The sequence below is a fragment of the Marmota marmota genome, unplaced genomic scaffold (assembly GCF_001458135.2).
Source record: "Marmota marmota marmota unplaced genomic scaffold, marMar, whole genome shotgun sequence".
NCBI lineage: Eukaryota > Metazoa > Chordata > Mammalia > Rodentia > Sciuridae > Marmota > Marmota marmota.
Genome location: NW_026000169.1, coordinates 3,396,159 through 3,463,296, shown reverse-complemented (window position 1 = coordinate 3,463,296; position 67,138 = coordinate 3,396,159). Strand labels below are relative to the sequence as shown.

Sequence of the window (67,138 nt, the reverse complement as noted above, 5' to 3'; positions counted from 1 at the left end):
TAACACAAGGGGGAGAAATGAATGACAGTAGAGGGGGTAGAGAGAGAAGAGGAGAGGGGAGGGGAGGGGAGGGGAGGGGGGATAGTAGAGGATAGGAAAGGCAGCAGAACACAACAGACACTAGTATGGCAATATGTAAATCAATGGATGTGTAACTGATGTGATTCTGCAATCTGTATATGGGGTAAAAATGGGAGTTCATAACCCACTTGAATCAAAGTGTGAAATATGATATATCAAGAACTATGTAATGTTTTGAACAACCAACAATAAAAAATTTAAAAAAAAGAAATATTGAATAATAATAACAAAAAGGACAAACCAGAAACTTTATGAATTAATCCCACAATTAATTATTCCTAATGCTCTTCTCTCTTTCCCTAGACAATAAGCTAAAAACAGGAGTGAATATGCTCTAATTCCTTATAGTCTTGATTAGAAAATGATTCATTGGACTTATGGGAAATCTTAAAAACATGGAGTAATGGAATTCTGCTAACCCAGTTTTCAAAAATACGAGCAAAGTACTCGTAGATGTGTCTTTAATTGACATTTCTTATGAAATTTTATGATGTTCCGGTAGAGAATGTATTTGCAGAAATTTCAGCTAAACTTTGAAAGGCCACATTTGCCAATGTGTAGATCAGTGTAGTATTTCACCAATTTTATCAAGTGAGAGCTCAGGAAAATAGGAAAAATATGCAGGAGGGTGCTTTTGGCTAAGACAGGTATAGTAGGGCAAAGTCTTTAAATTAACCATTTATTCAATCACTGAACAAATACCTATTGAGTGTTCAGTATCTGCTGGACTCCATGCCAGATATTAGGTACACAGCCAAAACTGATACAACAACGAGGTCACTGTTTTCACAGTTTATGTTGTTATTGCTGGGAAGATGGACACAATGGCTAACCTGAAGAGTGAGTTAAAGGGTTAGGAGTGAGAACAGGGAGATTATGTGGAGGTATTGTGATAATTCACTCCTGAGATAATGAAATGTAGAGCAGTGGACAGATGTACCTACGTTATTACTCCTCCTGACTTTATTGTTCACACCTGACTTTATTGCTCACATACACATACAACACCTACCGTTACAGCTGTCCAGTTAGATGTCTCCCTTATGTGGAACTTCATAACAAATTGTACCCCTGTGCTAGACTGTCAGCATGGTGAAATCAAGAAATTCATAATGGCAACAATAAAAAAGAATAGCAATTATAATGTGATCATTGGGCATTTACAACTATCCAGGAAAGACACTCTTATTTTATATTTAAAAAAAAATACTTGCACTAAATAGATGCAAGTTTCTTGATTTTACAGTCAGAAAATGCACTTGGAGAGCTTCAACTTATGCATCTCTGTAGTTTCACTTGTTTATTTTTGTTTTTGTTGCCTGTGCTTTTGATATCATGTCCAGAAAGCCATTCATTGCCAGGCCACTGCCAAAGAGCTTTCCCCCTGTTTTCTTCTAGGAGTTTTATCAGTTCAGACCTTACTGAAGTCTTCAACTCACTTTGTTGGTTTTTGTATGTGGTATAAGATAATGTTCCAATTCCATTCATTATTTTGCATGTGCATAGCCAGTTTTCATAACACCATTTATGGAAGAGTATTCTTTCCACATGGCAAATTCTTGCCTCCTTTGTTGAAGATTAGTTGACCAAAGATGTGTAGTCATGAATCTCAAGGTGGTTATTTCACCCTTCTGCCCTCTCTATTCTGTTTCATTGTTCTTGTGTCTGTTTGTATACTAGTGCCATAGTGTTTTGATTATTGTAGATTTATATTTTTAACCCAGTGAATGTTCTGCCTTCAGCTTTGTTCTTTTTTCTCCAAGACTACTATAGATATTCAAGGTCCTCTGTGATTTCATGCAAATTTTAGAATGATATTTTTCCACTTCTGCAAAAAATAACTTTGGAATTCTGATAGGGATTTTGTTGAATCTGGAGATCACTTTGGGTATGGATATTTTAACAATATCTTAGTTAATAAAACTTAGTTTTATTAGTTGCTCTCATAGCAGCACAATGTCATCTACAAACAGACAGTTTTATCTCCTTTCTTTCCAATTTGAATGCCTTTTATTTTATTGATTTTATTTTTTTCTTGCTTAATTGCTCTAGCTAGAACTTACAGTAGCATTTTGGAAAGAAGTGATTATAGTGTCCATCACTTGTCTTGTTCCTGAACTTAGAGGAAAAAGTTTTTAACTATTCACCATTAAGTGTGATGTTAACTATTGGCTTTTCATATACAGCCTTTATTATGTTGGCAAACATTCTTCTACAGCAAATTCATTGAGAATTCTTATCAGGAGGAGATGTTCAATTATTTCAAATGCTTCTTCTATATGAATTGACATAAGCAGGTGATTTTTATATACTCTGTTAATAGTGTATTACCTCTATTGGTTTATACCAATCTTGCAATCATATAATTTATTCATTCATTTAACAAATATCTATCAAGTGCTTCCATATTTTATAGTTATGGTTTTTACCCATAATATGCCTCAGAAATATTACCTGAAAGGTTTATTGAATTAATGTGATAAAAGTGTACTATTTGCTTCTTTTGCCTATTCTTTTACCTCCCATGTCTGAATATCACACTTTCCATTATAATATCATTCAGGGCAAGGAAATGATCTCAATTTAGAGTATCAGAAAATAAAAAATACATAATTTTTTTCTTTTGGAAAATTACTGCTTATTTTGAAAGTGATGTATAAGAGTGTATCTGGAAACCCCCCATTAACAAATAAAAAATTATTTAAAATAATCTAAGAACTCATTAAATCAGCTGAGAGTGCAGCTAACCTATAAATTTTTATAACTTCAATATATGCAAATAGCAATCTATTACAAAATATACTGTTACATTTAATAGAAATTTACTAACTATATCAAAGAAGACATTTGGCATTTGTATTTTAGGGATTGTCTAGCTTCACTTAGCAAAATCTGCTCTAGTGCCATCCATTTCCCTGCAAATGCCATGATTTTGTCATTTTTTAGTGCTGAGTAATACTCCATTGTGTATAAATGCCACATTTTTTTTATCCATTCATCTATTGAAGGGCATCTAGGTTGGTTCCACAGTCTAGCTATTGTGAATTGTGCTGCTATGAGAGCAACTAAGAACAGAGCAGGGAGGAAAAGCATGAGAAAAAGATTAGCATTAAACAGGGACGAGAGGTGGGAGGGAAAGGGAGAGAGAAGGGAAATTGCATGGAAATGGAAGGAGACCCTCATTGTTATACAAAATTACATATAAGAGGATGTGAGGGGAACAGAAAAAAAAACAAGGGAGAGAAATGAATTATAGTAGATGGGGTAGAGAGAGAAGATGGGAGGGGAAGGGAGGGGGATAGTAGAGGATAGGAAAGGTAGCAGAATACAACAGTCACTAGGATGGCACTATGTAAAAATGTGGATGTGTAACCGATGTGATTCTGCAATCTGTATACGGGGTAAAAATGGGAGTTCATAACCCACTTGAATCAAATGTATGAAATATGATACGTCAAGAGCTTTGTAATGTTTTGAACAACCAATAATAAAACAAGAAATTTACTAACTAGAAATATATAAATTCTGTATGATCATAACTTCAAAACACTACACGGTTCATTGGGTGGAAGTGAGACTTACTTTGTAGTACGTTCAATTTCATAGCCTCTTAATGTTTATCCTGTGTATAGAAGACCTTTCCATAGCCAATCAGTAGTACAACAGACTTAATTGGCTAATAAATGGGGACAAATTCAGAATTAGCTCTGAGGATTTAAAAGTTTTCTGATTGAAATGGTTAGCTTTCTAAGTGTTGAAGTACTCCTTCGTTACAGCAGGTGGCAGTACTGTACACAATTTTATTTTACCCTGGGTCTTGAAGAGATGTGAAAAAAACAATTAAACACTCATTCTGGAAGGAACTGGAAATTGAGGCTCTGTGTTTTAGGACTTCTGTCCATAAAGAGAACAGTGTGGTTGTATTTGAAATATATTTAGACTTATTACTTGTGTTTTATAAGTTTATGCTGAAAGGAACATTGGAGATCATTTAGTCCAAGATCTATTTTTATTCTCAAAATATTTCAGCCCAAAGAAGGGAAATTAATTATCTGATTATTTACTAAGTACTTTGTAGCAGAGCCAGGCAGAACCCTGATCTCCTGATGGTTTTTGCCAAAAAAAAATGTGTACTGATGTTAACAATCAGCTTATGAATCTTGCTTTTAAATTTCTGTTTTCATCTAATCCAGCTATGCCCTCATAAGGTAAATGGTAGGGCAACAACTTATTTAGATCTGCAGGAAACACTTTGTTAGTTTATACACATACCCAGGTTTTATGTTCCATTTAAGCCTTTTAGCCTTTAATAAAACATAAAACCTTTTCTGTTTCTCCATTTAAGACAATTTCATGTCATATTTTCTTAGCTCTCATCGTGTTGGTTTTTCTTTTGTTTGGTCAAGTGCAATTGCCATTTTCTCTGGTATTAAATACTGTTTTTACTGATTATTCCTCTGGGCATGTGTATGTGGTGTGTGTGTGTGTGTGTGTGTGTGTGTGTGTGTGTGTGTGTGTTCCATTCACTCCTTTAGTTGTTAAGAAAATATCTCTCCCTTCTCTCGTCAGTTGATGGGAGTCTTCCTTCCCTCACAATAGAAGTCAACACACAGTGACCGTTATTTGAACCACTGTGTATATTTGCCTAGGGTGGAGTACTGAGAGGAACATTTCCTCCTTGCATAATTTTTTCTGTCTGACTTTAGCGCTGCTGGGTTCTAGAATGGGCAGAAGTGCCTAAATCATAAGCACCTTCATTCTCAACTTTTACCCAACTACAGCAACAAACAAGAAAGGTTTGGAGGATAAGGCAGGCCCCTGGCTCTGCCTGCCCAGACCAAAGCTCTCTCCCTCCCTGGTCTCTCCTACTCCAGTCAAAGAAAGCAGTTTAGAACAGGGCTTTGGAGGGAGGGTATCTGAGTGAGACAGCAGCAGGTAATTGGCAATAGTGGTGCACATTTGGCCCCATAGTTCTTGAAACTATCAATTCAATACTTATAGTCTAAACTCTCTGACAGTCTCTGCAAGAGGCATTTAACTGAGTTACCATGGAGTCGTGAGGTATTTCCATGTTATCAGTCAACAAAACAGTCTACGAGTTGGAATGCATGAAATGTTAGCCACTTTTCTCACATATTTTATTGGGAAGCAAATTGATTGACTAATAGAGGCAGCAACATAAGAATTATCTAATTTCTAATGTGCAAAATTGTAGGCTAGGACTTCCTTGTGTTTTCAAAATATAAGAATCACCTGGGACCCTTATTAATAATAGTTGATTTTAAGATCCCTCCCTTGGAGATTTTTATACGGAAAATCTTGAGTTGGACCCAAATTTTGTATGCTTTTCACAAGCAATCCTCAATGATTTGTATTATCAGGAAGGTGTCTGAAGATTTTTTAAAATTCTCCAAACTCTAAAATTTTGTGATGAATTAACTTCTGATATACTTACAAAATTGAAATGAACTCATACTGTTGGTATCAAAGCATCCACATCAGACAAAAGCATGGATATGTTCCTTTGGGTGCATGCTGTTTTGTCAACATTATTGTTTCACATTTAGAAAAACATTTTCAAAGTAATCAAAATGCAGATCAGACTCTCATCCAGCCACAGAAGAACCTAGACCTTCTAGACTAAGAGACAGCCTGGGTTGAACAAGTGGTGACTGAAGTCATTGGCTAAGAAACGCGGCTGACTTGAAGGGGTAGGGTCAGCTTTTGTAGGAGGGACAGAAAATAGGTGCCTGGGTGGAGGCAGGAGTTCCTGCTGAAGGAGGAAGCACACTTGCCACTATGCCTCTGCGCATGTCATTGTTCCACTTTTTAATTTATATCTTCCTTTTTATTTTGTACTTCTAATTTTCTGCTCAATAAGTCCTTTGGTCAATTGTGTAAAATAAATAATATAAAATCAATAGCAAAAGTAATTCTCTGGACTACTGAGTCCCTCTAATTCTCTTGCTTAGATCCTGAGGCCTTAAAAAATCACAGAATTTATTGTTACCGTGAACCTCAGTTTATCAAATTCAAGCAAACTGGAGAGTCCAAGGGTGGAGTCTTTGCCCAAAATTACAGTGCAACTTACTGGTAGATTCAGGACTAGAATCTCTCTATCTTCTCTTTCACCCTTCTTTTTTCAGTTAATTTACTCTTTTTTTTTAAACCACAGATTATGAAACTGAAATGAAGAAATCCATACTGTTAGTACCAAGGCATCCAAGTCAGACAGAGGCAGTATTCAAATTGCACAAGTGCCTTGAAAGTATTGGGAAAAGATAACTATGTGCACATTCCATTTGACACAACCTTAGAGGTGAAGCAAATCTTCATTTTATTTGGAGGGTTCAACTATCTGTACTTTGCGTCTATAGCATATAAAGCTTTTAAACGAATGGTTTAAAAGTGATTTATTATAAATGTACAGAAATCCAGCCGATGCATATACAAATAAGCTGTGACTCTCACCTTAAGCCATTGGACAGAATAATTCCACCAAAGGGAGGCTACAAATAGGAACTTTCCCGAAACAGAGCACTAAAAAGTAGACTCATGTTGTCAGAGTTGTGAGTTTAAGTGTCCAGTCTTCAACTATCGTAGAATTATACAATTCACAGCTACATGGGACCTCAGGATAGCCTAATTCAATAAAATATAGACCAAGAAAGTGAAATTGACAAAGCAGAACTATGACTTGAATCTTAATCTTGTGCTCTTTCACAAGCACCATGTACCTATTTCCACATGACTGTGCCTTCTTTGTTTAATTGGTTCTCAGAACAGGTCATCAAGTATTTGTATGCAGTATTTAGTACAATTTCACCATAAGATTCAAGGTAAATGTCTCCTTTCTTAAATAAGAAGGGGCGAAGAATGACATGCTATCTTAAAATTCTACTACTAATTACAATGAATGCCAAGCAAATTAGATTTGAGAAACTTACACATAAAACAAAATGTACAGAAGTATTGATGACTTCTAATCAGTTGATAGAAAGGGTGGTAAGTTTAAAATGACCCAACAAAAGTAGGTTTTCAATCACACTCCTAGCTGAGCTATGGGCTGCAAGAGAGATTCTGACACCAAGAGAACTCTTGGTAACTGATGGAAAATGACCACAGAAGCCCAAGAAACTCCTTCTAAATACTGAATTTTAAGCCTCTGTCAGAACAATAGAGCAAAAGCAGTCAATTTTACAGCAGATATTGTTGAGCGTTGGCAGAACCTCTGGTGCTTTAGATAATCCCGAACTGGGCAAGCTCATGCAGTTCTAGGTGGCTGAACGCCTCCCAAGGACAAATCACCGTGATATCTGCGAGAGATGAAAGAAGAATATGTAAGCCAACCTCATCCACTGTGTGTGTGTGTGTGTGTGTGTGTGTGTGTGTGTAAGAGAGCCTCTTCCTCGCAAGGAAGGAGAGCCTCTTCCATGCAAAGGATACCCTTCAGGCAGAGACACCTCTCTCCTCCCTCCGCCCCCTGGCAACTGGGAAGCTATCCAGACTGGCCCTATAGCCCAGGAAGAATCCCATCAATTGCACAATTATTGTCCCCACCTCTGCTGCCCACACTGCCCTGGTATCTCTGTTGGTTTCATTCTGTATCCTCTTTGGGAAGGTGACAATGGCTTGACTGGAGTACACTGTGGGGTATGGCTCACTGAGTTTCCCTAAACTTCAACTACCATGGAGAAAGCAGAAGTGGAATTCTAGTCAGGTCAAAGATTAAAAAGGGAATTGGGAGCACTGTAAATCCCCGGGGTCTGAGAATCAGTGGTCTTACTCCTACCCAAATGGGTTCCTTGTGTTTCTCTGACTCACTCTTCAGTTCCTCTACATTTTGAAACGTCTATATCAAATCACATACTGACAGGCAATCTCAAGGCATCATCTAATTCAGCTGCTTGTTTCAGATATTACTATCCCGCATTACAAAGAAGCTGGCTTATACCCAGAGTAAACAATTAGCAATCAATCAATCAATAAATAAAACCAGTTATATATATGGGACTAGAACCAGGTCAAAGACCTCAGATCTTCCTTCAGAATAAATCTGTTTACATTGTTCCAAATGTGTCAGGAGTTTAAGCCTGTCTTCTAGAGCTCAAAGCAAATATGCTGATCTGGCCAAAATACAGAAGCAACTGACCTAGAACAACAAATGACCATTATAAAGTGACTAGAAAATCTATTTGTGATCCCAGGAGTGCCACTGAATATAGAATGCAAACACACTGAGTATCTCCTGGTAAGAACACTGATTTCTATGAGTGTCACCAGTTATCAACCATGTTGAATGAGTTCAAAACATATATTCACACAAAAACCTGCACACAAATATAAATATATGTGTGTGTGTGTGCGCGCGCGCGTGCGCGCGCACGCGCACACGCGCACATAGACAATGGCTTGACTTGTGTACACTTGGAAAAAATCAAGTCCGTCAATAGGCTAAATAAACTGTGGTATGTTCATACAATGGAATATTATTCAACAATAAAAAGAAATGAGCTGTCAAGCCACATAAAGCCATGGATGAACCTTAAGCGAATATTGATAAGTGAAAGAAGCCAGTGTGTAAAAACTTTATACTGTAAGATTCTAACTATATGACATCCTGGAAAAGGCAAAAGTAAGATAAAAATATTTGTGGTTGTCAGGAGTTTGGGAGGAAGGAGAGAGAGATGAGCAGTTGGAACACAGGGGTTGTTTAGGGCAGTGAAACTATGGTACAATAATGGTGGGTACACAACTATTATGTATTAATTAAAACACTTAAAATCATACAAGGAATTAGCCCAAAGCTATGTAAGCCCCAGACTCTGATTAATATGATAATAATGTATCAGTATTGGCTCATCAACTATAACACTCGTGTCACACTGCAAGATGCTAACAATAGGGGAACTGTGCATGAGGGGAAAGAGGAAAGTGGAATAGAAGAAGTCTCTGGACTTTCTACTTGATTTTTCTCTAAATCTAAAATTTCTGTAAGAAATAAAATCTATTAATTTTTTAAAATAGGATGGCATACACTTCCTGGGGTACATTAGTTACGATCATTATCCAGAGAGTGAAAATATTCTAGCCAATTTAAAAAGTTGTATTGGATGCCTCCTGCATGCAGGGTCCTGTTCTTGGTGCTAGAGGATGTGCAAGAAGAGGAAGTTGCTAAGGAGTGGTTTGCCTGGTTGAGTGGAAAGTTTGTCTTATTTCCAGTACCTCACTCTGTGGCCCCACATTGTCACTCAATTCCTCTGTCTCAGATTTCTCTCCTGAAAAGTAAAGTTGGGCTAGACAAACTCTGAGAATCTTTCTAGCATGAAAATCTACAATTGCCCATTATATACCTTCAAAGGTTCTTTAATAAAACAAGGGGATTCATTAAACTTTGGGTCTCCTTGATTTCTTTTAGGGTTTTTGTGTCTGGTCACATATGTATTTACTTAGGAGGGTAAATGAAATTCCCACATTTCTATGTCCTCGAAGGTTCTGCTGCCTTAGGTATTCCTTGTAACTCTCAACTGCCCCTTGAGGCCTGAAGTGTGTAAAGAGGAGAAACTCTAAGTGCAAGGTTCTCACTTAGACATGTGAGTGGCTCACCTGTTCCTAGTCCCTCCATGCCTGGAATGTCATCTCCAAACCTAAGTGGAAAGAATAAAAGAAACATTTAGCTGAGTTCAATTAAAAGGATCCTGGAGTCATGCACATGGACAATTTCTTGACTCAAGGGAGAAGAAGAAGCAGCTTAAGGGTTGTATTTGAGAAATTTCTTTCATTCGCATTGAACTGGAGCAAAGTGAATGTCACTCCAGTAGGACTTAGTGCATCTCTGGAGGGAGATTTTTTATCTTCTCTAGAAACTTTAGTCTAAGACATTTGAAAACCAGAAAGAATGACTAAGAGGACAACTTACTTAAGCTTCACTTTGTAAAATAGAAACTGAAATTAGAGAGCACTACTTACAAAAGACCCTTAGATTCAATTCATCTGCCTGTTCACATTCACAAGCATTAACTTAGCATCTGCTATGTGCCCAACATCATGTTAGTCACAGAAAGTTAAGGAAAACAATAAACAAATTTCCTCTGAGGGATTTTAGCCTTGGGGAACAGATGTAAATTAATAAATGCTATACCAAAAAAAAATAAGAAAGAAAGAAAGAAAGAAAGAAAAGTCAAATTATGATAGCTAAATACTAATCATAGAGCAAACATGAAAGTAAGGATAAAGTTTCAGAGTTCAAAAGCAATATGAATAGAGTATTGAATTGAGCTGTGTGTTGACAGGATTTTTTCAAGGAGAGGGAGAGAAAAGAAAGAACTGAAGACATCAAAGTGTAAAACATAAAAATAAATTGTGTTTTTTGGAAACGACCAGTGGTTCAGTATTCCAGTATTAAAGCACAAGGAATGTCAACAAAGGGTGGTCAAGAAAATCCTGGAAGGTCGAATCCAAGGTTATTTTGAGAGGCTCCATTTCACATGATAAGTTTGGCCATGGACCTGCGAACTGGGAGGGGAAGAGTTACAAAACTAAAGACATGACTCAGCAAAGCCTGAGTTAGACAGGAAAACAGAGGGTGGGGTGGAAATTTGTGTAAGTCTGTTCAATATTAGGAGCATTAGTTTCTCAAAACCAGAGTAGTCTTGTGGGAGCAGTAGGCTTTCTTTTTCCTTTTGGTCTTACCCTTTCACACCCTTTTTAGGAGGTTTGCTCTTGAATTGGCGAGTCTGTCTCTGCTTGAACTTGGGAGGCCCTTTGCGTGGGGTGGCAGGAGCTTGGCTTGCCGCTGGAGGAGCCAAAGTAGTATTGTCACTCATTTTGACTGCCCCTGGTCGACTGATGTTTCCCCTGTGGGGCTCTCTGGACAATGAGAGAGAAAAAAAGAAGACTGTTTAAGTAACAAGAATGGTTGTTATTAGATATTCAGTCTAAACCAGGAAAGACAAGCACTTTGAAAAAGAAGTTCAGTATTCTAAATTAACACAAAGGGGGAGAAATGATTATAGTTTAAAGAGATTTTAAAGAAAATATGGTACAACTCAGTGGAGGCATTCAATGTGTAAACTGACAACCAAGAGACTTACAATCTCGAAAATGTAGGTATATGCTGTTCCGAGAGATGAACTGCTCAAGTTCTATGTGAATTCATCGTAATGGTGAACTTGCCCTCCACTACCACCAGTCCCTTCATTTGTCGAGGGAGGGAAATGGACTATGTACCATATTGCAGCCTATTACAGCTTTCACGGGCTCCAAACTTTATGAATTCTTCCTGCCAGCTATAAAATAACCTGATTCTAAATGTCTATATTTAATGAGCTCTCTTCCTTTAAATAATTTTTAAAATTTTTTTAGTTATAGTTGGACACAATACCTTTATTTTATTTAATTTTATATGGTGCTGCGGATCTAACTCAGTGCCTCGCACCTGCTAGGTGAGTGCTCTACTACTGAGCCACAACCCCAGCCCCTGTTCCTGTATATCTTTATTTTATCTAATCCTCATGTGACCCAGAAACTTTTCTCTTAGTTCTGGGAGGTGACAGTGTAGCCATCTGGATAGGAGAAACTAATAGACATGGGCATAAATAGTGAACTTAATGCAGGCGATTAAGTAATAAGCTTGCATTTTAACTCCATACCCAGACATTAGGTACTTCAGCCATGATTCTCAGATATCTTCAACATTTTCTCCTATCCATATCATAGACCTGTCCAGTATGGTGTTCCCAGGTTAATTTGGTTACAGACATGGACACTGTCCTTTAAATATAAATCACAGAAAAGTATCCATAAAGACAAATTTTTTAAAAAAAGGTGCTAAGCTTTAGAATGACATTTTTTTTTCTTTCTCTATTTCTTTCACAATAATCAACAAAACTTATCCTGAGAAGAAAGATTCTGGAAAGCTCTAAAGAACTTCCAAATAGCCTTAACTTCTTACCCTGAGCCAACCCCTTCCCTAATCTAGTGCTTGGGGACTTTGTTTGCATGGGATCCCTTACTGTGCCTGCCACAGATTTATGCTAACGTTCTTAGCTCAGCTCTCCCTTACAGTCTTCGGCTCCAGCCAATCATCGCTATTTACCCTACTTACGACTTTGAAAATCAGGTTTAAATTATTATCCTTGCCTCCAAGACATTTTGTCCTTGTTTTCTTTTTTCAATTTCTGTTGTCATTTTCTCAATTTGTTGTCACCCTCAATTTGTTCAATAGAAATGCATTGACTAATCTGTGAGCTGGTGCCAGGATGGTGAATTCGGTCAAGGACCTAAATCACTTGCTCATGCTATGAATCTCGTCTTTATCTCCTGCTGAAGGAGGCCTCATAAGGCTGCTTTTCAATTTGAGAACATTTTTGTCATCTCAGAACCTATGACAGAGCCAGATGCACTGCAGTGTGCCATATACATTGTATTGGTCAAGTGAGTGAATAAATTAATAAAGAAGTAGACCTTGGGTGTTCGCATCCTGACCTGAGACTTTTCCATTGGACCACAGGGAAGGCACTAGATGGACTTCACCTCACAAAGCCCTCAGTGGCTTTAGGACATGCACTGCCAGCTCCTCTGATCACCAAGTCTCACTCTTGTGCTGTGGGTCCTCTCTAGCCCTGTCAACAGGCAAGGTTTGTGCCTCTCCCAAGTGTGGTTGGGACCATGGGATTCGGTGGTGGGTGGCCAAGGACAGCATTATGTTCAGAGTACCACCAGCAATTGACACATCCTGACTCTGCCAAAGCCACAGGGAAAAGTAGAAAACTTCTCCTGACTCAAGATTTTTAGACTCTTCAGTTCTTTCAAAGTAGTAAGAAACCATATGTTTTCCTTCTTTCATCTGGAGAACCTATTAGGATTAGGATGCCCAGGTTTTACAGATAAAAATATAAGGCACCCAAGTTAAATCTGAATTTCAGGCAAATAACAAATTAGTTTTTAATGAAAGTGTATCCCATGTATTTCAATGTTCATAATTATACTAAGAAAATAATTTGTTATTTATCTGGAATTCAAATTTAACTGGGAATTACATTGTTTTCTGGTGACCCTAATTAGAATCCTCTTACTTGAGAGCCAGAGTTTGATAATAGGAAGACTTAAGGTGACCTTGATCTGTCAAATTACCCTTTGGGATAATACAGTGTGAAGACTGTGCCCTTTAAAATCAAACAGATTCAGTTTTAATTCCTTCTTTTTTTAAAAAAAAAAACTGGTTATGTGACCTTGACAAGTTGCATATCCCTCTCTGGACCTCATTCCATTTATAAAATGAATCAAATAACACCTTCCCTTTCAGGTCATGGGGAACATTAAGGGAGATAATGTAAGTAGGTATTAAATACTGATATTAGATTTGGGATTACTAATACTTAGATCTTCCCTTGAAATGTCTAAGGGAATCCTGGAGCTGAATAATCTAAAAACTAGCAACAGTCTCGACTCTTGCTAAACGAGGAGGTTTCATGTTTTTGACCTCCAAAAGTGTCAAGCACATCATTCCTTTGTGAGGCAGAATACTTCCCTGTTTTTACTTCAATATTAGCTCTTCTCCTTTTGAACATTATAAACACGTTCTACAGAAAGAAGTGGATACAAGAGCTCGCTTAGAAGAGAGCTGGGGTTGGGGTCCTTTAGACCCAACACAGCAAAGCTCAGCTGTTTAAAGGTATAGATGATGATCCTCCACAAATTCCAGTGAAAGAAAAGCAATTTCAGAAGGTTCTTGAGACAGACCCTCTGATGCTGCTTTATCATCCCAATTCCCAGTTCCCTTTTCTCAGCAGAGATGTAGGCAGAGAGACAACTCCATTGTTAATAGACTACAGAAGAGTGTAGAGGGAGGCACAAGGGACAGTACTATTTACTCCACTGCAGGGTTTGGGCTTTTGATATCACCCAGGATCCTGCTGAGGCAGGAAAAAAAGCAAATAATTTGGAGGACCAAATAAGACCCAAACAAAAGATATTTAAAAAAAAATCTAGTAAGTACTTTGCTTCAGAATGGAGCAAACAAGCACTTTAGCCTTAAAGGAAGAAGGCTAAGCCACTGCTGCAACCACGGTCAACCTTGGTGCCCACTCTGCTCACTATTTCCTTATCCTCACACTCTCACAGGGGCCTCTTGGTGCCTGGGCCGAGTTGGCCAGCACACCCTGGGAGTAAAGCACTGTTTGCTCTGTGGTCTTTTAATGGCCTAGATCCCTCCTTTCCCAGAAAACTGTTTGTTGTGAAGCCTCAAAAAGAGGAGGGTCCATTTTGGTTTCCTTCCAAATGAATTCAGTAATCAAGGTTTGCAGTGACCTGTAAGTTTCACCCATTAGCTTGTCACATAGCAGTACAAGGAGGTTTCAGTGTATTTCCTTCATGTTCTCTCCCATTTTCAGCCCCAGCCCCGGTAGAGATTCACAGGTCCAGAATGTTCTCTTCTTCCATTTTTTGTTTGTTTGTTTTAGATTCAGATCAACCCTCCATTGCCCTTCAGTTAAATCCTCCTCAAACTCCCCAGAAGTTGAGAAATACTCACAGAGCTGCACGTTGCTCCTATAAGCCGTCCAGTTGTCTTCCTCACGATAGACAAAAGAATCTTTGCATCCTGATTTCTCTCTCTGTAATACCCTCGTGCTACCTAATCCCACCGTCATAAGCTCAGAACACCAACCCAAGGGCAAAGAAGTTGCAAGACGATGGGGTGAGACTGGGACAGGCTTAGGAGTTTTCAGATAATGAGATGGTCTTTAAACAACTGACAGTGCTCTCCCTCCTATTGGTAGGTAGATATTGAATGCACAAACATACACAAAGTATTGATAACCAGGGTAGATATTAAGTTTTTAATTCTATTATCTTTTGTTCTTTTCCATACCCACATTTAGTCCTACCCTATTACTCCTCTCTCTACCCCTCCCCCCCTCCCTCACTTTCTCCCTCCCTCCCTCTCTCTCTCTCTTTCTCTCTCTCTCACACACACACAAACACACACAGACAGACACACACACAGACACACACGCCTAATTCTTATGGAACGCTAGATAACTGCAGAGAAGAGAGTGAACCTCAGTACTTCCTGCAGCAAAAGGGTTTTGATCATGTAAATAGTGCCACTGAAAAACATGTGATATCTGTTCCTTAGTGGAATTACATGTACTTCCCCTGGGAGGTGGAAACTTCAAGTTGGGAGTGATATCAAATTCAGTGACATTTAACAGAGAAGAGGCTCAAGTAATAGCTAGGAGTTGTGAGCCAATGAAATTTGTTTGAAAATTGATTGCTCGGTTGTCCATAACCAGAGATTTCAGGGTGCAGGGACCAGGCTATGATCTATTTCACTGGGACACTTGGCTTCATCCTCCAATTGCATTTAGTCACTAGTATTAATTTATATGTTACTTCACATGATTTTAAACAGAACTTAGCTTATATGCTAGTAATCTTACTTGATAAATTCATCATAGAAACACCAGATGATTTATTCAAGACTGCTTATAAAGTTAACAGTGGATCTAAGAGCAAGGACCAAGCTTGGGAACACCTTGCATTCTTCTACTCTACCAACAACAAAACAGACACAACCAAGATGTACATGGGCTGGTCACTTGTAGGCTTTGCTTGTGAATTTTAGTGTGCCTTTCCTAAATTGCTACACATTAGAGAATTGAACTTCATAAGATTTTAAAGAACATCAATTTATCCTTCCTAGGCAGGGAAATATTAATTGGTAGCCTCAAACAGATGACATGAGTAGATAAATAGCTTACGAATTTCTTATATGTGGTCTTTACCAAAATTAGAGCAGTTGTGAAAGCAGCAAACAGCCTGCCAAGCTGCAAAGTGTTTGTAGTCTGTGTGGGTCCCTCCCTCTCTCCTCTGCGTCTCCATTACCAGTCACATCTTCCTCTGCTCCTACGTACCAGGCACATAGATATTTTGATGCTTGTTTAACAAACTGTCAAATTGTGTTCTCCATTTCCTTCATGAAGAACAGCAATTAATTCTTAAGGGCATTGGGAAGAGCTGTAGGCTGAGTTGTCCAGAATGTTGTCACTTAAAGTGGAACAACATCAGTATCTCCTGCCAGGATTTCTAAAATCCTAGAAAATGCAGGATTTTAGGCCCTACTCCAGATTTATTGAATCTGCATTTCTTGATGCATTTTTACATTCATGAAAGTGCCAGGCTAGATCTACATTCAGGTTTGGATTTACCATTTCTCTGCTATGTGAGAAGATTGCCACTTCTTTGAATCTCAGTTTCCTTATCTGTAAAATGAATGATTTAGAGTGCCAGGATCTTCGTTGTCTCCTATGCCAATACTCTTGAAAGAGATAACCCACAATCATCAGTAATAGCATTTTTAATCCTATTATTATTAATGGAGCAGGTTTGGGGTAGTGGGGGAGTGTCACAATCCTTCTCCCAGAGACCTGTCAAACTAAAAGACCAAACATTTATGTCATAAGCAGAAGGAAACATAGTTCAAGACAATGTGGAGTTCTAAGGAACTGGTCTCTATTTTCTGTCTCCATGGAACATAGCCATTCATTGTTCCCTGTTCTAAGTGGCTGCTTTCTGGTTCTGTCTCTACTACTCCTGGCTGGTACGGAGCTGCAAGGGATTTGAGTAGACTTGCCTATCACTGCCTCTGTTGGGCAGAGGTCTTCTACCAGGTAACTTCACTGGTCACTGACTAGTTTAGTAATGGTTAACTCTTAATCATTTTATCTCTGATCTTAGCAGCCTGATAATGGGACCACATGACTTTAAGCAAGGTAACCAATCACTATGGGATTCCTCTAAAAGTACTTTGGTGGACTAGACATGAAATAAATAAAGCTAATAGAAACTTCACTGAGCAAGGAAAAAGAAGAAGGAGGAGGAGGAGGAGGAGGAGAAGAAAGTGGGGGAGGAAGAAGAAGAAAAAGAAAAGGGAACTAGGTACAATGGAAGATGAATCATAAAAACATTTCACTAAGTAAAAAATATCCACCACCAAAAGGATCTATATTATTTGATTTTATTTATGACACTCTGGAAAGGCAAACTGTAGAGCACTAGAGAACAGATTGGGGTTGCCAAAGGTTGTAGTTGAAGGAGTAATTGACTTCAAAGGCAGAACACAGGAATTTTTTGAGGGATGATGGACTACTGGGTATCTTGATCACAGTGGTAGATGAACAAATCCATGCATTTGTTGGAGCTCATGAGTACACACCACAGAGTAAGTTTTATTACGTGAAAATTTCAAAACTAAATGTAATAAAATATTTTTTAAAAAGCCTAAGCTCGATATCTTTATAATCATTGGTTCTTGATCCCTCTGACAGATGGGAAACTACTACTCATTATATATAGGAAAGTAATTACCGGCAGGTACTAAGTAATTAAAAAGTTAGCTGTCCTGTAAGCTGCTTACACAAGTGCTAATCTCTAAGCTTTCTTAGTGCTTCTTAAAATACCAGTGAGTAGGAAAACACATATTAAAGTCACATTTCCTCCACATTTGGAATCTCCTAGCCTGAGCTACCCATTCCAACTTATGCACAGTGAAGACCAGAGAGGAATATTCTAAATGTGGAAGAGGAATGTGCAAGTTAGGTCCTTCTTTCCTTTAATATCCTATATCTTGATCCTCCAGAACAGCATTATTACTCTTGAAAAAATAATATATTTGATTAAAAATATAATACTCTCTTCCAGAAAATAGAGCAAAAGTTACACTTTCCAACTCATTTTATAAGGCCCATTTTACCTCGATACTAAACCCAAAGTATGAGAGAGAGAGAGAGAGAATGCAATGTATCTCTGAACTTAGATGTAAAAATTCTGAACAAAATATTAACAAATCAAATATATCAATGTGTAAAAAGAATGATCCACCACAACCATGTGAGATTTATTCCAGCTTTACAAGGCTTACTAGCTATTCAAAAATCAAGCAACATAACTGACCAGGCTAAAGAAGAAAAATCTGTCAATTAATGAAGAAAAACCATTTGGCAAAACCCCAAACCTATTCATGATAAAAACTCTTAGCAAACTAGGAATGGGAGACCTTATAAGGAGCAAATATAAAAATCTACAGAAGCACAGTAGAGAACTCAGATATAGATTCACACAAATAGATAGGCCCAGTTAATCTTTGACAAAAGCAATTCAATGCAGGAAGACAGCCTGTTCAACAAATGAGCATGGACATTATGGCCATAGATATCCACAGACCAGAACTAATAAGAAGAAGAACCTTAACCTAAGCTTCACACTTTCTGCACCCAAAACTTCACACCCACACCTCCTACTTTGTACAAAATTTAGTTCCAAATGGGCTACAGGTTTAAATGTAAAACTACAAAACTTTTATAAACATTTAGGAACTTGGATTTGGTGAAGAGGATTTAGACTTGTCAGTGAAAGCATAATCAGCAACAGGGAAAAAAAATAATCAATTTTGACCTCATAAAAATTAAAAATGTTTGCTGTGTAAAAATCCTGATAGGAGGACTAAAGGACAATTATACTGAGAGACAGTATATGCAATTCATATACCCAACAAGGGACATGTATCTAGAAAATAGAAAGTACTCCTAAAACTCCATATGAAAGAGGGGAACAATCCAATTAGAAAATGAACAAAAACATGAATAGACAAAACACAGAAGAGGATGTGTGGATATAGATGACAAATAAGCACATAAAATGTTTACCATAATTATTCACTGGGAAAATGCAAAAATGTGATGGATATTATTATCCCAAGTACATGTATGAAAACATGAATTGGTGTCAATATACTTTGTATACAACAAGAGATATGAAAATTGTGCTCTATATGTGTAATAAGAATTGTAATGCATTCTGCTGTCATATATAAATTTTAAAAAATTTTAAAAAACACAATGAGATGTGACCATGTACTTGTAAAAATTAATATAAAAAGAGTCTACTTATTACACTAAATGATGGCAAAGATACAGGGAACTGGGTCATTTATGCATTACAGGTGGAAATATAAAATGGTACAGCCACTGTGGAAAACAGTTTGGCAGGTTTTTCTAAAGCTAAACATGCATTTGCTATACAACCTAGTAAGGCACTCTTAGGTATTTATCCAGGGAAGTGAAAAATTAGTTTCACTCAGAAACTGGTACATAAATGCTCGTAACAGCTTTATTCATTCTCCCAAACTAGAGAGTTTCCAAATCTCCTACAATATGTGAATAAACAAACCATGGTACTTTTGTACTATGGAATACTGCCCAGCCATAAAAAGAAACCAAGTACCAATACACACAACAATTTGGATGCAACTCAGGGGAATTATGCTAAATGAAAAAAAAAAGCCAATTTCAAAAGTATGTATGATTCCATTTATATAAGAAAAAATTATAGAGATGGAGAACTGGTTAGGGCCGGGTGTGGTGGGCGGTGTACATGACTACAAAAAGTAAAAGAAGAGAGTCTTGTGGTTATGGTAGAATTATGTATCTTGATCATGGACACACACACACACACACACACACACACACACACACAAACACACACACATACGAAATCTGAATAAACCCTGAGAATTGGGCCGATGTCAGTTTTCGAAGTTAATACTGTACACCATTAAGCAAGACTTAATAAAAGAGAAGTCTCCCTGTATATCTCTTGACAACTTCCTGTGAACCTATCATTATTTCATAATATAGGGTTTAAAAAGTTTATTATTCTAGTGCTTAGCTTTTTTTGAGTTCTTTATATACCCCAGAGATTAGTGCTCTATCTGATGTGTGAGGGGTAAAAATTTGCTCCCAGGCTATAGGCTCTCTGTTCACCTCACAGGTTGTTTTCTTTGCTGAGAAGAAACTTTTTAGTTTGATTCCATCCCATTTATTGATTCTTGGTTATAATTCTTGTGCTATAGGAGTCTTATTAAGGAAGTTGGGGCCTAATCCAACATGATGAAGATTAGAGCCTACTTTTTCTTCTATTAGACAAGAGTCTCTGGTTTAATTCCTACATCCTTGATCCACTTTGAGTTGAGTTTTGTGCATGGTGAGAGATAGGGGTTTAATTTTATTTTGTTGCATATGGATTTCCAGTTTTCCAAGCACCATTTGAAGAGGCTATCTTTTCTCAAAAAAACAAATAACCCAATCAATAAATGGGCCAAGGACCTGAACAGATACTTCTCAGAAGAGGATATACAATCAATCAACAAAAAATGTTCATCATCTCTAGTAATTAGAGAAGTGCAAATCAAAACTACTCTAAGATATCATCCAGTCAGAATGGCAGCTATTATGAAGACAAATAACAATAAGTGTTGGAAAGGATGTAGGGGAAAAGGTACACTCATACATTGCTGGTGGGACTGAAAATTGGTGCCACCAATATGGAAAGCAGTATGGAGATTCCTTGGAAATCTGGGAATGGAACCACCATTTGACCCAGCTATCCCTTTCCTCCGTCTATACCCAAAGGACTTAAAATCAGCATACTTCAGGGACACAGCCACATCAGTGTTTATAGCAGCACAATTCACAATATCTAAACTATGGAACCAACCTAGATGCCTTCAGTAGATGAATGGATTAAAAAATGTGGCATACATACACAATGGAATTTTACTCAGCAATAAAAGAGAATAAAATCATGACATTTGCAGGTAAATGGATGACATTGGAGAAAATAATGCTAAGTGAAATTAGCCAATCCCCAAAAAAACAAATGCTGAATGTTTTCTCTGATATAAGGAGGTTGATTCATAGTGGGGTAGGGAAGGGGAGCATGGGAGGAATAGACAAACTCTAGATAGGACAGAGGGATGGGAGGGAAAGGAAGGGGGCAGGGGGTTAGCAAGGATAGTGGAATGTGATAGACATCATTATCCAAAGTACATGTATGAAGATACAAATTGGTGTCAACATACTTTATATACAACCAGAGATATGAAAAATTGTGCTGTATGTGTGTAATAGGAATTGTAATGCATTCCACTGTCATTTATTTTTTAAAAAATTAATTTTAAAAAAGTTTTTTTTCTTAAATCCATAAGAAGAAGCCTGTTACAGTTTAGACATGAGGTGTCTCCCAAAAGCTCATGTGTGAGAAAATGCAAGAGATTTCAGAGGTGCACTGATTGTGCTATGAGAACCTTAAGTTAATCAGTGCATTAACTCACTTGAATGGATTAACTGGGTGGAACTGGTAAAGAGTGGCTGGAGGAGATGGGTTCCTGGGGGCAAGACTTTGAGGTATATATTTTGTCTTTGCTGAGCAGAGCTTCCTCTCTCCCCCCACCCCGCTTCCTGGTGCCATGTCCTGAGCTTATTTCTTCCCCGACATTCTACTACAATCATGTTCTGCCTCACCTTGAGCCTAGAGCATATATAATTGGCTATCTATGGGAAGGAGACCTCTGAAATCATGTGCCACAAATAAATTTTTCCTCCTTTATATTGTTCTTTTGGGCCTTTTAGTCACAGCAACACATGGCTAACTAAAATAGAAGCACAGCAACTTAAACATAGTAGCAATCAAGTCAATATCTGTGGGAAGCTCTCATTCTCCATCTACTTCCCTAAAGCCATTCTTCCACCTCAAGCCACTCCTCTGCTTCCTCTGTGGGCATCTCTCGCTTTTTTCCTAAATGCTGAGGTTTCCTAGCACATTTTCCTTTTCCGTTCATTTTTACAGAGACTTGTTGACAGTCTACTATGTAAGAAGCCAATGTTCCAGTCCCTGGGACAACAGGAAACATAACAAGGTCTCTGCCCTCACAGAGATCACATTCCTGTGGAGAAATGGATAATAAACAGAAAAAAAATACATAAAATATATAGAAATGTTATATACTGTAAATAAAAATAAGTCTGATGATCAGATCAAGGCACTATTTTAGGTAGAATGGCTAGAGAAGATCTCTCAGAGGGACTGGCACTTGATCCCTATGATTATCTGTGGTGAAAGAATTCCTGTAGAGAGTAACTCCTAAAATAGGAGCCTGTTTCTCATGAAAGGATTGGCAAGGGAGCAGGATACTAGAATGAAGAGGACAATGGCTAAGTATAGGAAATGAGTTTACAGTTTTGCCACGGGCCAGATCATAAGTATATCAGTTATCAGATGCTGCACAGAGTACCCCAAAATTTATCAGTTTCTAACACACTTGTTATTTCACATGTTTTTGTTATCATTTTTTTCCTGATACTTGAGATTGAACCCAGGGGTGCTGTACCACTGTGCTACATCCCCAGTCCAGTATTTTTATTTTGGGACAGGGTCTTGCTAAGTTGCTGAGCTTGGCCTGGAACTTACCATCCTCCTGCTTCAATCTCTTGAGTCACTGGAATTAGATGTGCATCACGATATCTAAGGCTCAATCCAGGAGCAGCTTAGTTGTCTGGTTCCTGCTCAGGATCTCTCATGAAATTGCTGCCAAGCTATCAGCTGGGGCTGTCATCACATGGAGCTAGAAGATTCACTTCTGGGATGGCTCACTCTTGTGGCTTTGGCAGAAAACCTAGGTTCCTCACCATGCAGACCACTCCATACAGGGTTTGAGTGTCACTGTGAGATGGTTCCCAGCTTCCCACAGTACAAGTGAGCTAAAGGAGCTCAAGAGAGGAGACACAATGCCTTTTTGTAACAGCCTCAGAAGCCACACACAATCTCTTCTTCCATATTCTATTGGTCACACAGACCCACCCTGATACCATGTGATCAGGGCTGAATAACAGGATCAGTGGGGCTGTCTTGGGGGGCAGTTACCACAGTGTGGCAACCATGGGACTTCCAATTATTACAAATGGATGGAAGGTCCCTAGATGTTTGAAAGCCATGTGATGGTGAGTGTGCTTCTTACTCTGACTGCTATGAGAACAGTGTGTTAGAGAGGGCTGTTGTGGAAATGGAAATAAGGAGGTTGTTGTAAAGATCCAGCAGAGGCACGATGAAGGGAGGACCAGGGTACTAGCAAAGGAGGAAATGAGTCATCAGCAGGTAACACATTGAAAGTAGAGCTAACAGGATTTCCTCAAGCTGTCTAACTGCTCCTTCCAGACTCTCTGAGTGAACAAGCCCATTTATATGGCTTAAACTAGTGTTTCAGCTTACCTGCAGAGCTTTCCAAAGCATAGATTCTTGGCCCAACTCCAGAGGTTCTGATACAGTACGTTGGAGTTGGACCTGGGACTTTGCATTTCTGACAAGTTCCTTAGGGATGCTGATCTGCTAGTACATAGACCATACTGGTTTATATGTCGTATGAGGTCTAAATCATTAGCCTAGTGTTGAAATCCTGCCTTACATATCTTACTGTGTGTCAGAAATCACTTCCTAGACATGTCATCTTTCAAACTGAACATGTCCAAGCTCAAGACATTATTTTCCTCATTGTATCTGTTCCTTCTTTTGTAAGTTCTATCTCAGTAGGTGGTACCACCAAGGACCCTAACAAGAGAGCCAGAAGTCATCTGCAACTCCTGATTCTTTCTCACCTTCATCTGTCATACCACATCACTCACCAAATCTTGGCAACTTCACTTACATATTTCTCAAATCTGACCACCTCTGTAAATCTCTATTCTGATTGTAATAGTTCAAGCTTAAAAGTCTCCTAAAGGGTTTTATACACATCAACTTCTTCTATAGTATTTTACCAGAGTGAATTACATAAAACATAAAACTAATCATGTCCTTCCTTTATTTTCAGTGGTTCTCCATCACTGATGGAAATCAAGGCAAAGTTCCTTATTAATACAGCATAAGAAGCCTGCTGTGCTCTGAACCCTGACCCTGCCCCACTCCAGGAACATTTCTCATCCTTTCGTTACATGCACTTTGTACTCCAGCAATCTTTGCTCCTCCCTTATAATTTCCTGCAGGTGTCACACTTGTTAGTCAACTTTGCATTTCTGTGACCAATAAACCATACAAGAACAGCTTAGAGAAGGAAAGGTTTATTTGGGCTCATGGTTTCAGGGGTCAGTCCCTAGATGGCTGACTCCATTGCTCTGGGTCTGAGAGAAGGGAGAACATCATGGCAGATGAATGTGGCAAAGGAAAGGTACTCAGCTCATGACAGCCAGGAAGCAAAGAGAGCTTGAGTGCAAGGAGCCAAGGGTAATATAACACCCAAGAGCATGTTACCAGTGACATGTTACCTACTTCCTCCAGCCACACCCCACCTGCCTATGGTTATGGCTCATTAATTAAATTATTAATCCACCAAATGGATTGTTCTGCTGATTAGGGTGTACTCTCACAATCTAACTGTTTTGCCTCTGAATGGCCCTGCATTGTCTCATTTACAAGCTTTTGGGGCACACCTCATCCCCACCATAACACACCATACTAGGATGTGATACCATTGCCTCTGCTGCTTCTTTATGTCAGATAACTTCTCTCCCACTTGCAAACTTCCCCACATCAAATGCCCAACACCTACTATCCTTCAGGACTGAGCACCGTGGCCACTTCCTTACTTATGCCCTCACAATACTCATGTACGTTTTCTTTCCCTGTGCTCACAACAAATTTGTCTCTGTCTTCCCTTATTAAGTTATTAGTAACTGGAGGTCTAGGATTATGTTTTGTTTATCTTTTTTGTCTTTACCTTTAGGCAGGTTCTGACATCTAATTGGGAATTATTGTTTGTTAAATTTGAAATGAGTCCTTATAGCTGGGCCGGGTGTCTCATGCCTGTAATCCCAGCACTCTGGGGCTGAAGCAGGAGGATGGCAACTTCTAGACCAGCATCGCAGCTCAGTAAAACCGTGTCTCAAAAAATATAAAGGGCTGAGGATGTAGATCAGTGGTATAGTGCTGCTGTGTTCAAGCCCCAGTACCAAAAAAAAAAAAAGAAGAAGAAGAGTCTTTATGCCAAAATTATGAAATACAGCCATTGTAGTTCAGGTATGTCATATGTAATCATGTGCCTCATAACAACGTTTTTGTCAATGATGAACCACATAGATGGTCCCATAATATTATAGTGGAACTAAAATATTCAATCACTTAGTGACACTGTAGCCATAGTAATATAGCAGCACAACAGTTACATATCTGTGGTGATGCTGGAATAAACAACATACTGCACTGCAGTTTGTGTAAAAGCATAACATACTGTTTTTTATGTGTGGTACCTAATACTTGATAATATAGTTGAGTTATGTATTGACTATAGTATACTTTTAATTACATTATTTTGTTATTCATAATTATTAAAAAAAAAAAAGATAATGATAAAACAGCTCTGGGAAGATCCTTCAGGAAAGTTCCAGAAGAAGCTGTTACCTTAGGAAATGATGGCTCCAGGCATGTTTCTACCCCTGGAGACCTGCCAGTGACATAAGACATGGAAGAAAGTGACAGTGATCATCCTGACCCTGCATAGACCTAGGCCTATGTGTGTGTTTGTGTCTTAGTTTTTAACAAAGAAGTTTAAAAAGTTAAAAAAATAGAAATAGAAAAAAGCTTATTCAATAAGGATATAAAGAAAAATATTATGTACATTTGCATAATGCATTTTCATTTGAAGCTATTACAAAAGAGTTAGTTTAAATTTTTTTTAAGTTTATAAGGTAAAAATTTATAGTAAGCTAAGGTTAATTATTATTGAATAAAAGTACTTTTATAAATGCAGTGTAGCCTCGGTGTGCAGTGTTTGTAAAGTCTACGGTTGTGGACAGCAGTGTCCTAGGCCTTCACGTTCACTCCCCAGTCACTCACTGACTCATCCAGAATAATTCCTCGTCTTCTACACTCAATTCATGGTAGGTACCCTACACACAATTTTTTAATTTTTAAAAAATCTGTTATACCATATTTTTACTCCACCTTTTCTATGTTTTGATATGTTTAGATATATAGATACCATTGCCATTGTTTTGCAATTGCCTACAGTTTTAGTGCAGTAACCTGCTGCACAGGTTTATTTATACCCTAAGGGTAATGGGCTATCCCATGTAGCCTATGTGCATAGTAAGACTAGGCCATCTAGGTTTGTGTAAAGTGCACTCTGTGATATTTGTGCAACAAAATTACTTCATGACATTTCTCAGAATACATCTGTCATTAAGTGACACTTGACAGCATACACAGAAAAGAAGAAAGTAAAAGTCTCAGTTACCCTCTTGGCACATGACCATATTCACATTCATCCCTCCCCAAGGCCATAGTCTCCTGGAAGAACAAGGGGTGGAGTAGGGGAAGAATGCAGGCATAGCTGTTCTACTTAGACACATATTTCTACTGAATAATTTTACACAAATTATTACACAATTCAGTTAAGTATTATTCTGGGCATTCCAAGGAATACGAGGTATGTAAGATGTAATCCTTTCTTCAACCATTTTATTTATTTGTTTGTTTGTTTGTTTGTTTATTATATATGACAGCAGAATGTATTACAATTCTTATTACATAATAGAGCACAATTTTTCATATCTCTGGTTGTATACACAGTATATTCACATCAATTTGCATCTTCATACATGCACTTTGGATAATAATCATCATCACATTCCACCATCATTAATTACCCCATGCCCCCTCCCTTCCCCTCCAATCCCTCTCCCCTATCTAGAGTTCATCTATTCCTCCCATGCTCCCTTTCCCTACCCCACTATGAGTCAGCCTCCTTATATCAAAGAAAACATTCGGCATTTGGTTTTTTGGGATTGGCTAACTTCACTTAGCATTATCTTCTCTAACTCCATCCATTTACCTGCAAATGCCATGATTTTATTCTCTTTTATTGCTGAGTAATATTCCATTGTGTATATATGCCACATTTTTTAATCCATTCATCTATTGAAATTTTTACCCCTCACACATCAGATAGAGCACTAATCACTATGGTATATAAAGAACTCAAAAGCTAATCACCAAAAAAATCAAATAACCCAATCAATAAATGGCAAGGACCTGAAGAGACACTCCTTCAAGCATTTTATATTTAGCTGGAAATATAAGTTCAATAGTCACAAAATAATTGCTTAACAATACAAAACAGTGCTTACTAGAGTTCTAAAGTATACTGCATAATTACACACTTTAGAATTTCAGAAAAACACACAACGTACAGTGTAGTTTAATATGCCATATATATTACATATTATAAAATTGTACATTCTAGAAATTTTGGGAAAAAAATAATTCATTTGCTCTGAATCGTGGATGCAAAGCTTCAAAGAAGGAAGAGGTAATATTTGAGATTTACGTGGAGTGGTCATGAGCAGTTAGATTCAGTTATTCTAATATTTGCTAAACAGCCAAAAGGATAAAAATGATAATGATGGAAATGATGCTTTTTTAGCCCAGGTCTTTTATTAAGCATGTACTGTGAAGTAAAAACTGCTAGATATCACACATCATTTCCAACCCTTCCAGCAATTTTGAAGATCAGTATCATCCCTTTTTGATAGATGAAAAAATTAAGGCTCAGAGAAATAAAACCATTTAGTCCAAGGCCATGTTGACAGGAGGAGTTGGCACTGGGATGCCTGCCTGAAACTCAGCTCTTCCCTCAGCAGGGCTCCTGTGGATGCCACATGGACTCTTTTCAGAATGAACAGCCTTAGGGCAGAACGCCTTCTGAGTGTTTTGTAGCCTCTAAGAAATATCTGTGCCCAAAAAAGGTCAGGTTCATGGCAAAGGCCTTGCCCCATGGAAGAGTTGCCAAGAATTTACCTCTCAGCTGTATCCTTGCAATGGCTGGAAAATACTTTAAAAGTTTTAATGATTTCTCTAAAAACTCTAAAGCAGGTTTCCAAGATCTGTTGATTTCATTAGGCATTGCAGTGTTTACGGGCTGTTACCATGACAGGCCCCTTCTTGTACCAGTATATTAGACGTGGAAGAGGGAGTCTCGGTATATAACCCACCTTCATCAGCATGGACTGGAAGTGGAGTGTCTGCCATTTTAACTCTCTTAAAGGAACCTCTTCAGTTTTCCCATCTGATAACACATGTGAACAATGACCTGCAACAGAACACAAGAAGAGGTCATTTGAGGTAGACCACTGCCCTGATCATGATGCTAAAATATATTTTAGGAGACCCTAATAGTTTCCCTTGAACTTACTGAAAGTTCATAGTTTAAAATTATTATTTAAAATTTAAAATGATGTCTAAATTAATAATTTCTAATTTTTTTAAAGAGAGAGAAGAGAGAGAGAATTTTTTAATATTTATTTTTCAGTTTTTGGTGGACACAACATCTTTATTTTATTTTTATGTGGTGCTGAGGATCGAACCCAGCACCCCGCGCATGCCAGGTGAGCGCGTTACTGCTTGAGCCACATCCCCAGCCCCAATAATTTCTAATTTTCTTGAGGTCAGGGCCTACTTTGAAAATTTGATGAAATTATGAATGCTCTCCCCCTCCCCCAACAGTAGCACATAGGTTACACATACACACACTGCTTCTATAATATTTGGGAGCTTGAATACCTCCAACATCTTTGCTTATAGCCCTGCATTAAGAAAAATTGTGAGGGCATGCCAGGTTCAGCTCAGCAGGAACAAAATGTCATGCCAGGCTAATAATATCTTCCCTGAGATTGTGAGAAATGGGAAGCAGCAGGTAGACCAGGAATTTATAATTTTAAAATCATTGTTTCAGTTAATGTATTCTGCATATGTTATTTTTTAATTGTTCCTTTATTAGAACATAAACTCCATAGCACCGCAGAGAGTTTGTCTGTCTACTGTGTATACCAGTGCCTGGAACAGTACCTGGAAGAAAAGAAGTCATCACAGATATATCAAATGAATAAATGTGCCCCCTCCAGAGGGCCAGAAGCTAGGAAAATCTACTACCTTCTATGTATATTAGTATATGTTTCTGTTTATAATAAAATTATGTACTTCATTTCAAGGGCCATATTCTATCTATATATTGTTGAAATTAATGATCATTTCTTAAACAGATTTGCTTGAATAGTTAGTTCTAAACATGTTGATATAAATACAAATACTGAAATATTAGTACAAATAAGCATTTATTATTGACAATATCATAGAATGAGTATGACTTAGGCGCTTAAAAACTTTTTTCCTCACGTGATTTAAATATGGTCTTGGCAACTTGTTCCCATTTAATTGTCTCATAAATCATTTCCTCAGATATGGTATAAAACCAAATTTAGCACTTGTGAAATTGTCCCAGATTCTGAGTTAGAACACTATGAATTAATGAAGTCACATTTTATTTTGTAATCTGCATCCCTAGTTTTGATCAAAGGGAGTGCTTCAGCTTTTGTTTAATTTGAAGGAAAAATTAGGGAAAAAAACCCTAAAATAAACAACACTTTATTGTTTGTGGTGCAATATGAAGCTACATCTTGAAATTATAACCTATAAAACTCCAAAAATTTGTTTGAGGACAAATTTTTAAATTTAGCACCAAGTATATGCACTTAACATTCATAATTTCCACTCTGCGTTCACTGCCAGCACACTTTCAACATGGCTGGCTGATGAAGAAGCTGGCAGGCACCTAGGAGGAACAGAAGTTGGTGAAACAAAGTAAAGCTATTTGAATTCATTACTGCTGGCTTTAGACTGCTTGCCTCACTAAGCTTAAGCACTGGAGTGACTTGATTTTTAGACATATCTGCACAATTATTCATAATTCTCGTTGCTATAGGCTCCATCCCCTTGCATGTACATTCATGCATATCAGGTCACATGGGCTCCCACATGTGCCATTAATTGGCAAGAATGCTGCTCAGAGTTGGCTGATCAAGAGATAGGCAGTGCAAAGGAACAGGATTTGAGACAGCCCAGGGTTTCCTCTTCAAGTAGGTTTAAAACACTTTTTTTTTTTTCTCACTAACTTCCTTCCTGTTTTAACTGCCAGTACTCAGAAGTCAGAGTTGAGAGACAGAGGCACCCCGGACAGAGACGTGAAGCACTGAATGTGAGTTGAAATGCCTCGGGGTGGGGAGGCTACAGGTGGGTGCAGAGCAATATAGGAAGTCACTGAGTTAAGCCACTGCCCTCCACAGTTAGATTTTGGGAGGGCTTGGGGGTGGCATTCTTTTTTAACACAAACTTTATGATAAGAAAGCGCTAAAGAAGCTGCTGGAACAGTTCTGCAGAGAAGAGGAAGTCAGAGCAGGAGTGGTAAGGATGACTCAGGGGAGACAGTTGTGGAGGGAGGGGAGATGCAATCCTGAATGTTCTGGAGAAGGGCCATGAAGATACCTGCAGGGGAGTGCCTGCAGGAGTCTCCTGCAAGGCAGGAGCAGGCATTTGGCCAAGCTCAGAAACCGAAAGCCTGTAGATACAAACTGATATGGACTATTGGTGGAAGGTGGGTTGTGCTGGGGTGGAGATGTGTGGTTTCCTGTTTTTAAGCAGACAGTGTAAAGAAACTGGTTGAAAAGAGAAAGAAAAAAAAATGATTCAGAGCTGTCAAACACTAAACTGTTTTCCATTAAAAATCTGACTGGTGGTATGAGAGAAATGCACAATGAAGTTCTCCCTTAGAGTACAAGGGGAAGTGCCGTAGAACACACTTACTTACTCATCTGTCACACAGTGATAGAATTTCTACCAGTAACAAAAACTGTGGGTTAAATTCCTGTAGAGGGATGGGCAGAAAGATGTTTACTGTTATTGCCAAAAATAAAATAGCCCCTTACTTTGGAGAGAACTCAAAGCAAACATGGAAGATGCCAAGCAATTTATTAAAGAAACAGGTTCTAAAAGAATTCAAGTGGGCCTGGCTACGACAGTGAACCTTGGGTCTTCAAACTGTGAAGGTCTCAAGTTTGGCTGCCATTAGAACTGCTAGACATGACCTCAAGTACTTTCTTCCCAACTTTTCAGGTGGCATATTCTATAAATACAGTCCATGATGGAACTCTAGACTCAGGGTAATTTGTTGCAGGTATCAGATAAACCCTGAGCAGTTCTTCATTCAGGGTGAGGGAGGTAGACCCTTACTTGGTGGTCTTCACATGGACACCAAGAGCCATTGCAAGGAGGTCTTTCATCCTGAGTCTTCATTGCAGGGATGATCAAGCAAGGGAAATCAAGGGTTTTATGGTGACCTGTTGGGTGGAGGTCCAGTCACCAAAGATGTCATTAACCTTGCCTTTTCTTTTTGTTCAATTTATAAGAAAATGTCCTTCCTAATACCAAATATAGCACAGATTTAGTAACAAGATCAATTTATTATTTTGTGAGATGTGTGTACTTCAGAGAACAGAACAATTCATTGTCCTTCTATGCTGGGCAGATCAAACCCATGAGGAATAACCATGTATTAGCCAACCAATCTCTGGCCGACATCTTTCAGGAACTGGAATTTAGTCCTTCCTTGTTTTGGAGAACATGAGTGTTTGTCCCTAGGGAAATTTGCACTGAGCAACATTAAGATTCTGTCTTCCCTGGGAGCTCAGAACAGCAAAGTTATTCTGAGAGAAGTTTATGGGAACACAATATATTAGAAACTTTAACAGGAAGAGAGAAGCCCTGGGAATAAAAATGAAGCAGATAGAAAAGAGAACCAATGCTTGTTCAGTACCTTTTATGTGCCAGGCCTAGTATTAGGTATATTCAAATTATTATCCTGAGAGGACAGGGGAAGAATATTAAGGCTCAGACATGTTCAGACATGGCTTCACTAAAGTCACAAAATGGTACCAAAAAGAAAAGAAAACAAAAATCAATAGCTACAATACCTCAGAACAGCATTTAGAAATATCCAGTGGAATAGTTTTCTCTAATTCCATGTTCTGAGATAATGTTCCTAGATAATGTTACCGTTGCCTAGGATGTTGGAGACTTACAGAGGCAGGCCCTGGGTTTTATTGCTTCTGAAACATCTTCAACATCCATCTTTCCATAAGCACTTACTAAGTCTGGTTCCCACAGCCAGACCTGGTAAAATTCATTTGGGTTTCCTCCAAGGGTCTGGTACTCTCAGTACACAAGGTCATAAAAAATTGTTTTTGAATAGTAACATTTCATGCTTAATTTAAAACTTCCATGAATATATTGAGTCATTGAAGTAGACAAACTTTTGCCTAGTAGTGGCTTCCTTAATGCATCATTTTTTAAAGGATTATTTAAAATAAAACTCATGAAGGAGTGACTTCACATGGTGGGAATTCAGAAATGCTTAATGGTTCTATTCTCACTCCTTCTGCAAAAAAAGAAAAGAAAGGCCAGGTTAAAAGAAGAGCATATTATGAACACTCAGAAAGAAATAATCTACTGTTTCTCTCACGAAGAAGAATGTTAATTCTACTTCTATAAACTTGTAGCCTCATCTGGATTAATTATAAAGTTTATTGCATCTAACAAGGTGTGCTCCTCTCAGGCACTGCTGTGCTTCTTCTTATCCGGTTTTGAAGGTTTGGCTGTTCATGGGGCTGAGCTAATGAGAGCACAGAGAACAGAGGGAGTCCCCCATATTGCTGGAAACCCTGAGAGGCCAGGGCGGACTCCAGAACCCAGCACCTTCTGGTGTCCTTAGTAATAACAGATTTGAAACTCCCAAATGCACCAAATTGCCAGGCAGGCAGCAGAGCAGTCAAATCCTGGACCAGCTCTGAAATGGTGACACTCTTTCCGAGATGGTCCAGCTCTCTGTGACCTGCTTGCTCTAGACCTATAGTCCCAGATTTGGGGGAAGACATAACCTAGCCAACACAGAGTGGAGACACCATGTTAACGAGCATGCTGAGACTTGTATAGAAACTTCTCTGATGGAAATCCCCTACTTCTGGTACTTCCACATCTCTCTCCTCTCTGGCCACTCCCCTTCTCTCTCTCTCTTTCCCTCTCCTTCCTACCCTTCCTCTCCCTTCCTCATCTCTCTCTCACTCTGCCTCTTCCCTCTCTATGTCTCTTATCTTTTCCTTTTCCACCTCATATTTTAAAACTCTGGTCTAGCTGGGCAGGGTGGCACATGCCTGTAATTCCAGCAGCTCAGGAGGCTGAGGCAGGAGGATTCCATGTCCAAACCCAGCCTCAGCAACAACTAGGTGCTAAGCAAATCAGTGAGACCCTGTCTCTAAATAAAATACAAAATAGGGCTGAGGATGTGACTCAGTGGCAAAGTGCCCGAGTTCAATCCCTTGTACCAAAAAAAAAAAAAAAAAAAACCCACCACCTCTGATCTATGTGTCTAGATGCATAATCTAGCATAGCACACTCCAACAGACCCAGCTTTGGGAGGACTTGAGCTAAGTGTTGCTCCAGTGCCATAAGGAATTGTTTCCATTGGCTTGTGCTGAAGTCCACTGACGTTTCTCATCATTCAGAGTGACTTCTGGCTTCAATTAGGCAAGGGAACAATAAATTAAATCTAAAATTAAATTATGTGGAAGTTATCAAAAGAAAAAAGAGTAGTTATAGTCCAATTTTAAGTTTGCTTCTGTTTATAAACAGTCCTTGCAATGCCCATAACTTTTTGCCTCTTCCCCACTGCTCAAAGAAGCAGAATCTGGTTTTGAGGAGGAAGGTATGGACCTGGTCAGCTTCTGTCTGGGGTAAAAGCCTTTGGTACCCAGGCCATCAGTTCCCAGCATCACTGAAGCTATGCCACAAAACAGCATCGGGGCAGGGGAAGAGAGAAGAAAGGGGAACTAATGTTTGTTGAGCATCTACCATTGACCAGTACAGTCCTAAAATTTTCTTGTTTTCTCCAACCCTTCAAATGACAAGGAAGGATTATTATTCCTACTTTGCTGGTGAGGGTAAAACTGAGGCTTACTGTGGTTAATAACTTGCTTAAGTCCTATAATAAGTCAGAGCCAGGATTTGGATCCATGGCCACCTGACTCTAAGTCTGTGTTCCATCACATATGAAGGTCATGCTTCTCTAAGTTACCCAGGTGATTTGTTTCATGTGAACCCAGGAGTTTACCTCAACTCACCTGGAGCTGTGTTAATAGACCAGACAAGCATGCTTCATCCTAAGATCAGGTATATGCTCAAGTGTGCTTCGCTTCCACTGTCTTCACATTTTCACTGTATCTGCAAGCAAAAACATCAGTTTTTATTATGTTATATGCATGCCATGAGCATCCTGATTCAATTTAGCATTTTAATGGAGCCTAAAAAGATTAAATCCCCAACTCAGCACATCTAAAACTTGATATTGCTTTGCTGAATGGTAGGCATGAGGGGGGAGGGGAGAGGATGCCACTGTGAAAATCCACCTGTGTCAGCCTGTGTGGAATAGAGATGTCTGGTGACAGAGAGCCATGTGTGCTTTGGGGCCTGACAGAGTCCACATCAGCCTCATTAAACATATATTTGACTAATTCTCCATTTCACTTTTTGTGGGTAAAGAACCAAAGTACAAAAACAAACACACTAAAACCAACCCCACTTTGTGGAGTAGTGGGTGAGGAAAGTAAGAAAAGCCCAACCAGAATCAGAATATTCTACACTGATGGGCTGGGTTCTCCACAACCTCTTCACTTCCGCTTTTCTTTTCTAATTTCACATTGTTCTTTAAACTAGGGAGCTTGAGGGCCATTGAATTAAGAAGGGGTCTCCGGATCTTCTAGTGCAACAATTTAATTTTGCAGAGCACAAAACTGGGGACCCAGGGAGGTTAAGAAACTTGCAGTAGGCAATGCAGGAATATAGTTGCACTGAAACCATCTCAATATTGACACTTCCCTGCTTTGTTAAAGCTGTCCCTGCAAAGTTTGCAAAGAAATATTTACCACTGCTTGTGCACCCCCAGGTAGATTCCCAAGAAGACTAACAAGCTCTAATTTTACCATGACTTCTTAGTCAAGACAATTGAAGCAGCAAACCATAGTGCCTACAAGTCAGACAACCTGGTCTCAGACATTAATTCTGTCCCTTATATGACCTATCTTCTTGGGCAGTAATTTAACCTGAATTTTAGTTTCCTGATCTGTAAGAGAACAAAGGTGCACACAGAATTGTCATGAGAACTAAATGAGATAATACTTAAGAAAGCACTTATTAATATCAATAATAAAATTGGTTGTTCTTTAGATGATAGGATTGGAAATCAACCTGTTGAATTTGCATAAAACTCATAATCTTACTTCAGCAAATACCTGTAAAATGAGAGGCTAAAAAGGGAAAATCTTTGTTTGTCATTAAATATATAGACATATTGTTTGGGAAATCATTGTTAAACCAAATACTTTGGGAGAATTAAGGTTACCCAGAGATAATGATATTGTACTATGCTTTTCTACTCTATTCATAATGTTTGCTAAAAGAATACATTTTAGGTTCTCCTATGATCAAAGGCGGTGGCAGGGGATAGCCATGTGACGTGGATATTAATTTGCCTGACTCTTAATTTTTTCCCTATCTGTGTTTATTTCAAAACATTATGCTATAAAGCCCCTTAAATATACAAAATAAAATTTTAAATTAGTTTTTAGAAAGTATTTATGTATTCCAGATATTAATCTCTTGTTAAATATATTTATTAGAAATATTTCATCCTGACAGCTTAAACCATTACTCTTTTTACTACTTATTACTACTTATGAATAGAAATTTAAAATTTTTATGTAGTTGAAATATTCAATATTTTTTTCTGTCCCAGATTCTAATTTTGTACAGTCTACCTTGCAACACGGTGATGCTACAATGAAATAATGCATGTAAAGCACTCACCACTAAATTGTTAAGTTAGGAGCTCATCATAAGAGTTGAGTTAACTATCTACTGTTATTATATTGTATCCTTTATTATGCAAAGGGATGTTGGATGAAATAAAAGAAGGTTTACATCTGTGAAAAAATTAAATTAAATTTTTGAATGTAGCCTCTTTGTGGAAATTGCATAAATGTTAAAAAATAAAACAGAATAGATATTCTCTTATTTTCATGAGTAAGACAATATAATTAAGTTTCTGGTAACTTAGCTGACACATGACTGCAGGTCAAGAAAAATCAGCATAAACAGGTTTAGAAAAGAAAGCATAGATATGTGATATAATTCCCTGAGTCCCGAGCTGAGAATAAAATCCATAATGGTTGGATATTTGCTCAAGGATTTACTACTAGAGATCCAGAACCAAACTTGTGCAATAATAAGGCCAATTTAATGAGGAGAAAAATCATCCAAAATAAATAGGTTGACCACAGTATTCTTCTAACGGGCTCTCCCTGGGCACCTGTGCTTTTTGCCTGGTGTGATGGCTACACTCCCTGAGACCCAGTTGTCACCATATCTTCTACACATTCAACATTTTGGATGGATGGACATGATCATGAGTTTGAGGCTGTATGTGCCAATGATCTGGCTGGCTGGACCTCCTGGGGAAGGAAACTTCCCTGCAAACACTCAACTGTCTGTTTCATTTTTCCAGGGGGCTACAATTTCAAGGTCATGCTCCTAATCTAGAGAACTTGGACTCCTGTAAAGTCTATGAAGGATTTTGGAGTTCATGACCCCTGGATCATTTGCACAATTTCATGAGTTTGTTCTTTTTTTTCCCTTGAGATAAGGACCACAATGTTTATCAGATTTTTAGAGATCTATAATACCCAAAAAGATTAAGAACCATCAATCAAACCAAGAGGGCCTTTTAAGTATGGTTGGATAGCTCAGCTTTCAGCTCCTCCATTCCAGCAAGTATCATAAACATCAGTATGTGCTAAAGTGCAATGTCTTGGAAACAAGAGGTGCTTACCAACTAGTTGTGATCTCAATTTTGTTTCAAAAGGCTTTCTCCAAGAACTGCTTTTCCAGTTTTTTTATTTGTTGTATTAATACGTTTTCATGTTTTTCTAATCAGCTTTCCACAGTAAGCTAGTTTTGGATCACATGGCCTCATATTTCTTTTTCTTATGCTATAATTAGACCAAATTATTTTAAAATGTGGTCCCAAATTTCCTCCTCTTGACAGTACCAAGTTCATACAGTAACCCCTCATTACCCTTCATTCTTCAATGTCTTTGAAAAAAATTATTTTTCATCTTTATGAAACAATTATGTTTGCAATGAATCAGGAAAGTGCAGAACTGACAAAATATTAGATTTAATAAGATAATAGATACATTGACTTGCCAGTGGTCACACAGTTAGCAAATATTCCACTAGACCAAATCTATCACACTAGACCAAATCTATTTCTATCTCTGTCTCTCCCTACTACCCCTCATTCATACTGCCTTCAAAACTGAGATCTGAGGCTGCAGAATTTCAATTCCCTGCAGGTTAGTGAAGTCACCTTGAGCTACTGACTGAGTGTAATGTCACCATCTGATACCCAGGCTTCAAGCAGTGACTTGTTAGAAGTAAGCAATATATTCCAGAAAGGCCTGTCCATGGCAGCTGAGGTGCCCTCTTTACTGTAAATAGCCTTCCTGATGCCCTGTCAGCAGACTTATCCTGTGGCCTCCACTGGGTTAGCTGTTAGTCTCCTAGGCCCCCAGAAGTGAATCTGTCTCATCTGAATAGTCTTATCCAGTTTGTTCTTCATCTGCCCCTTAATGATCGATTATCCTTAAACTACCCACAACTACAACATCCACGCACTGCATTCTTCTCTTCCTCTTCCTCCTCCTCCTCCTCCTCCTTTTTCCAACCCTGAGTGTAGCTTGGAATATGAGTTGGATTAGTCACTATGTTTTTCTGTTGGTCTCTGGAGGCTCAGGTTTGAGTGATGCTTGCTCTTCAGTTGAGACTGGAGTTGCCATGGGAACAGGCCTACACGTTTCCTTCCTACAGGAAGTGGACCTGGCATTGTAATGCTCCTTTCAAAACTGATCTAGGCTCCCAGTATTTGGCTTCTCTTTCTTCCTTCCTTCCTTCTTCCCTTCCTTCCTTCCTTCCTTCATTCCTTCATTCCTTCCTCTTTCTTTTTGTTCTGTTGAAATTGATTTTGTTGGCCTCACTTCCAAATTATCTTTCTTCCCATTGCCAATGACAGTGACATTGAAATTCAAAACCACAACTGAGTTTGGACGAAAATATTTTCACTTTCAATAACTTTACAAAGAGATTTGCAGTGTCTCTCAGGTAAGATGTGATGGATACAATCTTAAAGTGTGTTCCTTAAGAGGAATGAAGGCTTTACCCACAGGCTGGAAGTGAGTTTCCCTCCAGATAACTGAAGGAAGCCAGATTTCCTTGCCCAGCTATCTCCCTGACACCAGGTATCTTGCCACCACTCAGAGGCCCTTAAGTTCTTCCAGTAGGAATTTTTCCTCTTATTGAGGACATGGCAGCTCACATCCAGCTACGTGAACTCAGGCAATTCTCTTAACTTCTGGATCTCAATTTTTTTTTAAATGATAGGATAGAATAGATCACCTCTAAGATTCATGTCAGCTCTGAAAATCTGTGACTACATATGCTCTCAGGCATTAACACCCACACATAGATTTAGTAGGTATTCTTTAAGTGTTTTAACACAAAACAAGTCAATGTAAGAAATGATAAAGGAAGAAACATTCCAGGGTCTACCCAGATGGGGTCTTAGAGAAAATCACTGGAAACTTGGGGAGGCTAGGGAGGGACTTAAGGGTAAGTAGGTTGGGAAAGGGGAGGCAAATGGATAGGTACTAAAAACAAACTTACACTTAAAATTTTGTCCAGGGGAATTCAAGACTCCTTTGCTATTTTGTGGCAAGTAAAAAGAACAGAAGGGCTTTAGATCTAAAACCTGATGAGTCAATCAGTGAAAATGTATATAATGCCTGAACTGTCCAAACGTTGGAGATTTAAGAAAAACATAGAACCTGGTGCCCATTCTCAAGACTTATTAACAATGCTGGGGGGCGGAGACTATCCACACACTTCAAGCAGGTATTATAAAGGTCCACAGTTCCTCATGAGTCACCTTTGAGTGTTGCAGGCTTTAGGAAAGAGTTAGTTAATGGGAAGAAGCCAACCATTTCTTTGGTGGGTACTCTGCCTATCTCTTTGAATCACTGTAACTGCAGGTGTGCATACAGGGAGCTTTGACACTAGAAAGTCCATCTGGATTGGAAAGACTGGTCATTCCTGTAACTATTTGAATCAGGCTATTTATTATTATTAGGGGAACATTTGTGCTATGTTTTCTTCAGTTGTATTAGATTGTTCACAGATCATTTATTTCTTTCTTGACAGTTGTATTCAATGAATAGGAGAAACTCTTTGCAGTAAAGAAAAATCAGGAGGGTCAGAGAAATGACTAGAATACAATCTCTTCTTATTTATGAAACATAATGAGATTGAGTTAGGAACAAATCTGGAAAATCGCTGCTAATTGCAGAGGTCCACTAGGACAAGGAAGGTGCTAGCAGCAGTTTCTCAAACATCTTCCATATCCAGTGGCTTTGGCTAAAGGACTTTCATCTTCTCTCTTCTAGATCAAGATGACTGAAAAGGACCCAGAACCACAGCTGGATGATGGTGACGATGAGCTAGACAGCAAGCTCAATTATAAGCCTCCACCTCAGAAATCCCTGAAGGAGCTTCAGGAGATGGATAAAGATGATGAAAGTCTAACTAAGTACAAGAAAACGCTGCTGGGAGACGGTCCTGTGATAGCAGGTGTGTGTGCACAGGGAGGGGGCAGGTGGATGGCCCCAGGTGGGACATGCATTGCAGCCACTCAAGAGCAGAGGCAAAGGAAAGAGGACCAACTTCCTGCAGGGTTGGGTGGGTGAGGCACAATTTATACATGCTCAATAAAGCTATGGGCTGTAGAATTAAGTCTTCATAGGAGATAGGATGTAAATCAGCAATGAGATCAGTAAAAATCACATATACAGAGGATTTAGAAAGAATTCCAGACTCCCACTTAGAATTGCATTCCCCCTCTCTCCATTATCTCTCACATTTTCTCTCTTTCCCTTGCTCAGTGCTTTCCTGACCATTCATCTCCTCCACATACACAATGGCAGGATTTGACAGGGCCCAAAGACATGAACGTGCAATGCCCAATAGGCAGAACAGCTGACCTACAGCCACTCGTGAAATACACAATGTTGTTCTTTAAGATGAGCCTGCAATGCCTGCTGGAGCAGAACTAGCATCACTGCAATTTATAAGGCCATCGAGACCAAGCATGGTGAATCTGTCACTTCTACTTGTCCAGATAGAGAACCATTTTTTTCTTTATATTTGGTCTCTTCTGTTTGAAATGCACACACACTATACACATATCTCTTCTCTGTGCTTATCATGTTTTTTTTATCTTGCAGACCCAACAGTCCCCAATGTCACTGTTACCCGACTTACCCTGGTTTGTGATAGTGCACCAGGACCAATCACTATGGATCTTACCGGTACGTGGACACATATATCTGTACTGTTCAGAAGGACCTAAAATATCACAAGGAAAATCTAGTCTTTGTTCCCTGTCCTCATTACAGAAGATCCTAGTGAGGTGACTCCCAGAGATATATATGCTAGGGACCAGTTCATAGATCAATACTGGTAGAATACCCAATATTTACCATGTTTGATGAAAAAAAAAAAACCCAAACTTTAACTCAGTTTAACTGAAGGAGTTGGAGGTTGACAGAGACTCTTGATGTAATTCCTTGTATGATATTTACTTCAGATGTTTATTTCCACATGATAACAGGAAAATTACTATTCATTTAAGAAAGACTACAGATGAAAATATTAAGAAGCAAGCTGTATGCTTCTGTAGTTGTAATGTTTATACACTCTAAACACCAAAGAAAGTATTAATGTTACATCAGCAATAAAACTTACCGGAAGGTGAGGACCTCACCAAGGCCTCCTGAACAGAGCTAGAAATCCCACTATTAAAGTATTAAATACTTAATACTCAAGCTTAGGGCTTTCGTTCTTGTTATATCAGCAGCTTTCCTGCAAAATATGTACAAATAAAGAGGTGACTTTCTTTCACCAGTTGTGACTAAGGGTCCAGTCCTTTTCTGAGTCTGAGGTCTTGAGGAGATGGGGAGAGATTGGCAAGCTGGGTGTTAAGAGGGAAAAGGGCACCTGGGGGGCGATGAGCAAAGGTCCCAGAACCAGACACTGGAGGCATTAAAGGCAGATCTTGGATGAAAAAGAAATTACTGCCATATTCAAAATTTGGACTCTGGTGAGGCAAAGCAAAGCAAGACTCTGGAACAGTGGGCTTGGCAGCGAGGAACTTCCCTCTGACAGGACAGATCGACTCTTTACCTTATATGGACTGTTTTGTCAGAAGGAGGAAATCAGAGGCTGAGAAGACACTTCCTGTTCAACTGAAACCATTAGAGCAGACACACAGGCACACATTCAATGACCTCCAGGCTACAGCATCTCTCCCCGAGAAACTTGCTGTCTCTCACCAGGACTCAGACCTCTTCCTGTACAAAATTATGCAATGTTACCAGGTATAACGGTCACTTTGCAAGATAAAGTCTGAGCTAGCACTAAGGGAAGCTGATCAAGAGGGCCTGATGATATTGCAGAGAAAGTTTGGTCTCTGTCCCCTTTTCCTGCAGAGAAGACCCAAATTTGGTTTCCTATCATGAGGAAGATACTGATCTGCATGGCAGAGGCATTATACTTTTCATAATGAAGTACACACACAGAGCTATACAACACACACACACACACACACACACACACACCCTGAATGTCAAATTATACCTCAGGAAAAGAACACAGCACAATTACCTCCTTAACCAGAGTACAGGTATTAGGGACAGATTCCAGTTATTTGAAGCTTGAAACATTTACAACTGAAGTGCTCTTCCTTAAAGAAAAATGAGATTATAAAAGCAAATACAAAAGCAATATCCAAAGTGAATATCTATTTAGAATGATAAAAAAGAATCAAAAGAAGCAGTTTTTAAAAGCTAGAAAATGCCACACACATTATCAAATCTATAAAAACACATAACTTACATGAACATATTTTTCTTATAGCTTTATTTGAGGGGTAGGAGCAAATCTTTTAATCATCTCTAGGTCAGGTTACATATATGTTTATCAACTTTCAATAGAGTAAAAGATGACTCAGATTTTCCTCTGTGATGGTTTAAACATTTTATTGTTGACAATTAGAAAGGATTTACCTTCATCAGTTGAAGTCAAAATATTTGGGAAAAATTATCTTTATAACTCATTACTGATAACATTATATATACTTAGCATCGTCATTAAACTCAGAGGGAAAGTCTTCACCAAGATTCTTTTGTAACTGAACTGTAAGATTTTACACAGGAACAGATCTCAAATGGTTTTTGAAACTCAGGTCCCTGTGGATCATGTTGCTCCAATAGGCCCCACAAATGGCTCTGATGCTTAGATTCATTCATCTCTTTCTGCAGCTGCTTTTGAGGAGACTAAATTCTTTCTAAATCTTTTTTTCACAGGGGATCTTGAAGCCCTCAAAAAAGAAACCTTTGTGCTAAAGGAAGGTATTGAATACAGAGTCAAAATCAACTTCAAAGTAAGTATCTTTGCCTGTGTATTTCTACAGGGTTTTAATCATCCCTATAATCAATTACTAAATTTCTTGCATTATCACATTGGCACACTTTTTGTTTGTCTCCCACTCTATCTCCTGACCTGGGTCTGGAAAGTTCTCTTCTCAGCTCTGAACCCTACCTGTCTAGACCCACCCTAGCTTCATGACTTTTTGTAGCCAGGATGCTTCGAAGCCAAAGGGTCCCTCACTCTGTGAACTCCTAACATACCCATGAGCTGCATGCTGCTACACACTGTACTATTTATGACATTTCTTCCTTGTGCAACCTAAGCTCCTCGAGGCAGGGTGAAACTGTATATCCTTTTTTTCCAATATTTCACACAAAGCTCTCTAAATGGTATCTATAATGAGAAAAAAGACAAATAAGTGGATCAACAAATAGGAAAATGGAATAGATAAAGCCTTAGCTCTAATAGCTCAATAATGAGACAAATCTAGGGAGTGTTTTCTTTGCTAAATATCTGAAAATTGCCATTGCAGTTGCAGAGCACGTGACCAAGTATGAGCAAAACTAAATAAGGGATGAACTGACACCTAATGAATAGGGCATAAATTCCAACGAGGAACCACAAACACCAGAAAAATAGCCTTGATTCTGAAAACAAATAAGTCAGAAATGCACTGTTTGGCTTCATAGTCTGTGTTTGCCTTGGCTGCCCCTTATTCACCGCTCAGTCATATTCTCCAGGGACTGGGCTCCACCAAGACTTCATCTGCTCTCTCTACTTGCATTCTGAGCCTTTCTTTCCCCTAGGTACAGGATACTATTCAGGGTGGATGAAGATTACTCTCCACCAATACAAATATGCCTGAGAATTATTTCATTTGGGAAATATTTTTCTTGACCTGTACTCTGTAATTGGCACTGAACTGTGGATTTCTGTTTCCTGTCATATTATTTATTACTAGAGCACCTGGAGGTTTGATAAAGCATTGTATTCAAAACACCTAAAATGAGTTACACATCAGTGCAATTTTTAATCATTTATGCTATTGCATTGTCAATTTAGTAAGCCAGTTTTCAGCAAATGAAAATATGGCAGGTAAAGATTGCCCTTGTCCCTAATAGGAGAAAAACTACTCTCTGGTCAGATTCTACCATTAAAAATTTTTTTTAATTAAAAAAAAAAAAGGCTCTTTGTGACCCACACAAAACCTGCCTGTGGTCTGTCCCAGCATGAAGCTACAGTTACAGGAAATACCAGATCAAATTTGAAAACAATTGAAAAGCAATTTAGATCTTTACTGAAGTCTCTTGAAAGATTTCCAAGGAAATCTGCGTGTATAATACCACCAACACATCCTAAAATCCTCTTTCATTCTGTCAGTTGCTCTCAAGGTTCTTCTATTTTTTATTTATTTATTTATTTTTTGCCTGAACTTTATAACACTCTAAAAACGTGGCCTACTGTGGTTCTAGTGGTGAAACTATAGTAGCCAACACGTAGAGGGAGCCATAATTATTGCTGGGGAAAAATTATTTGACGAGATCTTAATTCTTCAAGTCACTTGTTACCCAAGCCCTCCGGCTAATGACTCAATGTCCACTTTGATTTGTTTGTATAGACATGACCACTGTATGAAATTAACAGACAACCCAGTTCAGTCCCAGGTAAAATGAGTCATGGAAAAACAAAGTGCTGGGCTGTCTCTATTTTCATTCTGCTTTAGGGAATTTTCTTTGAAAGTCTTGGGGAAAGCGGCAGTATCTCAGACAACACCTGACAAGGACGGACACCCCAAATGCTTGCCTGATGCAAGTGGACTTCCCCCATTACTTACAGGAAAGGATGAGTCCATGTAGCCCATCATCTCACTCCCACTCCAGACTCAGTTAAATGGTGATCATGACCATCTCCCAGACCTGGTTTTCCATTACCACTTTTCTCCTTGTCATTTGTTTTTCATATGCTAAGTGGGTCACTCTGAGGTGATGGTTTTAAGATATTTACAAAATATTTCCCATTGGTATTTTCATAACCTTTCCTGAGACAAGGACGGTCTTTTGGCTGCAGTATTGAGGAAGGGGAGCTCAAGACTATTAGACCATTGAGGAAGGAGGAATATGATGAAGAATAATGGAACAATGTTTTAATTAACCACCCCTCTCCTCCAAAACAATAAAAGTGATAGTATTTAATGCTTAAAATTGGATTGGCAACTTTGAATCTTGCGATCTCTTCTCTCCAATTTCTGCCTTGCAATCACACTAAGTAATTATAGGAATACTCATTCTGATTAAATATTTAGTTTTTTCATCCTCAGAGAAGATAGCTAGGCAGGATCAGTAGGAATGAGGAGGAAAAGTGAAAGCCTGTTTTTAATATGAATTAAAGAATGGAATTGTGGATCCTTCCCACTAACAGGTGAACAAGGATATTGTGTCAGGCCTGAAGTATGTCCAGCACACCTATCGGACTGGGCTTAAAGGTAAGGAATTCAGACTTTATACTATCTCAATCTGCTTCTCTCTGATTATTAACAAATTTTAGTAATAGACTCTTATAAGAATCTGAGAAAAGCTGTGGAGGCCCGCCCTATGAAAAGGCACACAATACCTCTGACCTAGGCATTATTGGCAAGGTCAACATTTGGGATATCTAGTTTAGATAGGGTCAGCCATTGACCTTCAACACTCAGCCTCTGGAATTCAGCTCCATTATTCATATGGGAAAAGTAACCAAATTATGTTTGCATGAGATAAAGGACATAAAAATACTCACAAAAGTAAAATAGAAAATCCTAGATGAAAAACTCACATGTCAGAGAAATGCAAGACAGGAAAGGCCTATGTGTGTTGGGAGCAGGATCGTGGAAGGCAGTGTTCAATTTTCTAACAAAGAAAAAGGAAAAAAGAAATCTTTCTAGGGTTGAGAAAAGCTATCTAAGTGAAAAAAATAGTATAACCATGTTATTTATTCTGTTGTTATTCTTGACATGCATCAGGAACTCGCCTTCAGTTTTCTTTGATTAATATGGGTTCAGAGGAAAAGATGGGAAGGTAACAGAAGCACTTTCACAGTTCCTTTCTGCTCCAGACTCTATTCCCCACAGGGGGGAAACAGTACTGCACAGGCTAATCCCACAAATAAACAATGGAGCAGGAAGACATGGATAAATTCACTTGACAGCAGAACCAATCAATTACTCAAATCCCAGAGAAAACTGTTGACCAGTAAGAGACTAATTGGACTTTCAACTCCTGATTTCATGAATGAATAGTTCAATTTCCTATTCCCTTTGAGCATAGAAACCAAGTTGATTCACTTTGGCAAGAGGAAGATTATGTGTCTGTAGCTGTTCCTGCAAATATATTAACGCTTAAAGGGCCAGTTATATACTACCTGTCAAGCTCCTTACCTTTATTTATACTTTCTAATCCAGTTATTCACCTGTAAATAAATTTGTTTAGCTATTTTCATCATTTGCCACAATGCTTCATTTTTTACCAACTTGCCGATTTTTCGCTTCCATCCAATTATTGCATCCATGAATTCTGCCTATTCTGATCACCACCTGTTGTAATATATCCTCCAGTTAATATGTTCATAGAATGATAGCTTGTAGATAACAGTACTTAAAGTTTGTTATATAGAGAAATAGAGGCCCAAAACATTATATGACTTAGGTAGTTGCAATGCTGAGACCAGACCTGAGGTCTCAACTTGTTAAAGTTTTTCAAATGGTATAATCTGCTACATAAAAAGAGCCTGGATTCCCAAAGACTTAAGACACTGGTTCCCCAAATTTCCTGATAATCAGAATGAGCCATGATGCTTTTATCAAACACTGATTCTTGGGACCCACAGCAGGTTACTGAACCACAGTCTTTGGGAGAGAGACAAAGGAAACTGTTATTGAAAGTCCCTTTAATAAAAAAGTAATGTGAAGAAAAACAAGATGCTCCAGGTAAAACTGACATTCAGCCAGGCTTGGAAACTATTGTTCTTGGCTTCCTCTAATAGAGGCTGTGCACCAAATTCCCTAATTTTCAGTGTGTGTTTTTCCTCTAGCAGACTCTTACCCTCATGAACTTTTCTTTCTTCCTAGTGGATAAAGCAACATTTATGGTTGGCAGCTATGGGCCTCGGCCAGAGGAGTATGAATTCCTCACCCCGACTGAGGAGGCTCCCAAGGGCATGCTGGCCAGGGGCACATACCACAACAAGTCCTTCTTCACCGATGATGACAAGCAAGACCACCTCACCTGGGAGTGGAACCTGTCCATTAAGAAGGATTGGACAGAATGAGTGCATCTGCCCATCCCTCAACCTCCCCTTGCCACCCAGAATCCTCCTAGTCACAAGGGCACCCTGTCCCTCCTCCCTCCTGTTCACAGCTAGATTCCTTCTCCAAGACTGCCCACTTTTCCATATTGATGAACCTCATCCCACCCTTGCCCTTGAGGCTTAATACTCAGGCTTTAACCCTGCCTGCTTCCTCTGACTCGGTCCCAGTCAGAGCCAGTTCTTTCAAGTTCTCCATCTCCTTTAACATCTCCCTCTCTTCTTCCTGTCTGAGCAACTAGAGGCCAGGAAATTGGCAAACTACCATGAACAGCCCTTTTGCCTTAGGTTTAGTAGCTCATTCCAATTCCTGGATTCTTTGGTGGTTGCTGCTGGCTCAATGCCCTGTCACATGCCCTGCCAGTTGGGGTTCTTCTTTTGTGGGAGATACTATAAACAACACAAGAGAGTAAGAATAAAACAACTACTTTTTGTTCTGACTGAGACCCTCATTTCCCTGATTTCTTCTATCAAACAAATATGGTAACCAAAGGGTTCACATTCCAGTTTTCCTGAGGAATGGGGTTGGGGTCCACAGTTCTGGGAGTATTTACATCCTTGGGAATGCATTACTATAGTACATTGGGGTAATGAGCGTTCGGAATACAGATGGTGAAAACTCTGAATTTGATTTCTTTCATAATATTTACTTATGGGAGTTTCTCCTAAGCTTGAGACCTATATATCACAAGGCCTGTGGAAATTTTATCTTGGATTTCCCATAGGCACTTGTGGGCCAAACCAAACATAGTTTCTCTCATGCTTAGGACTTTTCAGTAGGTTCCCGTCACCTACAAAATGAAGCCAATACTCGGATGCTTTGCTTATCATAGAAAGAACTATTGCAAGCATGTCCCAGCATGCCTTTCTGCCCACAATTATTTTTCCCTTCTTCCTGAAATTCTCAATGACTAGTCATTCTCTTGTGTTGCTGGTAAAATCTTATTTATCCAGGGTACTTTATGGATTTTTCTATTTTTTAGTCACTTTCTATTTTATATTTAAATGATCTCTTTATGTGTCCATCTCTCCCATGAACAACCTAAGCTGGGAAGGCTTTGGTGGGTCCATAGTTATCTTTGTGTTCTTAGTGCTTAGGTCAATACCTGGCATACAGTACATAACTTTTTTATTCAAATGAACCTGTCAGACTCTGATTGGTTATATTCTGAGGCCCTGTCACTAAACATGGTCATTTATCTCAGAAGTTGAAGGTTCCCCTAGAGCCAGCTGCAAAGTTCCCAGAGCACAGCGAGTTAAACATAGAGTGGGCTGCCCTGAATTGGCATCCCTAAATACAGAGTCCAGGGTTGGAGCAGGAGAAGAACAATGAAAGCCAGCTGCTCCAGGTACCTGTTACTCTTATTTCTCCTCACATGTGAACTGGCCCCAGAAGTTGCTGGAGAAGTTGAAGAGTCCTCAGGTAAAATGGAAAGCACTTGCATGACCATAAGGGAAAAATTTTAGAAGGGAGGGGAGTGTGATAGTTCTCTGGGTACTTTCCTTCTAAACCTGGAAAATTTTCCAAAAATATGCTGGATAAAGATGATAAAGATGTGCGTTGCCTTGCAAAGAGAAGTTTAACAGAATCCTTCAGAGAGTGACCATAAGGGGAGGCCACTTCCATATGTTAGATTTTTTTAAAAAGCCTTGGAATGGTAACAGCTTTCCAAGAAATTCCAATCTCCTTGGCCTTATATAAGTTGCACTTATAGAGCTGCTTCTTTACCTCACAATCCAGACATCTTTTACTTCTCTCTCTAGATGGTCCTGGTACTGCCCAGGGACCTATGTGGCTCACAGATGTCCCAGCTGCCAAGGAATTCATCTCTGCTGCTGAGGTGGCCATCATAGGCTTCTTCCAGGTTTGTCCATATATTGCACTTGCTGTGTCCCCATGAGCCAGGCAACTTTTTCCTCCAGGGAGCCATGGTGGTGGCCTCTTGTCCAGATGACAATGCCTTAGAAGTAGTGGGGCTCAGAGTCGGCTTATCAATTCAGACTTTTTAATTTTACAGTATTCCCAGTGTCCACGTTAGGTCTCTCTCATACTTTCTTCAAGAGTTCTGAGTCTGTTGGTTGGATCTCCTTGTCCCCAGATACTTGGAAACTAAGTTAGTATCTGCAGGAAGAAAACCTGAAGCAAACCGTGCTCTTGTTCTAAATGCCCTTGTCTATTCTCTCATATAAACAGGCAGAAGCAAGCATAAACGTTTTATAATACAGACAAGACTTTATATATGTGTGCCAAAGCTCCAAAGTGTTAGCTACCTCTGTCTAAAATCTTTCCCTAGGTAGACCCTCATTCTTCCTTGTCTCTGCCTTCTCTGAAATATTGAAAAATGATGACTTTGATATATTGAAGGTATTAACCTTCATCGTCCAGATTGGCTGCTTGACCAACCAAAGCAGCCATAAATGAGAAGGCATCTTTCCAGCATTCTCCTTTATCTCTGGTGGTGGCATCTGGCAATTCCCACAGCTGATCCCGCCCCTACTCTCCTCACTACAGACCTTCTTGCCTATTTCCACTCGTTGATCCCAACTCAGGGTTACCCTGTCAGTGGTGTACACAGCCGGAAGCAGCTGTGAGGAGATGCATTGTGGAAGGAAGACAAGGAGCAGTTTCCAAGTAGTGAGAGAGATGTAGACAAAAACAGCCATCCTCAGAAAGATAGGAAAGGGCAAGCGTGAACTGGAAGAGTGTGCAATGACTTAAACAGCCACCAGAGGCCATCATTGGATCCTTGAGCAATTCCATCTGAAAGAGCAGATCACAAAAGAGGAAAAAGCCTGGGTAAACAAATGTTCAAAGCCTCTACCAAACTGTACTTGGCCTTTCAGAAAAGCAAGCTACCAACTCCCTGTACTTGAACCCAAATGCTGTTAGCCATCCTCTTTCTCCTTGCATATCACCTTCAGCCAAGGGAGATGCAGGGTAGAACACACTCACACCTGTTCATCACCTGGAGGTGCTATGGGCAAACATTGTGTGGCAGCAGGGAAATGATGCCCATTTCAACACTCAGAAGTGACCTCCCTGCTCCCTGACCTCTGGGTTGCAGAGCTGGACATGTGAAAAGTATCTTCATGCACAAAGCTCAGGAAAGCACACAGCTTCATGCTCAGGAAAGAGGTTTGAAAAGAGGGAGCTATTGTCCCATATCCTACACAAACCATTCTTAATGAAATTTCTAACTTTCCATTCTCTTTTTTTTTTCTTTGTACTCATTCTTTTTTGGCCCCTTTGATAGCACCTATTTCTTATTTTTGCATTTCCTCTTTCCTCCACAAATAGTCCCCAAAACATTTGTCCCCTCAAGTAATCAATGTCAGTATAGCCCAATTCCACAGGCCTCTAATTTTGAAGCCTCTTGATTACTAATAAACTTCAGCTCTATGATAAGGCCAGACAAAAATCCCAGGCTTAGCCACAGTTTTAGTAGTAACCTATTAATTGTCATATCCTGGAAAACTCAAAATGCCACTGAAAATTTAGCCTATGTACTAGAGGATAATTTTTTTCACTAGACACTAAATTTTTTCACTCTGGTTTGAGTGAGCATATTACTTCTCTATTCTTTTTCTCTCTCCTTCCAAAATAATCCCTATGCATTATTTTTCCTCTTGTTTTTAGGATCTAGAAATACCAGTAGTGTCTGTATTCTATAGCATGGTGCAAAAATTCCAAGATGTGTCATTTGGAATCAGCAATAACTCTGAGGTCCTGGCGCACTACAACATCACCAGGAACTCCATTTCCCTCTTTCGTCTGGTAAGTTGCGTGGACAACCTGAGCCTCCTCCCAAGTTTTGTTCAGGTTGTGGACTCATAAACTTGTGGGACTGGAAAGAACTCTATGTCTTTAACACTAATGCTGGTGCCAAATTCAGGGACATTGTTGACAAGGATGGTGACTCAACCAAGAGTTGCCAAACAGGTGCTGTGATGAAGTGGAAAGAAGACTCATGTGAGAATCGGGAAACAGGACGCTGAAGAGCTGCCTGGTGGCTCACCGGCCACCAGATGCTGGGCAACTCACTTAGCACTTTTTAGCTTCAATTCATTTCATCTATAAATTAAAAGGAGAAAGATCTTTGCTTTCATAGATCTGAAAGTATAGATTATAAGCAATAGTCAAGTATCCAATGTAAATAGTGTGACTATAAAGTGTTACACGCTTCAAGGGACAAAAACTGTGAATTCTGGGAAAAAAAATATGAAGAAGAGCACTGGACTGGGATGTCAAGGAGAGCTAAAAACCCATATGGCCAAGGGGGAAATAATCGAATTCAATTATAAATCAATGACCAGGCCAATTTGACTGGATTCCAGGGCACACGTTAGGCAGAAAGTAATACAAAATAGAGAAGACTGTTTAAACACATACTGTGGAGAAATTAGAACACCATTTAATTTGGTTATACTAAATTTGGTTGGCACCTTAAAGCCCCAAAACGTTTAGATCATAGGAATAACATGAATAGGAATGTGTTTTAGCAATATTGTTATAGAAATGATGGGTGGGGTAAATTAGTAGGCATAAAAAGAGAGAGATTTTGGTAGGTATTAAGGGTCTGGAGAGAGGTCAAAATTAAAGAAAAGCAGATTGATGACTAGATAATTAGATTAAGTAAATGATCAGCAAATAACAGACATCAAAATTATGGAAAGAGGGTAAAGTTTAAAGCCAGGGTTTCCAGGAATAGTGAGAGCATATGCAGAAATAGGGATTATTACTGCTTTAGTTGGTTGTTGACTTTTAATACCTGGTGAAATGTCAAAGTAAAGATGTCAAGAGTGTGCTGAAAATGAGAACAAGAGCCCAGGATAGAGCTTTCAAGATTTCTGGACCAAATGCCCTTCTCTCCCTGTGGCTGCCATCTTTTCTTTCTCATGGTCACTTCTCATTCAAACTTCCTTTAAGAGTATGTTATACTCAGTGTCTCAGACTTCCTTTCAGCTGGGCACTGTTATGTAGTATATGCCCCATGGCTCCATGAAAGCTATATTCACCCAGGTCAGCACAGCCTCTGTGTGGCCAAGCAAAAATGCCTTTTCAGTCTTATTTTGCTCAACATTTCTGCCACATAGATAGTGTTGGTTGATATTGTCTTCAGTGTTCTCTCCTTTCTTGACTTCTAGGAGCCCATTTCTCTTAATTTTCCTGAGCCCTCTCTTCCTCTACCTATACTACTTCTTGACCCAATGCTCTTCTCTGTCTAGGTTATGGAATCTGTGCTCAGTGAAGGCAAGAGATGGTCTGTTCATTTCTGAATCCACAGAGCCTAAAATAGTGTCTGCCATGTGGCAGCACTGGGAGCAGGTGCTCGTGAGATATTTGTAGAGAATGAGCGTATGAGTGAATCAATTAATGAATGTCTATGTTCTCCTTAAGCAAACTAATTCATATTTGACCATGATGTGTTTGCGGAGGATTTGGGATATTTTACCTACGACATGGACTTCTCTCATGATTCAAATGCTCGTTGGAGATAACCATTTTATACCATCCTAAGCACTATACTCTTGACATGCTCAAAATTGAATTTATTGTCTGCACCTGCTAAATCATTTTCCTCCATCTAATACACTATTTTATTGAATGATTATGTCATTCACTCTCTCTCTTTTGCCAATTGCACCTCCTATCTTGAATCTATATTACTCCACTCTTCCTACTTCGTTCCCATTTAGGCTCCAAGCATCATTTTCATTGTGATTGTAATTGCTTCTTAACTGATCACCTTTTACTGCTTCATATCCATTTTCAAGACTGGTACCACTATGGCATATTTAAGATGGAAATTTGACCAAGGCATTCCTCTCTTAAAACTTCTTCAACATTTCCCACTGTTTGCAAGATATTCAATGTTACCTATGGTCTCTTGTGCTTTTCTAGTCCCTTTTCTAGCAGTTTTCCACCCTGGCATTTATTTTCTCAGTCCCCAACTATACACATGATGATTATCCAGTCCCCTCTGCCCAGAATGTTTCTAGCTCAAGGACTCCCTTTCCCAGGGCCTCACCCCGCTGACTCCTCCTCATACTTCAGGTTAATCAGTTCAGGCATCTTGTCCTTCAGAGAGCCTCTCTGGAATCCCCAAATCAGCCTAAGCATTCCTCTATATACCCATATCTCTATTTCCATTTACACTCTATGTCTCATCTTTGTATTCCACGTCCACAGGTCCATAACACCTAAAAGGTACCAAGAAGCATTTGAGAAACCAAACTCACCTCCCAAAGTATGTCTGAGGCTACAAGAGCACCTTCGAGCCACCCTTTCCCACTTGCACGATAGCTGATAGTCTATATTTTCACTATGGAGAAACAGAACGAAACACAGCCTTTTTGTGAAAAGCATTGTTAAGGCAGACATGGACGCTGAGGCAGATGTCTTTCCCATTGCCATCGAACCATTGAGAGTCATCCTTCAATGCAAAAGTCCTCATCAGCTTCAGTTCCACAGGCTCACCTTCCCCAGTTTTTTGTTTGTAGATCTTAAGAAGGCCTGAATTAAGGGCCTTCATAAGATACACCCACTGGGAAGAAAAACACAGGTGTTTCTTCCAACTGCTCTCCAGGCTTCACACTCTTTAACAGGGACATGAGCTCTGTTTACAGCTTAGTCTTTGTAAAACCCCTTGATGACTTCTCTCAGAGGTTTTCACTCCTCCCTAGCATCTGTTTTTTGTTTACCACTAGTGATGGACCTACTCTAAATGAACTCCTGAGACCTCTGTGGACCCAATTATTTATGTGCCATACCAAAAACCAACACAGTGGTTCCTGCGCACTTCACTGGCCAGGCTGGGAGAGGCTTGACTTATGTGGTGCCAGCTTTTAGATAAACACTACTTTCTCAGTTTATTCTTTCAAAAGTTTAGTACACATTTTAAAAGGATTATTGTTCAGGAATTTAGAATAACTTTTTTTAAAGGGCTGGTGATGGCACCACCCCTTAAAATTTTAGGATTTGGGAAATATAAACCTATCACAAATTTTCTGGTACTTTTATTCATCTTAGATCCACAGTTTGTTATGTTTTAGTTGTTTGCTAGTTTTATGTGTGTGTGTGTGTGTGTGTGTGTGTGTCTAATCTATGATTGGTTCTGTTACAATTCTCACAAGCATTTGAGGAAGATTGTTATCCCTACATTTACAGTAAGAAAAATAGAGCTCTGAAATCAATTCAATTATCTGAAGTTTCAAAACTAGAAAGTAACAGATGTCTGATTCCAAACCCAGCACTGTTGATCTCAAATCATACCATTTCTATTATGCTATCAAGGCTTTCTAAAAGCACTTAACCCTAAAGAAAACCCTCATTTTCACACTAGATTCTGTCTACTATAATGTCCCTTGTTCTATAACACATACCTTTCTTTTTAACTACTTTCTCCAAAACCATTCTCCTATTCCTGTGTCACTAATCAATCAAAAGCCAGGATTATATCTCAAGATTTAATCTAGGTTTTATATATTTTGGTAAATAAATTTCAAAATTTAGACTTACAGCATTTACGATTAGAAGAACATATTTAAAGATAAGCTGAAATCATGATTAAGTGAAAAACTAATGATATTATGGATGATTAAGATATAGGAGAAATAAAAGGCCAGAATAAGCTGTATTTATGGAACATATCATTCTCCAAAAAGGGCTGACTTAGATGAATGTTTTAGTTTCAGTAAAATTCAGGGAACAATATTGAGCCATATATTATGACAGGGCTGTTGGGGGCCACAGTCTGCCTTTTGTGTGACAACAGAGAGACCTCTACATTCTCCCAAAGGATTCTGTTTCCTGAACACAGATGAAATCCCTGGGGTGAATGAATCTGTCCTAAAATGGAACTTTGGATATTATTTGAATGCTTCCCCTGCTTTGGGTCTTCTCAGTCACTTCTATTTTTAAAAATATAATTAGCCTAACTTTGACCCATTAGGATAGTAAAAGAAGCACAGTAAGTCATTCTCTATTCCTTTTGCAGTTATTTATTGGGTGCCTATTATAAGAAATGTAACTTACCAGGCAAAGAGAATCAGAAGGAACCAGTGCATAAAAATAAACTGATAAGAAATGCATGAAGCAATATATGTCAAGTTATTAAAACATTTTTTCTAAAATATGCACTAGCAGTAAGATGAGCAGCTTAGGGAAACAAACCCAGGGCATGAGGGCAACTGTTTAACAAATGATTTTTTCACTGCCACCCAAGGTATTTAATACCTTGGTATTTAACTGAGTGTAAACTAAGATGATTTTTAATACATTTTCTGAAAAGCTGTGTTGTCAGAGAAATCCAAAGGAATTCAAACAAATGTTACTGAAACAGTAAAAAACAGGAAAGGAACAATTGATGATATAATATGTAAAACAAAACAAAAACATCTCCTTCAGATAATCCAGGGGGATGCTTAGGTAGAAACCGTCCCATTTTACTGCTCTGCTTTTATTTTGTATCCCTTTTCTTGTGAAGAAAAAAATAATAGGATATCTTAAGTAAAATTCTTTCCAAACACTGGAGAAGTATATTTTTTTAAAATGTTCTTGGTTCCAGGGTCAGATTTTCTTTCCAGTGCATTATGCAAATTATTATCTTCACAGAAGGCAGATTTTCTGCTCAAATGTTGTTTCCAGTAACCCTACACATAAATGTTCCAGAGTTTATTAGTTTAAAAAACAATGCAGTAATTGGACACGATTTGTTAAAAGAGGTACAACAAACCCAAGAGACTGCGGGAGGGTGGCTTTTATTAAACCTCCTTCTCTTCTTAGGGAATGTTATCATCAGTTCACCTCCTCTGCCACCCAGTACTGCATTCCTTAGGTCCAGAAACACCTGGAGTAACCAGGGCTTCCTGTTCTCCCTGTTCTGGGAAATGAGAAGTACTGCCTGGAAAAGGGAGTGGGAGGAGACTCCTGGCCCACCCCACAGCTAGGTCAGCTGGGGCTCAGGCACCAGGCCTAAGATTTCCTAGAAAAATAATCAGGAAGCATTTAGACATATTTGATATTAAAAGGGCCCTTATTGTTTTTGTAATAATGATGATTTTGGTGGTTGCAATAGCAAAGTCTTAAGTATGAAGGAGACAGGCCAGCTGGCAATCCGGGCTTCAGCAGCTTAAAGATCCAGAAGAGCCTCAATTGTCCTGTGTTTTCTGCATGTTCATTTTATTTCTTCACTCATTCTTAATAATTCAGGGTAGGGATGGGGGTAGAAATTTGGGTAAGGTCTCCACCTCAGACTTTTTCTCTTGCTTTTTTCTTTCTTTCCCAAGTAATCTACTTAGAACTTTGTGAATTTTAAAACAGTTATGTATACAGAGACTTCACATTTTAAAATATTCTGTGGTTTGGATGACTTTTTTCAAAATCTTTTTCAGAAATAAGAATGTTTTCTGTAGTATTTATTTCATAAACTTAAATTGCACAAAGGTCTTAAAATAAAGAGCACTTAATTGGTCTTCTAAGTGAATGGCGGCAATCTGAGCCTGCATGCCAAACGTATAGCAGGTGCTCAATGAATAATTCTAGAACAAATGGGTTATAAGAGAATGACTACATTATTAGTCCTGGATAGGACTAATAAAATTAGCCCTATAGGTAATTTTAACCTGAGCATTGAGCTTCTCAGAAGTTTATATTGCCTTTAATTAGCCCAATAGAGAATCATCTTAAATAAAAGAAATGAAAAATAGAAAATAAGGGTCATCACCAGTATGACAATAAGGATCAATCTTGGATTCTTACTATGTAGGGACTTAAATTTCCCTTTCCCTGAATTCTCTCCTACATAAACTAAAGTGAGATTTGTCTCTGATTTTGTTGGGTAGACTGAGAAAAAGTATCATAGGGATAAAAGGGTGATTTTCAACTAAGGCAAGATCGGATTGGGTAGAGATCATATAAAATAACAGATGAAGGGGAAAGGGGTAAAGAGGTGCCCAGGGATCTCCAAAGCAACCCAAGCTATTTTAGGAGATGCACAAAATTGTTCAGGGGCTGACACTGGTGATTTTATCTATAGGTATAGTTGCTATGGGCAATGGAAGCATTATCTTATGTTGTTATGGGCAGAAGTAGACTGAGGGAAGATAATGAAAATTCTGGAAACAAGAACTAGAATTATGAAGTTCTATCTTTTAATGTACCTGTGTTGGTCAGCTTTCTGACACTGCAACAAAATGCCTAAGATAGTCAACTTAATAAGGGTAAAGGTTTATGATTGCAGATGTTTCAGTTCATGATCAATTAACCTGCTGTTTTGGGGCCTGTGGCAAGGCAGCACATCATAGCAGGGAGCATGTGATGGAGCAGAGACGGTGGCTGGAAGCAGAGAGAAGCAGAAAGGGGCCAGGGGAAAATATTCTATTCAAGGCCATGCCCCCAGTGACCTAGCTTTCTTATACTAGGCCTCAACTTCTAAAGGTTCAACCACCTCCCGATAGCACCACAGGCTGACAATCAAGCTCTCGATATAGGGACCTTCGGGGACATTCCAAATCCAAACTATGGCACTGAGGATAGACGAACACTAAAATACAAAGCTGAGAAAATGGACCAGGTAGCTAGATAATTTTTTACAACTAGGTTATCATAAAAGAAGGGAAAATGTCTAGACCAAGGTCTAGAAGATGGAAACTAAGAACATTGGGTACAGCTTTTCATCTTGGGGGCTTTTTATAGTTCTAGGGGAAAAAAAACAGTCTAAAGGATGAGACATTTATCAACATTTTTGAGAGATTCTCAAAGGGACAACAGAATAAATGTTGGTGTGGAGGCCCCACAGGGGAAATTGGAAGTAAATCTAGTAAAACATCCTTAGTATCTCCTTTGGATCCCCAAAACTGTACCTAATTTCAGGATAAATCATAAGCACATCAGCCCTCACATGGACTTCAGTAGAGCACCAACACAAATCATCCCAATCCTTGAAACTGGACTATGGTGATCATGAAAAATGCACACAAACACTTATACACATACAACTGTATACACATGAAATGTGTATGATCCACCCTTAGCCATGCCCTAGTATAATATTCAAATCTCAAAAGAAAAGAAAATCTTAAACTAAAGAAAAAAGACTATCCTCAAAGTAATCTCGACAGGACAGAAATAGGTCACAGCTGATTTTTCACTAGAAATAATATAACACAAAATACTGAGCATTACATTGTTTCAAACACAAAGGGAAATAACTGTCAACTTGGAATTCTACCACCAGCAAAAAAAGACTTCAAAAACAAACTTGAAATAAATCATATGTTAAACAACCAAACTGAGAGAATTTGTCCCCCAAGAGTTAATTGATACTAAAGAAAATACTAAAAGGTTTTTCTCTAGGCAGAGGGGTGGAAACATTCCATGTAGAAGCTCAAAAACGCAAGAATGAATGATGAAACACTAAAATGTAAATATGTGCATAAATTTAAGTGTAAACTACATAATAATAATGATGATGTCTTGTGAGATTTATAATTCAAACACAAAACAAGCATCTCTAAGTCCAACCGTGGGGTCAGGAAAGGAAGTCAGAAGATAAACCATATTATGAGAATGTTCTAAAGTCAAGATAAGGATGGAATAGCCAATTAATATTAGATTCTAATATGTAAAAAATCATGTTGTATAATGCATGCCAGTAATCCCTAAAGGAATAATTAAAACTTGTGTGGCTTCTAAACCAAAAAAAAAAAAATGTGGGGGGATAATATAAATTCAGTCAATTCAAAACTGAGCCAGAAATGAAGAAAAGTAGAATTTGGAACAGGCAGAACCAATGGAAAATTCATAATTAAATATATCAGTAATTGCATTACAAAAAAATAATCTTTAAAAAACAAACATGTCGCTCAAGGGCAGAAAACCCTCCTGACTCACTTTTCTGTCTGTCTTTGAAGCTTTACTGGAGGCTTATTTCATAGTGGTCTAAGAGTATTTAGCAATTATTGGAAAAAAAAAGATATAATGGTGACAACCGGATCCTTCTTTGTGCTTCCCAGGTGGATAATGAACAGTTGAAGTTAGAGGATGAAGAGGTTGAAAACATGGAAGCTGCCAAATTAAGCCTTTTCATTGAGACCAACAGCCTGCGCTTGGTGACAGAATACAACCCTATGGTAAACGACGTCCCTGGGGCCAGCCCCCTAAACTCTCGTGTCAGGGAGGGCACTTGTCTTCATTGCAGAGACCCTTTCCTCCCAGAGCTCTGCTTTTTTAACCAGGAATGTGAAGTAACCATCCTTAATTGAAAGCCTAGTATGCTGTTTATATTAACATTCATACTGTGACCTCGCAGGACTGATGTACTTTTACCTATTTAACAAAGAGAAACAGAGACAGAAAAGTCGAATGTTTTATCACACAACTAATAAGAAAGAGAGCCAAAATGCAAAGTTAAGGTGACTGATTCAAAAACCTTCTGAGTTTTGCTGCCACCATGCCCTGATCAACGCTGTAGATCACATTTCTTGAGTTAGATTCCAATTCATACAGAAAGTCGATTTTTTTTCCCCCTAAAGCACTGGTGACCCATATTTTTATAAAATAAAATAAAAGTAAGTTAGTAGACAAATGCACTTTAAAAAATAAGGCCGATTAGTTGGGCATGGTGTTGCACATTTGTAATCCCACCTGCTCAGTAGGCTGAGGCAGGGAGGATCTCAAGTTTGAGGCTAGCCCAGGTAGGTTGGCCAAACCAAGTCTCAAAAAAGAAAAATAAACAAATAAACCCACTGATCACATATTCGCATGCCAGAGCAACATAAATTTTTCAAACATCTATTCCTATTTTCTGTGGGTACCTCTTTATGGACACTAACATTTCCTGGTCTGGCACCACATGCTAACTGCATTTTGACTAGCATTGTCTAAATCTTCAGGGGCCTCATCATCCAGGTTTGTTCTCCTCTGATGTCACATGCTGCAAGCAATATGAGGAAAAGTGTCAACCGACCCTCCAGATCATCCTCTGGCCTTCTCACACTCTACAGCTTATCCAATTATCTTACATGTCCTGCCTTTCATTTTCTAGTGACCTACATCAACTTAGAAGTGCTAGGTGTACTCTAGAAACAACACCTAATGCACAAGTTATGTTTTTTCAGAACTTATAAAAAGCCCTTTCATACTCATTTTCTCATTTAATCCTCCCTTAATTCTTATTTAATCATTTAATTGATTGTTTAAGGTGAAAGGGAGGAAATTATTACGCTCATTTTGTAGAGGACAACATTCAAGACCCAAGTGACATTACCAAATGTCACACAATGAGTAAATTAAAAAGACACAATTTAAGGCAGAACATTAGCTCATCTTGTCTATTTCCATTTTATAATACAGGAAGTGGGAGTTCAGAGAAGCTAAGTAACCTCCTAGAGCCATTAGCTTAGTAACTTGAACTTCAGAGACAGCCTCTGCACTTACCCTGTTTTTCGTGCTGGGTCTGTTTGAGTGCATTCTGTGGTTTTTCTACTGCTCCACACAGGAGGAAACACCCCTTTTCCTGTTGACTAAAATCACATCCACTTCTCACACCATCTTTAGAGAGTGTTGACTCCATTTCCACTTTGGCCAAGATTCCAAACACACACACACACACACACACACACACACACACCACAGTGTCAGCAACAATAATGAAGAACACATTCTTAGCCTGGGTCATTCTGATTGTGTGTCTATTCAGCTAAAAGGGGTGCACAGAGGCCCAGAAAAGTGATCTTTCACTTCCAAGGTAAATGGCTCCAGCCTGCTGGAATCCTGCCCAGCCAGGGCAGGGCAAGGATTGGCCTGCCTGAGCTCTCAGCCTGGTCCAGCTCTCACCTTGCATAGTAATAATGTATCTTTTTAAAGTTCCCTATTACTGGAGGCTAATCATCTCAAGAAGAAATCAGGAAAGAATTTCTTTACAGAAACAAGTTCAATTTTTATTGTGACTTTTTTCTCAAAAAAAAAATTCTTTTTCTCATTTGGAAAGCTACCCATTCTTCTACAGCTATTTCTCTTCTACTGATAATGCAGAAGTTTGCACCAGTAACCAAGGGCAGAAAATCACAGCCATGCCTTTGGCCTGCCATGCACTTTTAATAACATGTGGATGGCTTCAAGGTGAAAAACCAGGCTGTGCCACTAATCACAGATTCCACTAATCACTTGTGTTGTCCAATCCCTTCTGCTAAGACAGGATTGACTCCACTTTTTTTCTTGACTCTTTCCAAAAATTATCCTCCATCTCTCCTTTAGGAAGTTGGATACACATGCATTTAAAACAAGAGTCAATTATTGATCATTTGTTCTCCCAAATGTAAAATCTTGTGTCAGCAGCAATAATGAAGAACACATTTTCTTTCTAAAATGCCAAGGAGAAGTATTTAGGATAAAAACTCCATAGGCCTTCCTTGTCCACCTATTGGCCCCCTGAGGCCAATCTCTTATCATGCACATGTTGATTTTTATAGCAGTGATTTCTGTATTTAGGAGAGGTAGAAAGCAATGGGGTTTGTTTAAAATAGATTTGCAACACAGGTTTGGGAAAGTGAAATGAATGGCGTCAATAGCACAGTTTCACCCTTCCTCTCCCCTTCTTATCCAGCTAGTGGCTATCCCAGTCCCCTATGTCATTGACAACTTCATGCCAAATGGCCGATCAGCAAATAAGGTCAATGCTTCCCGTTTCCTGCAGAGCTCACCTTCATGTTGACCTGAGGTGGACTGGATCCACCACACTTGGGGTTAAATTGATTTGCATGGGGTTTTTCCAGGTGATCCTGATCCAGCCAGTTTGGACTCTAGCACCAGACTGCCTAATGTGAATCCCAAGCCATCATTTATGTAAATTTTACAACTATTTAATCTATCTCTGCCTCAGTCTTCTCACTTGAAAAACCAGGATCTTAGGTATTCAATTAGTTATTATAAGAATAAAAGCTGAAGACAGTTCCTTGCACATAGTAAATATTCAATAAGTATGCTCGAATAATTTGTAGTCAAGAATCATATTTTAAGTGTTCCTTTTGCAACATGAAAAGGAGTTGAAAAAAAGCGACTGATATGTTTCATGGCATATTTGTTGTCTAGTTCATGTAACAGGTTACTCTAACATTTTAGCTTGAGACAGTGAATGTTGATTATCTCATGCTAATTCTGTAGGTCAACCATCTGGGAGTGTCTTGGCTAGGTGCTTCTGCTCTAGCATCTCTGGTGAGTTTGCAGCCAATGACCAGATCTGCAGTCATTGGAAGGCTTGAGTAGAGCTGAAAGAATTTCTTTCAAGAGGGCTCACTCATGTGGCTGGCAAGTTGGTCCCCACTGTTGCCATGTGAATCTGTCCATAGGGCTGCTTCAGAGTGAGGGATATTGGGAAGAACACGGCAGAATTCATGATGACTTTTATGACCTCAAAGTCACACTCCATCATTTCTACAATATCCTCTTGGTTTCTCCATCCAACCTATGCAGTGTGGGAAAGAGGGATCTACACTGATGCATGGAAAAAAAAAAAAACAGATGGGGAGATTTTGAGAACTCTCTTGGAGGCCAATTGCATTTGCGTTACCATTCACTGGATTGACACTAATGTCTCCCCCCTTTCTCTCTTTCTACTATAATATACTTTCCAGACTGGGTTTGGCCTATTTAACACCATGATTGAGATTCATCTTCTCCTGGTGATAAGCAAAGCATCTCCAGAGTATGCTGAGAATATGAACAGATACCGGAAGGCAGCTAGGCTCTTCCAGGGAAAGGTAAGTTGGGAATGGGACATGACATTTGAATAAATAGCACCAGAAGAAAGATGGGGCTAGGAAGGAGAGATAAATAAGGAAAGCCAGTATGTTTCAGAAATCAAGAAAGAGTGGGACATAAAAAATAGCATCATTTGAAATCAAACATGTTATGTTTGGTAACATTAAAGGCTTATATAATCATGTTTTCCCACAGTGGTTAAGGATAGTTTTCTGCATTGATAGGTGGAGATAAAATAGAGACATAAAGATACAGAAAATAAAATCACCTACTAGTCACCATTTGTTAACCCCCCCACCATACTCTCGTCGAGTTTGGGACAGACCTTAGAGTTTACCCCGCATATACACCCGTCAAGCCCTGGTACCAATTAGATAGCCAAGAAGTATTTTATCTTCCCCTTTCCTCCTTCATGAGGTTCTGCTTGATATCGCCCAAACAATAAAACTTAACTACTTCAAGGCTGTTCAGCTAGAGACCTTTCTAATCATGACAACCAGCCGATAATAAAGTAATAAATTAGTTATTTTAAGAATAAAAGCTGAAGACTGGAAGCATTCAGTGCAACTGAATGGAGATGATCTTCAACTGCATTATAAAGATTTCTACTTTGGATACAAGGTTTGACCAAACAATATACAGTAGCCCCCTTTTCCATAGTTTCACTACGGTCAATCATGATCGGAAAATATTGAATGGACATTTCCAGAAATAAACAATAAGTTTGAAATAACTTTCACTATAACATATTGTTAGAATTGTTCTAATTAGCTATTACATTGCTTATAATTAGCTATTATATCATAAGTATATATGTATAGAAAGAAATGTAGTATCTAAATTTCAGTACTATCCGAGGTTTCAGGCATCCACAAGGGATTTTGGAATGTGATTGCAAAATAGTTAATATTTATTAAGCACTTACTATCTGTCAAATGCTATACTAAAAATATTAAATGCATCACCTCATTTACTCTCCACACTGCCCCCAACAAAAGCTATTCTACCAACAAAAAAAACTGAGTCCCAGAGAGGCTGTGTCATAAGCCAAAAGCCACACAACTAAATATACCAGAGGTAAAATTTAAAATTTGTTCTTTGCTCTTAACCTGTAGGCTACACTTCCTCCCTTATAAAATCAATAAAATCTCTTCCAATTTTATGTGCTCAAAATTAAATAAATCTGACCAAAGGAATAAAATACTAAAGCAATACAAAATAATGAACGATTTATTTTAACTCAATTGAGATTTAACTTACGTGACACCATAAGTTTAATCAGTGTAAACGACAACAATTACAAAGAATCTGTTTATCCCCAGGACCTCTGATAGAGCTTTTTCTTTCAAACTTCTTCAACTGCAGATTCTCTTTGTCCTGGTGGACAGTGGTATGAAGGAAAATGAAAAGGTGATATCATTTTTCAAACTAAAGAAGTCTCAGCTGCCAGCTTTGGCAATTTACCGAACGCTTGACGATCAGTGGGATACACTGCCTATAACTGAAGTTACAGTAGAGCATGTGAAAAGTTTTTGTGATGGATTTCTAGAAGGGAAACTGTTGGTAAGTGTGAGGGTACAGGTAAAGCAATTTTCATTTTCTCCTTCTGTCCCTTTTATTGCTTGTTGAATAAGATTTCTGGGCTCTACTGGATCTGATCAACAGCGAATGAATTTGAGGGTGTGTGCTGGTCAGAATCAGGATGCTCATGGGAATAGTTATGGGAATAGAACTAACAAAGTATTTTTGGAAAAGTATTGCATATTCAAAGGAGCTGAATTTGGAATTTTGCCATTTTGCTTAAGGTATCAATGGGAAATGAATCAAAATCCATATAAAAGAGCTCATAAGATAAAAATTGAAAATGATTTAGCACTTCCTAAAGTAATCAAAATGGCCTAGTTTTCTAAGCCTAAAGCAAGAATTAACTCCAAATCTAAATTTCAGTGTTATGATGTTTTACAGAGAGAAAATCGTACATCAGAAGAAAAGACTCCAAAAGTGGAACTCTGACTTCTCCTTGGTATTTCCACTTATTACCACATACTTACATTATGCTGAACAAAAACAACACATGAGAGATACCAAACAACACATTCACCAGGACTTTCAACCACACATGTACAGAGAGAGAGAGAGAGAGAGAGAGAGAGAGAGAGAGAGAGAGGATTTATTCCATTTTGTTCCTTAAAAATCTCATTGACTTTTCTTCTTTCTTTTAAATTCCCTGTACTCTTTGGCTCCCTATCTAATTTGCTATTGAACATTCATACTGTGTAGGCCCACCTATGGTGGACAGCTTTAGAAATCCTATGACACTTGTATGAAGGAGAGCCATTCCTAGAGAGAAATTGTTCCAATGTATCATTAGTACTGAGCTTGCCTACTTCACATGATCCACACAACAAAGTTCCTGCTGTTTAGAGGTTGTCTAAGGATTGAAACTCGACCTTCCTTCATAAGCGCCCGTCTCTCTCTGACTCAGGGCCAAGAACAAAAGGATGGTTTTTAAGCACTCTTCTGTGTTTTTGTCAGATGTTAAATGATGTCCCCAAGTTTCTGAATTTAGCATAAACAGACCATGTGAAAACTCTATGCTTGTTTAGCATCCCCAATTCCCCATGTAAATCAACAATCCATATAATAAATAAAGGCAATGATGTTATAGGAGAAGACTGGCATCTCTTTGCAGGCCGAACCTCTTGTAAACACCCAGCTGCCCAGCTGAGCCGTGTGTCCCTCACCCTTCAGTGCTCACAGTTTAGCAGCAGGCCATAAGCCACATGCGTGTTACTGTTCACTCTGTGTGTGGGATGGGTGGTGGGTAGAGACCATCCTGGTAAGAACTGGTACAAATGTGGCAGAGGAGCTAGGAAGTCAATTAGGGAGAGAAGGGGGGCACTTGGCGCTGGGCAGGCTGGGGCTCACTGCAGGTGAGGGGTACAGTCCAGCTCCTGGAGCGGAGGGAGAGTTTGGCTGAGTGTCTCTGGCCCACAGGTCATTACTGTCAACACACAGATGCTCCACTGTTCCCAGAAGGCCCTTGGCTCTGCAGAAAAGTGCCTAAGTGCTGAAGAACTGAAAAACCACAGATGTACACCTACAGCCCCGTCCAAGTGAGGAACCCAGGAGTGAAAGGCTTGGTTGTTCCTTTCTGTGGGGAAAACTCCGCAGCCCCTGGGTGGAGAGTCAGCAGCTGGCCGTGGCATGTGAGTGCAGCCGAGGATGGCATGCCTCAGCAACATGAGAGCCAAGGGCTCTGAGGGGTCATCTGTCCATCCCAGGGCTGCATGAAATCGCCCCAACAGCCTCTTGCTGGAAGCTGAAAAACAGTCCTAGGATAGGCGAATCCCAGAAGGCTGCCTTCATCCTGTGAGCCAGAGTCTTGACATATACAGTCAGAAATTCTTCCTGATAGCCCAGCCGAGGTCCTCCGCCAGGCAAGCTGTTTCTTCTTACCATCTCCATGGAAATTCCTAATGGCTGCCCAGTCCTATCCCCAAAAGACACTTTCAATGACTTGCTGCTTGCTCCTAAGCCCTCTAATCCAGCCTCCTTTTGTCTGGTACTCATAAGCCAATTGTTTTATCATTTTTTTAACATTTCCAAGTTATTTGATTCAATAAATTGTTTTTCTCTCTCTTTCTTTCCAACTTTTCCTCTTTCTTGCTTAAATTTCTCAGACCCCAAACTTCAGTAGGACCCATGAATTATATTTTGCTTGATAGTCAGTTACGTTTTCAATTATTTTGCTAGAAAGGCCCCCATGCCTGTGGTCAACCCTGGCCATATAGATTTTTAACATCTCTACAGTATATTTTGCTACTTGATGGCATTCAACAGCAATTTTATTATATATTATTTTATTACATATGTGTATTTGCATGTTTAAAGTATTTAATTGACTTATTCCTTCTCAGCTTGTAGTTGTCCAAAACTGCCAGTTATTTTCTCCTATCTCCATTACCAGTACAGTTCTTTGGAGAAGAACTGGGGACTTGTGCCCAATGAATGGAATTTCTTTAAATATAAGGGATTTCTATAGGTTCTCCTCCATTCACTAAGGATCTGACATAGTGTTATAAACTTCTACAATTTCTAGCCCTGTCTCTGGGCAACTTCTTCCAGAGACTATATTAATTCACCCCAGGGTATATTGTTCTTGGAAAATCTGGACACATCTCAGCTACTTTTTATCATGGAATCACTTTCACTGTCAAGCTGCCGCACCTTTGCTTTAAAGTATGAAGGAAGCAGTGATGTTATGCAATAAAACTTGCAAAAAGACTTTAAAAGATTTGGAAGACTATGATAGAAGGAAGGCATGCAAGTGGGGCAGGTCTCAGAGCAATGACAGGAAAGTTTGTGTTTGAATTTCACATCTTCTGTGACTTTGGGAACTTCAGTTCAAATATAATACAATAATTCATCAGATTTTATGAGAGCTCAAGGTGATGACACATATAAAGTTTGGTTATTAATCTTTTAATAACTGAATTAATTAAAAAATTAAACTTTATTGCCTCTCCTGTTTGTCATTTCTCCAATTGTCAGACCTTATGGAAAAGGAGAGGCCTCCTTCTGGATTTTTCTTAAATG

At 38.9% G+C, this 67,138-nt stretch overlaps 3 protein-coding genes across 5 annotated transcripts; 2 read left to right on the top strand and 1 right to left on the bottom strand.

Annotated features, from left to right (window-relative positions):
* Positions 1 to 6,397: 6,397 nt before the first annotated feature.
* Pde6h (phosphodiesterase 6H) lies at positions 6,398 to 22,763 on the bottom strand. Its single transcript, XM_015498296.2, has 4 exons — positions 22,390 to 22,763; positions 10,774 to 10,950; positions 9,688 to 9,728; positions 6,398 to 7,397 (listed from the first exon to the last, which is right to left on the bottom strand). Exons 2-4 carry the CDS (start codon positions 10,905 to 10,907, stop codon positions 7,321 to 7,323), a joined length of 252 nt encoding a protein of 83 aa, XP_015353782.1. The 5' UTR covers positions 10,908 to 10,950; positions 22,390 to 22,763; the 3' UTR covers positions 6,398 to 7,320.
* A 7,075-nt stretch (positions 22,764 to 29,838) lies between these two features.
* Arhgdib (Rho GDP dissociation inhibitor beta) lies at positions 29,839 to 47,219 on the top strand. Of its 2 annotated transcripts, none has more exons than XM_015498197.2 (6): positions 29,839 to 29,998; positions 39,402 to 39,585; positions 40,239 to 40,322; positions 42,378 to 42,454; positions 44,860 to 44,923; positions 46,544 to 47,219. In XM_015498197.2, the coding sequence occupies exons 2-6, from the start codon at positions 39,408 to 39,410 to the stop codon at positions 46,741 to 46,743; spliced, it is 603 nt and encodes a 200-aa protein (XP_015353683.1). In that variant the 5' UTR covers positions 29,839 to 29,998; positions 39,402 to 39,407; the 3' UTR covers positions 46,744 to 47,219. The 2 variants fall into 2 exon arrangements, with proteins under 2 accessions (XP_015353683.1, XP_015353684.1); XM_015498198.2 differs by lacking the exon at positions 29,839 to 29,998 and adding an exon at positions 30,076 to 30,204.
* Positions 47,220 to 47,651: 432 nt separating this feature from the next.
* Positions 47,652 to 65,204, top strand: Erp27 (endoplasmic reticulum protein 27). Of its 2 annotated transcripts, XM_015498199.2 has the most exons (7): positions 47,652 to 48,202; positions 48,544 to 48,644; positions 50,417 to 50,554; positions 58,795 to 58,911; positions 62,413 to 62,538; positions 63,905 to 64,102; positions 64,505 to 65,204. In XM_015498199.2, exons 1-7 carry the CDS (start codon positions 48,109 to 48,111, stop codon positions 64,550 to 64,552), a joined length of 822 nt encoding a protein of 273 aa, XP_015353685.1. In that variant the 5' UTR covers positions 47,652 to 48,108; the 3' UTR covers positions 64,553 to 65,204. The 2 variants fall into 2 exon arrangements, with proteins under 2 accessions (XP_015353685.1, XP_048643169.1); XM_048787212.1 differs by lacking the exon at positions 48,544 to 48,644.
* The last annotated feature ends 1,934 nt before the right edge of the window (positions 65,205 to 67,138 follow it).

Excerpts from the sequence above, each read along its gene's own strand:
- Erp27 (XM_015498199.2), top strand. The coding sequence starts at position 48,109 with ATGAAAGCCAGCTGCTCCAGGTACCTGTTACTCTTATTTCTCCTCACA. Across the intron at positions 58,912-62,412 it reads TGACAGAATACAACCCTATG|ACTGGGTTTGGCCTATTTAA; the intron begins GTAAACGACGTC and ends TATACTTTCCAG. Across the intron at positions 62,539-63,904 it reads CTAGGCTCTTCCAGGGAAAG|ATTCTCTTTGTCCTGGTGGA; the intron begins GTAAGTTGGGAA and ends CTTCAACTGCAG.
- Arhgdib (XM_015498197.2), top strand. The coding sequence starts at position 39,408 with ATGACTGAAAAGGACCCAGAACCACAGCTGGATGATGGTGACGATGAG. Across the intron at positions 39,586-40,238 it reads AGACGGTCCTGTGATAGCAG|ACCCAACAGTCCCCAATGTC; the intron begins GTGTGTGTGCAC and ends TTTATCTTGCAG. Across the intron at positions 42,455-44,859 it reads GAGTCAAAATCAACTTCAAA|GTGAACAAGGATATTGTGTC; the intron begins GTAAGTATCTTT and ends TCCCACTAACAG.
- Pde6h (XM_015498296.2), bottom strand. The coding sequence starts at position 10,907 with ATGAGTGACAATACTACTTTGGCTCCTCCAGCGGCAAGCCAAGCTCCT. Across the intron at positions 9,729-10,773 it reads CCTAAAAAGGGTGTGAAAGG|GTTTGGAGATGACATTCCAG; the intron begins GTAAGACCAAAA and ends CTTTCCACTTAG. Across the intron at positions 7,398-9,687 it reads CATGGAGGGACTAGGAACAG|ATATCACGGTGATTTGTCCT; the intron begins GTGAGCCACTCA and ends CATCTCTCGCAG.